Consider the following 72,089-nt stretch of genomic DNA (forward strand, 5'->3'; position numbering starts at 1 on the left):
TCCACTGCCTTTTTGTTTTGGTTCTCGGAACCGCAACTTACTTACTTGCAGAGCTGCCGAATATGTATTTCCAGACCCAATTCCAGAATTTGCTGAAGCAGTAAGTTTCTGTTTTAGTGCACTTGGCTCATCTCATTTTGGTTGGTTTACTTGTTTCTGGCATTTCTACTGCCGAAACCACCAAAATTTTCCCTTCTATGGCGTCTAACCCTTTTTTTCTGGTTCATCTGTCTCAGGAAACCGAAAGGTTTAGGACCCATCTTCTCAAGACGCTCTCAGAGTCGGATATGTATGGGGAGTCATGCGAAGAGATTGTCGCCATATGCACTGAGGTACGAAAAATCAGCTAGATTTACAATCAAATGCAGGTCTTATTTCTTTCACTTCCTGTCTGGCTCCATCCGTTTACAAGTGCATGACTTATCACTATAACTGAAGTGCCCAATTTTTTTTTGTGATAATGATGGTGGCCCGTTATTTTAGAAGTATGTTGTTTACCGTACCAGATATGGGTTATATTGTGATAGTTTGCAAATCGTATAATCATATTTCTTTCTCTGGGCATGACTGACTATTCAATGTGCAAAGCCTCCTGTAATTTTCTTTCTATGAGTAGTGGTGTACACTTTGCGTCAAAGTGAAGAGAGAAAGAACCGGAGAAAAGTGTTAGTTTATCCAATTGTGGGGTTTAGTGGGTTCTATGGAGGATGCGTCATGTATGGCCGTGGAAACTTTATTCAAGCTATAGAAGTACCAGACTTTTTGAGACAACTGAGGTTCGCGGTGGGTAGACGTTGTTTACCTTCTGTCAACGTTTTATTGCTTTCTCCATGCTAGTCGAGAAAGCCAAGTTTTTTTCCGGAGTTGCTGAATAACAGGGACACTGAGGATGTAATGGTAAAACTTTTACAGGAACGTAAGGATTAATAGACTTCTTATTCATTGGCTAGTTCTTTATCACTAAACCAAAATCAGTTCGTTAATTGCTCAAATATTGGATGTAAAGGGATTTATCTGAGAAACGTTACTTATATCATCATATTTTGAGTTTCAGTGGTATTAACTGAAAATTCAGGTCGATATTTTGTTGTCTTAAATAACCAAGTTCTCATATGAATGCCTATGATGAGATAACTTCTGACTATGAAATTGAGAATTTGGAAAAAAAGGAGTGAGGTTACTGGTTGGGGAATGTTTTAGAATATACAGACTGTTTATGTTGAGGGATTTGGGTTTAAAATCTTAAATATAAAGTGAATGCATAATGTATGATTGCAGAATGTATCTGCAGGAAAAACTATGATGTACCCCGTTAGTGTCATTTATAGTTCAACAAAGAAGGTACACAGTTTGCAGTAGCCCCATATCGTTTGAACTTTGAAACCAAGAGTCTCCAGTTATGAGCTTGTGACTTTGATGGTTCAGCTGTCTGATTCAACACAGGAACAAATAGGCCCTTTTCCAAAGAGCATCATATGTCAAGAGTCACCAGAAATTGTTCATATGAAGAATTTGTATCTCTCAAGCTATTTTCACCATGAAAGGCATTCTAGGGGAATGCAGATGATGGCACAAGTGCAATATATGAAATGTGTCAATGTAGAAAATGGTTCACTCTCATTCCAACGTCATGCTCATGTCAAGTAACCTTAAACTCATGAAGGTGGAAAATCAACAGATGAGTACAACCACATGGTAACCTTCCTAGTTGTTCTGCTTACCACTTCATATCTGGTTTATTGTGTAAAGTCTTAATTTTGTGAAGATTTGGTGAAATTGTTGTTCAGAACAGTAATGGGGGCATAAATTGTTGTTTGGATGTTAGGATATTAGCTTTTTAGGAAAGTTAGTTCTGCTAAAGGAAACATAGTTTACATGTAGCCTGTTTGTGGAACAAGGGTTTCGTTCTGTGGCTTCCAACCTTGAGTGGATTTCTTACATTGATAAAAGATGTATGCAACTAGAAGGCTGTGCTAAGTCACATCATATTGTTTGTCTGTCTGTGTAGTGGAATGTGGAAACATCTAATGGTAGCAAATAATTCTGAAAGCATCTTTGGTAAGCCTAATGCAGGGAACGTGGATAGGGAGTCTTCTGTCTTTGAGGTCTCAAACATTCAAGTTGCCTCCATAACAAGTTAACTATTTGGCATATAAAACTCAAAAATAGTAATCGGATAATTCAAAAATTTTCTTCCTATATATTTGGAAGCTAACTTGTTCGAGTTCGAGGTACAGAAAAGTTCTGTAAGGTACTAAGGTAAGTGTTTGAAGGCTTTCCGATTCTTTTAAAGTAGAGATGTTGGTAAAGTTGTGCCAAAATTATTTGCGTGAATAAAGTGGGGCAGGAATTATTTATGGCATCAAAACAAATCTCTTTTTGGAAATGGAACACAACAGAATGTTCTATATGGGTAACCACTTGAATGCTGTTCATTTAAGGCCAAGGCGTTTATTCTATCCAGGAATAGCAACGCTAGCTCTATACTGTAATAGACATATTTCATATTCTCGTATCCCCTTATGGCAGCTTACTTAGTATTCCCATACAAATATCTCTACTTTTATGTCAATGGTTGTATGGTTGAATATGAATTACTGATACTGGATACTGTAGATGCTAGCGATGGAGGCTGAATGCTTGTACGTTGTGCCTTTCAGATCTTCAATACCTTCTTGCATTCAGAGTATGGGGGACCAGGAACCCTTCTTGTTATTCCTTTCATAGATATGGCTGATACCTTGAGGGAAAGGGGGCTACCTGGTGCTGGTGAGGCTGCAGAGGAGGCTGTTGAGTGGGCTCGGGAGCATGTTGACAAGGATTGGGAACAATGGACTGGAAGTGATTGAAGAGAAATTTTGACCAACCTCAATAGTTTTGGCACCATAATTTGGCTGCAATTTCTGTGGGAAGATGCTTCATACTGTAACCGTTAAACTGTTGGTACGAGAGGCAATGTATACGTGACAACAATGTGTATGTACTGGTTCTAGTTTCTCTACCATAGCTGTCGATTTGGCTATCGGATTCTCTTCCTGCATAAAGCACAACATTCTTGTTTACCACTATTCCTATGCTTAGCCCAAAAATGGTCTGAATAAACAGGCATGTAGATGCATTATATTGTGGAAAGGGCTATAATGATGCAAAAAAGTGCATACTTCATCTTCTTGTACCAGGCATGGATGTGGTTTCCCATTTTGCTCACAGGTCTGCCTCCATTATAACTTTGCCAGATAAATTTCTTGTCTTCAACAAATGTTAATATGGTTGAGGAAGCATGGAAAGGACCAAAGATGTTGATGAACATCTAAACCATAGAGACCCATTTGTCAATAAACACTTTTTCAACTTGAATTAAGTGGAATTCTTATATGAAACGCATATTTGCTTGCCAGTTGTTTAAACTATGGCTTATTCTCTGCTTACTTGAGAGGATCACGGCAAAGATAACTGCTTGAGCACCAGTTGGTTTCATTATGGCTGCAAAACCTTTAAATTTTCTTTTATATGTTTCTCTGGTGCTTTAAAAATATAGGGCAGAATATGGCAACTGGCCACTGCTTTGTTACATGTTATCAGGGTATCACCAACTGCCGTTAGACCACTTGGAGAGCAGGTGGCAAGAAGGAATCTGTGAATGATGTCGAGGTCGTGTGGTCTAAATAACATATGATTGTTCTGGTTTACCCAACAGGGACTGATCCTTTGCTGGCCTGGGGCTTTGAGGTTCCCTGTCACCGGTGTTGTTCTGAATCAGATGATGCAAATCAGATCGGTGCCTGATTGTTGCCGAATAGGAGAGGTGCTGCATGCCACCTGCAGTTCATTTCTTATTATTCTATAAGTTAATCTAAACCTTTTCTTATTTTAAAAAAATGATTGTAATAAAAGCTTTTTCGTCAAAAAGGCCAGATGGCTTTTTCGTGTCCTCTACTTAATCCACGATTCGTGTCCTCTACTTAATCCACGAAAAACAACCAGACATCTAACGACAGTGTTCCGGGCGGTCTGAAAGAAGAACTGTACAGATACAGGGGAGCTGAAGAGAACAAAGTATTGTATAATACAACACCCATGAGAACTCCCACAAGCCGTTTGATTGTTGAACAGACCACTATTTTCTTAGAACAAAAGTTGTCCATTGTAAGAGCTACCATTGCGTGCTCCACGAGAACACATTTTATATGATTTCGACATGCCCTCTTTTATGCAATGGTGGAGCCTATATGCCCTCAGGTATATGTGCGTGGCTTCTCCCCTGGTTTGATTGAATATGCATGTATGCAAGGACACGTCTTGCAATTTAAACAACCTTTCAAAAGAGCGTAGATGATCCCGATCCGAGAAACTGAAGGGGTGTAGAAGAGCTCACAGACAGGAACCCTAGAAATTTCCAACTAGCTAGTCCGCTGACTGGACCTAAAACTAGAAATGAAGGGAAAATCACGATTTAGTTGGGATTAACCGTTGATCTTATGCATTTTTCTGAAGATTCTATAATGTGTTATCGTACAGTGCATTTTGAAATGATCCCGGTTGCTAAGATTTAACATTTCAGAGTTTTTTTACTGAAACTCTGGTTTTGTTTAAATGAATATTTCTGGATTGATAGCCATTTGGTTCCAAGCGTTATATAGATGAAATATGATCCCATTGTCTTAGTCCGGGAAATTTGTACGCAAAATAGCAGCCAGATACTGATAGAAACCGTCTATGTAAATTGATTTATGAAGTATCCAATTAATTCAATTGATTGTTCCCAAAATTTTATACTACATTTTTGTAAAAGTAAATTTGCAAGCAGTACTTTATGTCACTTAAGTAGATCAAACACCTTTAAATATAAATAAATAAATAAATAAATAAATATATATATATATGAAATTTGAAGACTGGAGACGTTTTTGTATCTATCTGCCGCCAAAAGCCGTTACCTTACTGACCTCAGAAAATGGGGAAAGCCTGTGGAACAATCATCATCCAAAAAGTAGATAAAATATTAGATTGGAAAAAATCTGATCAGTTTTGCTACATGTACGTCGACGGGAAGGTAAGAGAAATGCGTAATTCATAAAGTAGCTAAATATTATATTGGAATAATCTGACCAGTTTTGCTATATATATATATACATATATATATATATATATATACATATATATATATATATATATATATAGCTCAGCATGATGAAACAGATGTAACCAGAATTTGTGGGGCACGGTGGCAGTGAATGAAAGGTTGAATTGCTTGATGACTTCCATACAGAGTCATGGCGATCAGGGGTTTGTTCAGAACAAAGCTACCAAAATAAAATCATCGTCCAGATTTAGATCCAACTTGAACGCATGACTGCGAAAGTTTAACTCAAGCTAATGTGCCTTATTTTCTTCCACCCGCCATTTCCCAGTTGGAGTTAACGATCAAAAGAAGAATTGATCGCTGCGGAAAGCGAAAACACCGTAAATTGAAAAGATTGAAAAGAAAGTCTCAGATGCACCACAAGAATCATGAAACGGATTATGTGTATATTCCTATAGACAAACAATTGTACGCGGCAGTGTGTTATGACCAAACCCTAGTTTAAGTTAAGAAAAAACATTTTTGAGGGGTAAAATGTGATTATGAAAAAGTTGAAAGTTTAAAATATACATTTTTTTTATAAAAAATTTTGAAAATACCCTAACCCCACCCATGTTCTCCTTCAAAAGTGTGCACCCAACTCGCTCTCCATGAATCAATTTCATTGAAACTCGAAACAAGAGAAAGAGAAAGAATCCATAAAATAAAAATGCATAACAAAATTTGGAAACAATAAATCCTCTAAATATAAGAATAAACAGTAAAAACAAAATAGAAAAATGAAATATACAAAACAACAACATAATAAAGTATAATAATAAAGGTGGGAAGAGAGTGCAACAACCAAAAACAGTGCCATAGAGAGAGAGTATAGTTGGTTTATCTATGTATTCAAGATAATACTTGCATTAGTACCATGGACTAAAACATGAAAGAGGGGACAGACCGACATACTCAGACAACAGACAACAAAAGAGAGAGTGCAACATATATCTCTCACCATCACGAAATAAGAAAAGGCATTCAGAGCCTCACACTTAAACATAAAAAAAGGGCACTCGCTTCATGAGCGCCTCACACTAGCAAAGTAAAGCATGATATAAAATTCTGAAACAACCACCCAAAGTTCCACTCTCTTCTGCATCCAGCTGCAACACCACGAAAGCAGTTTCTATCTTCCTTCCACCGCCCTGTTTTCCTTCTCGTTTTCTTTTCTCTTAATCACCACCCGGTTACGCTGCAGGGCGGCCTTGGCGCCGTTCTTTCCTATGTTTCAATAGCCTCTGCTCCCTCTCACGGAGTTTTTCCTTGCACGAGTTGGCTTCCTTCTTCGAGCTTTCGATAAGGGGGATTGCCTCTTCTAACTTGCTCAGGAGGCGTTTTTGCAGACGGAGGAGCTCCTCAGAAGAGCGGCCGCCCTTTATCAATATCTTTATCAACTCTTCAACGGACAAGTAGACGGGCCTTAAATCACTCAGCACATGCAGTCTTTTGTCCATGGGATACTGCAGCCTCCTGTACCGTTCCTTGAGCCGCAACTCCTCCATTTTTTTCTTCCACCGCCTGTCCACCCACAAGCCCAACTTATCCCAATTCACCACTTTCATCACGACCGTGGTGAGGCTGCTGCACAGCGCGAGGACCGGGTTGTGCACCCCGAAAGCTGCAACGATACAAATCAAGGCAACAAGAAGGAATCCCTTAATGGTAGTGGAAATGACTTTCTTGACGCATTCCTTTCGTTGGAACCTCTCCAGTGAAACTCCCAACTGCTGAACCTTCTCGGCGATCAGTTGGTGTTGCTCCTGCAGGACACGCGACGTCTCCAGGAACCGCTGCGTACTGAAACCGCCGCCGGATAGGAATCTCCTCAGCTTATCCCGTATTAATTTTTTCTCCTGATCGGTCTTCTGGTTTTGTGACGGACTCCACTGTTTGAGGTCGTCGAGGAGCTGGCGGAGCTTTTTCCTCTGGCTCTCCAAGTTTTCGATCAAGGATTCCAAGAACTTCTTGGAAGCCCTGGTGAGATTAAGCAATTGCTGGTTAAGGCTGGCGAGAAGTTTCTCTTTGTACATGAGGTTGCAGTCGGGACAAACCGCGGTACATGGCAGCTTCACTGTCTGCTTGCTGAAGTAATCGAGGAAGGACACGGAATGTTTGACGAGCTCCAACGAAACGCCTTCCGGCTTTATCTCCAGGAACCATTTGGAGAGCTCATTTAGAAGCTCCGTCATCTCTCTCTTTTCCTCTATGCAGGGCAAGCCTTACAAGCCGAGCAGGTTTTATAGAATGATCGTAAGCCTTGTACACATCATCCGTATGTACATGAATATCTGTTAACAATTATTTTTTTTTTTTAATTTTTATTTTGTGAATTAAGAATATTTTAGTCAGTAATCCTATAACACATGAAAATTCGTACACCAATATGATGCATATAATCAGGGGTTCAGCAGGTAAGATGTACAGATTACGGCCTTATTGTCGTTTTTGCTTTGTCGTTTTTAAATCAGCTTAAAATATTTAAAATATGATCTTTTATAAAAAAAATTAGAAATGTACAATACTGGCGGATAAACAACGATGTGTATCATGGGATATACCATATCGGCTTCATGCTGAAACAGTAGTAATACCATTATTCACATCATCCGTTTGCCAATTCAACGGTCGGTGAGGGGTCAATTTCGACCATCTTGGCCGACGTTTCCAGTCTGCATGAGCGTCCAAAGATTGTTGTGTGGTTGGAAGGGATGGAGTGGTTTTTTTTTTTTTTTTTTGGTCGCTGCGATAATACAAAAAAAATTAAAAGAAGGATTACAAAATAAACTAATATTACCAAATTCATTATTTTTGGGGGCAATTATCTTGAGGAAGCTACCCATGAAGGAGAACATTTTGAAAAGATATACAATCGGTCGCTTAAATGTTTGGGAATTCACTGTGCGGGTGCATTACTTAGAGGACTTCATGTATGTATGAACTCAGAGGACTCAAAGTCGACCCCACACCTCTCCGCCCTCCCTCCACCACACATTTTTTTCAGTTTAAAATGGAAGCTAGTTGGAGTTTTCATGGGTTGCTTTTCCATTTGATAATTGATTCTGAGGAAACCATTTGGGGTCAAGAGACTTTGTTGTACTATTTACTGGTCTTAGTCTTATAAATAAGGGGTGACTTTTAGTCTTATAAATAAGGGGCGAAGTCAAGGTAGGGCCCAGTTGGGTCTTGACTCTACATCAATTTTTTTTTAAAAAAGTTATATATAAATTTTAGAATGTTCCAATTGTTTTATATAACAACTTTAAAAAATAATATTTAAGCCCTAATCAAAATTTAGAATGTTACCTTTATGAAAATTTTTTTGCTCCACCCATAGTCTGTTCGCATCAACTAATCATCTTGTGCGCGTCAGACCAAAACATATTAAAATAGTTAATGGAGCCAATAGGAACACAACGAAGGTGAAGAGTATAAATCATAGGGTCCCTGCAGGTCTTAGCCACCATGTTATGCCTGGCTTTTTATTATTTTATATGAAATATTTTTACGGGTGCCAGCTGTAAAATTTGGGAAGAGATTTAAACATGGGAGGGATTCTAGCAAATCCACAACCTACAATTAATAACAAATTAAGGAATTGGAGAGTTACTAATGATTTAAAGGACAGCAACTTTCTGAGAGGAATCATAAATTATCCCAAAACTATTTGTACTTGTCCGGAGCAAGGTTCAATCAAATCCAACAGTCCAGAAGAACATATCAAAGGTAAATCTTTCGTTAAGGTCCAGATGAGTTTGTCAAGGCATCTTCAGCTAATCCACATTCAAATGCATAAAAAAAAAATTTCCTTTTGGGTATTCTGAATTCATTGTTTGTTTTTTTATGAAAGTTCAGGTTTTTTTAATGATTCAGACCAATAATGCTAAGATAAGCCAATGTGAGAGGTGAATTTGGATATATTCATCATTATACTTTTTTTAGTAGAGAACTAACCCTTTACATAAGTAACTTTCATCTTCAAAAACAGGAAGCAAATTATGGATGTTAGTGGATCAAATTTGAATCAGATGTACTCTGATTCCCTTGTTTTGGATGTTCACATATTTAGATTTGAAGTCAATTCTTATATAAATAAAGAAATTGAAGTCATAACTGAATGTGATTTTCACAATCTGAACCACATTTTTAAGGTCACGTACATGTGAATCTGGATGCCAATTTTAAAGAGTATCCAAACCACATACGAATCAACTTTCAAAATGTTAAACCATCCTATACAAGGTTTTTCTTTAAAACTACGTCCAATCTAAATCCAGATCAAATTTGAATTTGAATCCACCCAGATACTTATATAAATATGAATTAGAATCTGATGTCATTTTTAATTTGATCCAATTTCTTAGTCGGATGTTAAATTATGTTTTTCTCCATATTGATTGTATTGAAAATGTTTCTATCAAATATTAAATCCAAAGTGAATTTATTGGCATCCCTAAAACAAATGGTGCAGCGTGAACGGAACCGTATCATTTCAGCCATGGTGTGCACATGTCTATGCTTACACCCACATAACTGTCAATTCACTAAAGTAAATGCAAATGAAATTATTATAAATGAAACAAATGTGAATGAAATGATTGTGACAATCGAGTGTGTTAATTTTAGTCATTGAATGGTCCCTACATGTTGTGGAATATGTGAGAGACTTCAGGCTACCATCATGATGTTTTTCATATATATTACATCACAGATTTGAGCTCTAACCTTACAGGGCTAGGGATTTATTTGGTTTGTTACCACTCTAAATCTTCTGTTGTTTTCTTTTCAAGTTTTGATGGACTTGCTGCAGATGACTCAACTCAGACCCTATTGGAGAGATTTTGGATTTATTGTACTGCCGACACGTCATGTTTTGGGTCTCATTGATATCTTATTTTGTTAGATGTCAATCTTGTTTTTTTAGGGCATTTTTATCATGTGTTTCACTGAGGAATGTGAAGTGACTTTGTATGAACTGAATTTAATACATAATAAAATATTTGCCCCATTGTCTTTTGATATGCATAGTTCCTTTTGAATCGTTGTGTCGTCGCACATTGACATTTTATGTTTTTAACAAAAAAAAAAATTTATTTGAGGGTAAAAAGGTTGAGATGTGACAAATGGTGTCATTTTTTTTTTGCAAATAAAATTCATTAAGCTAAAAAGTTGGACCATTGGTTTTTCTTTGAAATATTAACTAAACACTGGCTAGAATAGCACGGTGTTGACCGTCAGTTTTAAAACATAAAAATCAAGATCACTGGGATCATGTGTGTGTGTGTATATATATATATATATATATATATATATATATATATATATATAGAGAGAGAGAGAGAGAGAGAGAGACAATGGAATGTCATGTCAACTAATTAAATTACTAAGATTCTTAGCCTCTGATCACATACTTCAAGCCCTCAAAAGGTGGGTGTGAGTCAATTCAACGGATGATTCTAAGTCGACGACCAGAGAACCGCAAGGTTCCACACAGGGCGCGTTTGATCAAACAGTGAGTCCCACACTGATTCAGTCCGCTCCGGTCCTAAGATCTCTAGTCATGAAGGAATTTCATGTTCAATTTCTAGTTATGTCTATTAACTGATCTTATGTGAACTCGGAATAGTAAATTCTGTGATCATAAAGCTTGACATGAACGTGCCTGTCTCTATATTTGAGAGCTGTGTGCCTTTTTTGTTCTTGTCCGTCCGCTCTACAGCAACACATACGCTCTGCGTTATTGTTAGTAGCAGTGAGACTTCGTTGTACTTTTGGCACAACTTGCGTCTTCCATGCAGCATTTGGGTACATGATCTAGATGCCCCTTGAAAGAATTCCCATTGTAAGAGTTCTAAACCAACACACTAATGTAGCTCTGGACTTTGGAGGTAAGGGGTAGCAAAACTTGGCCTGGCTCTCCCTGTGTAGTGGGGGATTTCCTACAAGATCGCTTGATAAAAGATTTTTTTTTTTTTGGAGAAAAAAAAAACACCTCTATGCTCATGAGAGAGTGAGGATGTCAATGGATCATATTTAAATAGGATATATTGTCGACTGTATATGCTTTTTTAGATGTTCACTTATTGGAGTTTAAATTTGAACATGAACAAAAAAAAAAGTCATATATGAATATGAATTAGAAGTCTTATTTTACAATCTAAATTTAAAATGATTTTGATTTTTACATCCATATCTGAATTAGAATCTGAATTTTGAACTGAATCCAGCCGATTTTTAAATGTAAGAACCTTAGATATAGAATATTTATTGAACACTAAATTAGATCAGAATCCAATTATATATATATCCAAATCTGAATCTGATTGAATGTGACTTCTTAAATCCAGTTTCTCTTCGATTTTTCAACCAGCTAATTTTTTTTTCATGTCAGATTTTTTCTAAACAGTTCGACCATATATCTAAGTTAAATATGCACCTTTTGCTGAAAGATATTTTTTTTTCATGCATTTTCATTGTTTTACTTTTTCAAAATTTTCTTAGATATTTGCGAGTGGAAATGAGACGGAAAATAGCCGGAAGCTTCGCTATAATTCAACCCAAGTTGCCAGTGGAAGCATACATTTGTCCCTCCCTGTTCATGCCTTCATGGGTGCTGATAGACTCTATTCGCCAAGGTGACTATCATCTTTCCAAGAGGTTCTTCTTTTATTATTTCTTTGATGCCTAATTCTTGATATTTGGTAGATCCACATCCTATTGGCATGGTGCAGACAAAGAGAGAAAGTTGCGGTACGCCAAAAGAAATATCTTCTATAGTTTTTTTTTTTAATTTTTATTTTGTGAATTAAGAATATTTTAGTCAGTAATCCTATAACACATGAAAATTCGTACACCAAGATGATGCATATAATCAGGGGTTCAGCAGGTAAGATGTACAGATACGGCCTTATTGTCGTTTTTGCTTTGTCGTTTTTAAATCAGCTTAAAATATTTAAAATATGATCTTTTATAAAAAAAAATTAGAAATGTACAATACTGGCGGATAAACAACGATGTGTATCATGGGATATACCATATCGGCTTCATGCTGAAACAGTAGTAATACCATTATTCACATCATCCGTTTGCCAATTCAACGGTCGGTGAGGGGTCAATTTCGACCATCTTGGCCGACGTTTCCGGTCTGCATGAGCGTCCAAAGATTGTTGTGTGGTTGGAAGGGATGGAGTGGTTTTTTTTTTTTTTTGGTCTATTTTAGCTGCGATAATACAAAAAAAAATTAAAAGAAAGATTACAAAATAAACTAATATTACCAAATTCATTATTTTTGGGGGCAATTATCTTGAGGTCCTCAACCCATGAAGGAGAACATTTTGAAAAGATATACAATCGGTCGCTTAAATGTTTGGGAATTCACTGTGCGGGTGCATTACTTAGAGGACTTCATGTATGTATGAACTCAGAGGACTCAAAGTCGACCCCACACCTCTCCGCCCTCCCTCCACCACGCATTTTTTTCAGTTTAAAATGGAAGCTAGTTGGAGTTTTCATGGGTTGCTTTTCCATTTGATAATTGATTCCGAGGAAACCATTTGGGGTCAAGAGACTTTGTTGTACCATTTACTGGTCTTAGTCTTATAAATAAGGGGTGACTTTTAGTCTTATAAATAAGGGGCGAAGTCAAGGTAGGGCCCAGTTGGGTCTTGACTCTACATCAATTTTTTTTTAAAAAAGTTATATATAAATTTTAGAATGTTCCAATTGTTTTATATAACAACTTTAAAAAATAATATTTAAGCCCTAATCAAAATTTAGAATGTTACCTTTATGAAAATTTTTTTGCTCCACCCATAGTCTGTTCGCATCAACTAATCATCTTGTGCGCGTCAGACCAAAAAATATTAAAATAGTTAATGGAGCCAATAGGAACACAACGAAGGTGAAGAGTATAAATCATAGGGTCCCTGCAGGTCTTAGCCACCATGTTATGCCTGGCTTTTTATTATTTTATATGAAATATTTTTACGGGTGCCAGCTGTAAAATTTGGGAAGAGATTTAAACATGGGAGGGATTCTAGCAAATCCACAACCTACAATTAATAACAAATTAAGGAAATGGAGAGTTACTAATGATTTAAAGGACAGCAACTTTCTGAGAGGAATCATAAATTATCCCAAAACTATTTGTACTTGTCCGGAGCAAGGTTCAATCAAATCCAACAGTCCAGAAGAACATATCAAAGGTAAATCTTTCGTTAAGGTCCAGATGAGTTTGTCAAGGCATCTTCAGCTAATCCACATTCAAATGCATAAAAAAAAATTTCCTTTTGGGTATTCTGAATTCATTGTTTGTTTTTTTATGAAAGTTCAGGTTTTTTTAATGATTCAGACCAATAATGCTAAGATAAGCCAATGTGAGAGGTGAATTTGGATATATTCATCATTATACTTTTTTTAGTAGAGAACTAACCCTTTACATAAGTAACTTTCATCTTCAAAAACAGGAAGCAAATTATGGATGTTAGTGGATCAAATTTGAATCAGATGTACTCTGATTCCCTTGTTTTGGATGTTCACATATTTAGATTTGAAGTCAATTCTTATATAAATAAAGAAATTGAAGTCATAACTGAATGTGATTTTCACAATCTGAACCACATTTTTAAGGTCACGTACATGTGAATCTGGATGCCAATTTTAAAGAGTATCCAAACCACATACGAATCAACTTTCAAAATGTTAAACCATCCTATACAAGGTTTTTCTTTAAAACTACGTCCAATCTAAATCCAGATCAAATTTGAATTTGAATCCACCCAGATACTTATATAAATATGAATTAGAATCTGATGTCATTTTTAATTTGATCCAATTTCTTAGTCGGATGTTAAATTATGTTTTTCTCCATATTGATTGTATTGAAAATGTTTCTATCAAATATTAAATCCAAAGTGAATTTATTGGCATCCCTAAAACAAATGGTGCAGCGTGAACGGAACCGTATCATTTCAGCCATGGTGTGCACATGTCTATGCTTACACCCACATAACTGTCAATTCACTAAAGTAAATGCAAATGAAATTATTATAAATGAAACAAATGTGAATGAAATGATTGTGACAATCGAGTGTGTTAATTTTAGTCATTGAATGGTCCCTACATGTTGTGGAATATGTGAGAGACTTCAGGCTACCATCATGATGTTTTTCATATATATTACATCACAGATTTGAGCTCTAACCTTACAGGGCTAGGGATTTATTTGGTTTGTTACCACTCTAAATCTTCTGTTGTTTTCTTTTCAAGTTTTGATGGACTTGCTGCAGATGACTCAACTCAGACCCTATTGGAGAGATTTTGGATTTATTGTACTGCCGACACGCCATGTTTTGGGTCTCATTGATATCTTATTTTGTTAGATGTCAATCTTGTTTTTTTAGGGCATTTTTATCATGTGTTTCACTGAGGAATGTGAAGTGACTTTGTATGAACTGAATTTAATACATAATAAAATATTTGCCCCATTGTCTTTTGATATGCATAGTTCCTTTTGAATCGTTGTGTCGTCGCACATTGACATTTTATGTTTTTAACAAAAAAAAAATTTATTTGAGGGTAAAAAGGTTGAGATGTGACAAATGGTGTCATTTTTTTTTTGCAAATAAAATTCATTAAGCTAAAAAGTTGGACCATTGGTTTTTCTTTGAAATATTAACTAAACACTGGCTAGAATAGCACGGTGTTGACCGTCAGTTTTAAAACATAAAAATCAAGATCACTGGGATCATGTGTGTGTGTGTATATATATATATATATATATATATATATATATATATATATATATAGAGAGAGAGAGAGAGAGAGAGAGACAATGGAATGTCATGTCAACTAATTAAATTACTAAGATTCTTAGCCTCTGATCACATACTTCAAGCCCTCAAAAGGTGGGTGTGAGTCAATTCAACGGATGATTCTAAGTCGACGACCAGAGAACCGCAAGGTTCCACACAGGGCGCGTTTGATCAAACAGTGAGTCCCACACTGATTCAGTCCGCTCCGGTCCTAAGATCTCTAGTCATGAAGGAATTTCATGTTCAATTTCTAGTTATGTCTATTAACTGATCTTATGTGAACTCGGAATAGTAAATTCTGTGATCATAAAGCTTGACATGAACGTGCCTGTCTCTATATTTGAGAGCTGTGTGCCTTTTTTGTTCTTGTCCGTCCGCTCTACAGCAACACATACGCTCTGCGTTATTGTTAGTAGCAGTGAGACTTCGTTGTACTTTTGGCACAACTTGCGTCTTCCATGCAGCATTTGGGTACATGATCTAGATGCCCCTTGAAAGAATTCCCATTGTAAAAGTTCTAAACCAACACACTAATGTAGCTCTGGACTTTGGAGGTAAGGGGTAGCAAAACTTGGCCTGGCTCTCCCTGTGTAGTGGGGGATTTCCTACAAGATCGCTTGATAAAAGATTTTTTTTTTTTGGAGAAAAAAAAAACACCTCTATGCTCATGAGAGAGTGAGGATGTCAATGGATCATATTTAAATAGGATATATTGTCGACTGTATATGCTTTTTTAGATGTTCACTTATTGGAGTTTAAATTTGAACATGAACAAAAAAAAAAGTCATATATGAATATGAATTAGAAGTCTTATTTTACAATCTAAATTTAAAATGATTTTGATTTTTACATCCATATCTGAATTAGAATCTGAATTTTGAACTGAATCCAGCCGATTTTTAAATGTAAGAACCTTAGATATAGAATATTTATTGAACACTAAATTAGATCAGAATCCAATTATATATATATCCAAATCTGAATCTGATTGAATGTGACTTCTTAAATCCAGTTTCTCTTCGATTTTTCAACCAGCTAATTTTTTTTTCATGTCAGATTTTTTCTAAACAGTTCGACCATATATCTAAGTTAAATATGCACCTTTTGCTGAAAGATATTTTTTTTTCATGCATTTTCATTGTTTTACTTTTTCAAAATTTTCTTAGATATTTGCGAGTGGAAATGAGACGGAAAATAGCCGGAAGCTTCGCTATAATTCAACCCAAGTTGCCAGTGGAAGCATACATTTGTCCCTCCCTGTTCATGCCTTCATGGGTGCTGATAGACTCTATTCGCCAAGGTGACTATCATCTTTCCAAGAGGTTCTTCTTTTATTATTTCTTTGATGCCTAATTCTTGATATTTGGTAGATCCACATCCTATTGGCATGGTGCAGACAAAGAGAGAAAGTTGCGGTACGCCAAAAGAAATATCTTCTATAGTTTTTTTTTTTAATTTTTATTTTGTGAATTAAGAATATTTTAGTCAGTAATCCTATAACACATGAAAATTCGTACACCAATATGATGCATATAATCAGGGGTTCAGCAGGTAAGATGTACAGATACGGCCTTATTGTCGTTTTTGCTTTGTCGTTTTTAAATCAGCTTAAAATATTTAAAATATGATCTTTTATAAAAAAAAATTAGAAATGTACAATACTGGCGGATAAACAACGATGTGTATCATGGGATATACCATATCGGCTTCATGCTGAAACAGTAGTAATACCATTATTCACATCATCCGTTTGCCAATTCAACGGTCGGTGAGGGGTCAATTTCGACCATCTTGGCCGACGTTTCCGGTCTGCATGAGCGTCCAAAGATTGTTGTGTGGTTGGAAGGGATGGAGTGGTTTTTTTTTTTTTTTGGTCTATTTTAGCTGCGATAATACAAAAAAAAATTAAAAGAAAGATTACAAAATAAACTAATATTACCAAATTCATTATTTTTGGGGGCAATTATCTTGAGGTCCTCAACCCATGAAGGAGAACATTTTGAAAAGATATACAATCGGTCGCTTAAATGTTTGGGAATTCACTGTGCGGGTGCATTACTTAGAGGACTTCATGTATGTATGAACTCAGAGGACTCAAAGTCGACCCCACACCTCTCCGCCCTCCCTCCACCACGCATTTTTTTCAGTTTAAAATGGAAGCTAGTTGGAGTTTTCATGGGTTGCTTTTCCATTTGATAATTGATTCCGAGGAAACCATTTGGGGTCAAGAGACTTTGTTGTACCATTTACTGGTCTTAGTCTTATAAATAAGGGGTGACTTTTAGTCTTATAAATAAGGGGCGAAGTCAAGGTAGGGCCCAGTTGGGTCTTGACTCTACATCAATTTTTTTTTAAAAAAGTTATATATAAATTTTAGAATGTTCCAATTGTTTTATATAACAACTTTAAAAAATAATATTTAAGCCCTAATCAAAATTTAGAATGTTACCTTTATGAAAATTTTTTTGCTCCACCCATAGTCTGTTCGCATCAACTAATCATCTTGTGCGCGTCAGACCAAAAAATATTAAAATAGTTAATGGAGCCAATAGGAACACAACGAAGGTGAAGAGTATAAATCATAGGGTCCCTGCAGGTCTTAGCCACCATGTTATGCCTGGCTTTTTATTATTTTATATGAAATATTTTTACGGGTGCCAGCTGTAAAATTTGGGAAGAGATTTAAACATGGGAGGGATTCTAGCAAATCCACAACCTACAATTAATAACAAATTAAGGAAATGGAGAGTTACTAATGATTTAAAGGACAGCAACTTTCTGAGAGGAATCATAAATTATCCCAAAACTATTTGTACTTGTCCGGAGCAAGGTTCAATCAAATCCAACAGTCCAGAAGAACATATCAAAGGTAAATCTTTCGTTAAGGTCCAGATGAGTTTGTCAAGGCATCTTCAGCTAATCCACATTCAAATGCATAAAAAAAAAATTTCCTTTTGGGTATTCTGAATTCATTGTTTGTTTTTTTATGAAAGTTCAGGTTTTTTTAATGATTCAGACCAATAATGCTAAGATAAGCCAATGTGAGAGGTGAATTTGGATATATTCATCATTATACTTTTTTTAGTAGAGAACTAACCCTTTACATAAGTAACTTTCATCTTCAAAAACAGGAAGCAAATTATGGATGTTAGTGGATCAAATTTGAATCAGATGTACTCTGATTCCCTTGTTTTGGATGTTCACATATTTAGATTTGAAGTCAATTCTTATATAAATAAAGAAATTGAAGTCATAACTGAATGTGATTTTCACAATCTGAACCACATTTTTAAGGTCACGTACATGTGAATCTGGATGCCAATTTTAAAGAGTATCCAAACCACATACGAATCAACTTTCAAAATGTTAAACCATCCTATACAAGGTTTTTCTTTAAAACTACGTCCAATCTAAATCCAGATCAAATTTGAATTTGAATCCACCCAGATACTTATATAAATATGAATTAGAATCTGATGTCATTTTTAATTTGATCCAATTTCTTAGTCGGATGTTAAATTATGTTTTTCTCCATATTGATTGTATTGAAAATGTTTCTATCAAATATTAAATCCAAAGTGAATTTATTGGCATCCCTAAAACAAATGGTGCAGCGTGAACGGAACCGTATCATTTCAGCCATGGTGTGCACATGTCTATGCTTACACCCACATAACTGTCAATTCACTAAAGTAAATGCAAATGAAATTATTATAAATGAAACAAATGTGAATGAAATGATTGTGACAATCGAGTGTGTTAATTTTAGTCATTGAATGGTCCCTACATGTTGTGGAATATGTGAGAGACTTCAGGCTACCATCATGATGTTTTTCATATATATTACATCACAGATTTGAGCTCTAACCTTACAGGGCTAGGGATTTATTTGGTTTGTTACCACTCTAAATCTTCTGTTGTTTTCTTTTCAAGTTTTGATGGACTTGCTGCAGATGACTCAACTCAGACCCTATTGGAGAGATTTTGGATTTATTGTACTGCCGACACGTCATGTTTTGGGTCTCATTGATATCTTATTTTGTTAGATGTCAATCTTGTTTTTTTAGGGCATTTTTATCATGTGTTTCACTGAGGAATGTGAAGTGACTTTGTATGAACTGAATTTAATACATAATAAAATATTTGTCCCATTGTCTTTTGATATGCATAGTTCCTTTTGAATCGTTGTGTCGTCGCACATTGACATTTTATGTTTTTAACAAAAAAAAAATTTATTTGAGGGTAAAAAGGTTGAGATGTGACAAATGGTGTCATTTTTTTTTTGCAAATAAAATTCATTAAGCTAAAAAGTTGGACCATTGGTTTTTCTTTGAAATATTAACTAAACACTGGCTAGAATAGCACGGTGTTGACCGTCAGTTTTAAAACATAAAAATCAAGATCACTGGGATCATGTGTGTGTGTATATATATATATATATATATATATATATATAGAGAGAGAGAGAGAGAGACAATGGAATGTCATGTCAACTAATTAAATTACTAAGATTCTTAGCCTCTGATCACATACTTCAAGCCCTCAAAAGGTGGGTGTGAGTCAATTCAACGGATGATTCTAAGTCGACGACCAGAGAACCGCAAGGTTCCACACAGGGCGCGTTTGATCAAACAGTGAGTCCCACACTGATTCAGTCCGCTCCGGTCCTAAGATCTCTAGTCATGAAGGAATTTCATGTTCAATTTCTAGTTATGTCTATTAACTGATCTTATGTGAACTCGGAATAGTAAATTCTGTGATCATAAAGCTTGACATGAACGTGCCTGTCTCTATATTTGAGAGCTGTGTGCCTTTTTTGTTCTTGTCCGTCCGCTCTACAGCAACACATACGCTCTGCGTTATTGTTAGTAGCAGTGAGACTTCGTTGTACTTTTGGCACAACTTGCGTCTTCCATGCAGCATTTGGGTACATGATCTAGATGCCCCTTGAAAGAATTCCCATTGTAAGAGTTCTAAACCAACACACTAATGTAGCTCTGGACTTTGGAGGTAAGGGGTAGCAAAACTTGGCCTGGCTCTCCCTGTGTAGTGGGGGATTTCCTACAAGATCGCTTGATAAAAGATTTTTTTTTTTTTGGAGAAAAAAAAAACACCTCTATGCTCATGAGAGAGTGAGGATGTCAATGGATCATATTTAAATAGGATATATTGTCGACTGTATATGCTTTTTTAGATGTTCACTTATTGGAGTTTAAATTTGAACATGAACAAAAAAAAAAGTCATATATGAATATGAATTAGAAGTCTTATTTTACAATCTAAATTTAAAATGATTTTGATTTTTACATCCATATCTGAATTAGAATCTGAATTTTGAACTGAATCCAGCCGATTTTTAAATGTAAGAACCTTAGATATAGAATATTTATTGAACACTAAATTAGATCAGAATCCAATTATATATATATCCAAATCTGAATCTGATTGAATGTGACTTCTTAAATCCAGTTTCTCTTCGATTTTTCAACCAGCTAATTTTTTTTTCATGTCAGATTTTTTCTAAACAGTTCGACCATATATCTAAGTTAAATATGCACCTTTTGCTGAAAGATATTTTTTTTTCATGCATTTTCATTGTTTTACTTTTTCAAAATTTTCTTAGATATTTGCGAGTGGAAATGAGACGGAAAATAGCCGGAAGCTTCGCTATAATTCAACCCAAGTTGCCAGTGGAAGCATACATTTGTCCCTCCCTGTTCATGCCTTCATGGGTGCTGATAGACTCTATTCGCCAAGGTGACTATCATCTTTCCAAGAGGTTCTTCTTTTATTATTTCTTTGATGCCTAATTCTTGATATTTGGTAGATCCACATCCTATTGGCATGGTGCAGACAAAGAGAGAAAGTTGCGGTACGCCAAAAGAAATATCTTCTATAGTTTTTTTTTTAATTTTTATTTTGTGAATTAAGAATATTTTAGTCAGTAATCCTATAACACATGAAAATTCGTACACCAATATGATGCATATAATCAGGGGTTCAGCAGGTAAGATGTACAGATACGGCCTTATTGTCGTTTTTGCTTTGTCGTTTTTAAATCAGCTTAAAATATTTAAAATATGATCTTTTATAAAAAAAAATTAGAAATGTACAATACTGGCGGATAAACAACGATGTGTATCATGGGATATACCATATCGGCTTCATGCTGAAACAGTAGTAATACCATTATTCACATCATCCGTTTGCCAATTCAACGGTCGGTGAGGGGTCAATTTCGACCATCTTGGCCGACGTTTCCGGTCTGCATGAGCGTCCAAAGATTGTTGTGTGGTTGGAAGGGATGGAGTGGTTTTTTTTTTTTTTTGGTCTATTTTAGCTGCGATAATACAAAAAAAAATTAAAAGAAAGATTACAAAATAAACTAATATTACCAAATTCATTATTTTTGGGGGCAATTATCTTGAGGTCCTCAACCCATGAAGGAGAACATTTTGAAAAGATATACAATCGGTCGCTTAAATGTTTGGGAATTCACTGTGCGGGTGCATTACTTAGAGGACTTCATGTATGTATGAACTCAGAGGACTCAAAGTCGACCCCACACCTCTCCGCCCTCCCTCCACCACGCATTTTTTTCAGTTTAAAATGGAAGCTAGTTGGAGTTTTCATGGGTTGCTTTTCCATTTGATAATTGATTCCGAGGAAACCATTTGGGGTCAAGAGACTTTGTTGTACCATTTACTGGTCTTAGTCTTATAAATAAGGGGTGACTTTTAGTCTTATAAATAAGGGGCGAAGTCAAGGTAGGGCCCAGTTGGGTCTTGACTCTACATCAATTTTTTTTAAAAAAGTTATATATAAATTTTAGAATGTTCCAATTGTTTTATATAACAACTTTAAAAAATAATATTTAAGCCCTAATCAAAATTTAGAATGTTACCTTTATGAAAATTTTTTTGCTCCACCCATAGTCTGTTCGCATCAACTAATCATCTTGTGCGCGTCAGACCAAAAAATATTAAAATAGTTAATGGAGCCAATAGGAACACAACGAAGGTGAAGAGTATAAATCATAGGGTCCCTGCAGGTCTTAGCCACCATGTTATGCCTGGCTTTTTATTATTTTATATGAAATATTTTTACGGGTGCCAGCTGTAAAATTTGGGAAGAGATTTAAACATGGGAGGGATTCTAGCAAATCCACAACCTACAATTAATAACAAATTAAGGAAATGGAGAGTTACTAATGATTTAAAGGACAGCAACTTTCTGAGAGGAATCATAAATTATCCCAAAACTATTTGTACTTGTCCGGAGCAAGGTTCAATCAAATCCAACAGTCCAGAAGAACATATCAAAGGTAAATCTTTCGTTAAGGTCCAGATGAGTTTGTCAAGGCATCTTCAGCTAATCCACATTCAAATGCATAAAAAAAAAATTTCCTTTTGGGTATTCTGAATTCATTGTTTGTTTTTTTATGAAAGTTCAGGTTTTTTTAATGATTCAGACCAATAATGCTAAGATAAGCCAATGTGAGAGGTGAATTTGGATATATTCATCATTATACTTTTTTAGTAGAGAACTAACCCTTTACATAAGTAACTTTCATCTTCAAAAACAGGAAGCAAATTATGGATGTTAGTGGATCAAATTTGAATCAGATGTACTCTGATTCCCTTGTTTTGGATGTTCACATATTTAGATTTGAAGTCAATTCTTATATAAATAAAGAAATTGAAGTCATAACTGAATGTGATTTTCACAATCTGAACCACATTTTTAAGGTCACGTACATGTGAATCTGGATGCCAATTTTAAAGAGTATCCAAACCACATACGAATCAACTTTCAAAATGTTAAACCATCCTATACAAGGTTTTTCTTTAAAACTACGTCCAATCTAAATCCAGATCAAATTTGAATTTGAATCCACCCAGATACTTATATAAATATGAATTAGAATCTGATGTCATTTTTAATTTGATCCAATTTCTTAGTCGGATGTTAAATTATGTTTTTCTCCATATTGATTGTATTGAAAATGTTTCTATCAAATATTAAATCCAAAGTGAATTTATTGGCATCCCTAAAACAAATGGTGCAGCGTGAACGGAACCGTATCATTTCAGCCATGGTGTGCACATGTCTATGCTTACACCCACATAACTGTCAATTCACTAAAGTAAATGCAAATGAAATTATTATAAATGAAACAAATGTGAATGAAATGATTGTGACAATCGAGTGTGTTAATTTTAGTCATTGAATGGTCCCTACATGTTGTGGAATATGTGAGAGACTTCAGGCTACCATCATGATGTTTTTCATATATATTACATCACAGATTTGAGCTCTAACCTTACAGGGCTAGGGATTTATTTGGTTTGTTACCACTCTAAATCTTCTGTTGTTTTCTTTTCAAGTTTTGATGGACTTGCTGCAGATGACTCAACTCAGACCCTATTGGAGAGATTTTGGATTTATTGTACTGCCGACACGTCATGTTTTGGGTCTCATTGATATCTTATTTGTTAGATGTCAATCTTGTTTTTTAGGGCATTTTTATCATGTGTTTCACTGAGGAATGTGAAGTGACTTTGTATGAACTGAATTTAATACATAATAAAATATTTGTCCCATTGTCTTTTGATATGCATAGTTCCTTTTGAATCGTTGTGTCGTCGCACATTGACATTTTATGTTTTTAACAAAAAAAAAAATTTATTTGAGGGTAAAAAGGTTGAGATGTGACAAATGGTGTCATTTTTTTTTGCAAATAAAATTCATTAAGCTAAAAAGTTGGACCATTGGTTTTTCTTTGAAATATTAACTAAACACTGGCTAGAATAGCACGGTGTTGACCGTCAGTTTTAAAACATAAAAATCAAGATCACTGGGATCATGTGTGTGTGTATATATATATATATATATATATATATATATAGAGAGAGAGAGAGAGAGACAATGGAATGTCATGTCAACTAATTAAATTACTAAGATTCTTAGCCTCTGATCACATACTTCAAGCCCTCAAAAGGTGGGTGTGAGTCAATTCAACGGATGATTCTAAGTCGACGACCAGAGAACCGCAAGGTTCCACACAGGGCGCGTTTGATCAAACAGTGAGTCCCACACTGATTCAGTCCGCTCCGGTCCTAAGATCTCTAGTCATGAAGGAATTTCATGTTCAATTTCTAGTTATGTCTATTAACTGATCTTATGTGAACTCGGAATAGTAAATTCTGTGATCATAAAGCTTGACATGAACGTGCCTGTCTCTATATTTGAGAGCTGTGTGCCTTTTTTGTTCTTGTCCGTCCGCTCTACAGCAACACATACGCTCTGCGTTATTGTTAGTAGCAGTGAGACTTCGTTGTACTTTTGGCACAACTTGCGTCTTCCATGCAGCATTTGGGTACATGATCTAGATGCCCCTTGAAAGAATTCCCATTGTAAGAGTTCTAAACCAACACACTAATGTAGCTCTGGACTTTGGAGGTAAGGGGTAGCAAAACTTGGCCTGGCTCTCCCTGTGTAGTGGGGGATTTCCTACAAGATCGCTTGATAAAAGATTTTTTTTTTTTTGGAGAAAAAAAAAACACCTCTATGCTCATGAGAGAGTGAGGATGTCAATGGATCATATTTAAATAGGATATATTGTCGACTGTATATGCTTTTTTAGATGTTCACTTATTGGAGTTTAAATTTGAACATGAACAAAAAAAAAAGTCATATATGAATATGAATTAGAAGTCTTATTTTACAATCTAAATTTAAAATGATTTTGATTTTTACATCCATATCTGAATTAGAATCTGAATTTTGAACTGAATCCAGCCGATTTTTAAATGTAAGAACCTTAGATATAGAATATTTATTGAACACTAAATTAGATCAGAATCCAATTATATATATATCCAAATCTGAATCTGATTGAATGTGACTTCTTAAATCCAGTTTCTCTTCGATTTTTCAACCAGCTAATTTTTTTTTCATGTCAGATTTTTTCTAAACAGTTCGACCATATATCTAAGTTAAATATGCACCTTTTGCTGAAAGATATTTTTTTTTCATGCATTTTCATTGTTTTACTTTTTCAAAATTTTCTTAGATATTTGCGAGTGGAAATGAGACGGAAAATAGCCGGAAGCTTCGCTATAATTCAACCCAAGTTGCCAGTGGAAGCATACATTTGTCCCTCCCTGTTCATGCCTTCATGGGTGCTGATAGACTCTATTCGCCAAGGTGACTATCATCTTTCCAAGAGGTTCTTCTTTTATTATTTCTTTGATGCCTAATTCTTGATATTTGGTAGATCCACATCCTATTGGCATGGTGCAGACAAAGAGAGAAAGTTGCGGTACGCCAAAAGAAATATCTTCTATAGTTTTTTTTTTTAATTTTTATTTTGTGAATTAAGAATATTTTAGTCAGTAATCCTATAACACATGAAAATTCGTACACCAATATGATGCATATAATCAGGGGTTCAGCAGGTAAGATGTACAGATACGGCCTTATTGTCGTTTTTGCTTTGTCGTTTTTAAATCAGCTTAAAATATTTAAAATATGATCTTTTATAAAAAAAAATTAGAAATGTACAATACTGGCGGATAAACAACGATGTGTATCATGGGATATACCATATCGGCTTCATGCTGAAACAGTAGTAATACCATTATTCACATCATCCGTTTGCCAATTCAACGGTCGGTGAGGGGTCAATTTCGACCATCTTGGCCGACGTTTCCGGTCTGCATGAGCGTCCAAAGATTGTTGTGTGGTTGGAAGGGATGGAGTGGTTTTTTTTTTTTTTTGGTCTATTTTAGCTGCGATAATACAAAAAAAAATTAAAAGAAAGATTACAAAATAAACTAATATTACCAAATTCATTATTTTTGGGGGCAATTATCTTGAGGTCCTCAACCCATGAAGGAGAACATTTTGAAAAGATATACAATCGGTCGCTTAAATGTTTGGGAATTCACTGTGCGGGTGCATTACTTAGAGGACTTCATGTATGTATGAACTCAGAGGACTCAAAGTCGACCCCACACCTCTCCGCCCTCCCTCCACCACGCATTTTTTTCAGTTTAAAATGGAAGCTAGTTGGAGTTTTCATGGGTTGCTTTTCCATTTGATAATTGATTCCGAGGAAACCATTTGGGGTCAAGAGACTTTGTTGTACCATTTACTGGTCTTAGTCTTATAAATAAGGGGTGACTTTTAGTCTTATAAATAAGGGGCGAAGTCAAGGTAGGGCCCAGTTGGGTCTTGACTCTACATCAATTTTTTTTTAAAAAAGTTATATATAAATTTTAGAATGTTCCAATTGTTTTATATAACAACTTTAAAAAATAATATTTAAGCCCTAATCAAAATTTAGAATGTTACCTTTATGAAAATTTTTTGCTCCACCCATAGTCTGTTCGCATCAACTAATCATCTTGTGCGCGTCAGACCAAAAAATATTAAAATAGTTAATGGAGCCAATAGGAACACAACGAAGGTGAAGAGTATAAATCATAGGGTCCCTGCAGGTCTTAGCCACCATGTTATGCCTGGCTTTTTATTATTTTATATGAAATATTTTTACGGGTGCCAGCTGTAAAATTTGGGAAGAGATTTAAACATGGGAGGGATTCTAGCAAATCCACAACCTACAATTAATAACAAATTAAGGAAATGGAGAGTTACTAATGATTTAAAGGACAGCAACTTTCTGAGAGGAATCATAAATTATCCCAAAACTATTTGTACTTGTCCGGAGCAAGGTTCAATCAAATCCAACAGTCCAGAAGAACATATCAAAGGTAAATCTTTCGTTAAGGTCCAGATGAGTTTGTCAAGGCATCTTCAGCTAATCCACATTCAAATGCATAAAAAAAAAATTTCCTTTTGGGTATTCTGAATTCATTGTTTGTTTTTTTATGAAAGTTCAGGTTTTTTTAATGATTCAGACCAATAATGCTAAGATAAGCCAATGTGAGAGGTGAATTTGGATATATTCATCATTATACTTTTTTTAGTAGAGAACTAACCCTTTACATAAGTAACTTTCATCTTCAAAAACAGGAAGCAAATTATGGATGTTAGTGGATCAAATTTGAATCAGATGTACTCTGATTCCCTTGTTTTGGATGTTCACATATTTAGATTTGAAGTCAATTCTTATATAAATAAAGAAATTGAAGTCATAACTGAATGTGATTTTCACAATCTGAACCACATTTTTAAGGTCACGTACATGTGAATCTGGATGCCAATTTTAAAGAGTATCCAAACCACATAGGAATCAACTTTCAAAATGTTAAACCATCCTATACAAGGTTTTTCTTTAAAACTACGTCCAATCTAAATCCAGATCAAATTTGAATTTGAATCCACCCAGATACTTATATAAATATGAATTAGAATCTGATGTCATTTTTAATTTGATCCAATTTCTTAGTCGGATGTTAAATTATGTTTTTCTCCATATTGATTGTATTGAAAATGTTTCTATCAAATATTAAATCCAAAGTGAATTTATTGGCATCCCTAAAACAAATGGTGCAGCGTGAACGGAACCGTATCATTTCAGCCATGGTGTGCACATGTCTATGCTTACACCCACATAACTGTCAATTCACTAAAGTAAATGCAAATGAAATTATTATAAATGAAACAAATGTGAATGAAATGATTGTGACAATCGAGTGTGTTAATTTTAGTCATTGAATGGTCCCTACATGTTGTGGAATATGTGAGAGACTTCAGGCTACCATCATGATGTTTTTCATATATATTACATCACAGATTTGAGCTCTAACCTTACAGGGCTAGGGATTTATTTGGTTTGTTACCACTCTAAATCTTCTGTTGTTTTCTTTTCAAGTTTTGATGGACTTGCTGCAGATGACTCAACTCAGACCCTATTGGAGAGATTTTGGATTTATTGTACTGCCGACACGTCATGTTTTGGGTCTCATTGATATCTTATTTTGTTAGATGTCAATCTTGTTTTTTTAGGGCATTTTTATCATGTGTTTCACTGAGGAATGTGAAGTGACTTTGTATGAACTGAATTTAATACATAATAAAATATTTGTCCCATTGTCTTTTGATATGCATAGTTCCTTTTGAATCGTTGTGTCGTCGCACATTGACATTTATGTTTTTAACAAAAAAAAAAATTTATTTGAGGGTAAAAAGGTTGAGATGTGACAAATGGTGTCATTTTTTTTTTGCAAATAAAATTCATTAAGCTAAAAAGTTGGACCATTGGTTTTTCTTTGAAATATTAACTAAACACTGGCTAGAATAGCACGGTGTTGACCGTCAGTTTTAAAACATAAAAATCAAGATCACTGGGATCATGTGTGTGTGTATATATATATATATATATATATATATATATAGAGAGAGAGAGAGAGAGACAATGGAATGTCATGTCAACTAATTAAATTACTAAGATTCTTAGCCTCTGATCACATACTTCAAGCCCTCAAAAGGTGGGTGTGAGTCAATTCAACGGATGATTCTAAGTCGACGACCAGAGAACCGCAAGGTTCCACACAGGGCGCGTTTGATCAAACAGTGAGTCCCACACTGATTCAGTCCGCTCCGGTCCTAAGATCTCTAGTCATGAAGGAATTTCATGTTCAATTTCTAGTTATGTCTATTAACTGATCTTATGTGAACTCGGAATAGTAAATTCTGTGATCATAAAGCTTGACATGAACGTGCCTGTCTCTATATTTGAGAGCTGTGTGCCTTTTTTGTTCTTGTCCGTCCGCTCTACAGCAACACATACGCTCTGCGTTATTGTTAGTAGCAGTGAGACTTCGTTGTACTTTTGGCACAACTTGCGTCTTCCATGCAGCATTTGGGTACATGATCTAGATGCCCCTTGAAAGAATTCCCATTGTAAGAGTTCTAAACCAACACACTAATGTAGCTCTGGACTTTGGAGGTAAGGGGTAGCAAAACTTGGCCTGGCTCTCCCTGTGTAGTGGGGGATTTCCTACAAGATCGCTTGATAAAAGATTTTTTTTTTTTTGGAGAAAAAAAAAACACCTCTATGCACATGAGAGAGTGAGGATGTCAATGGATCATATTTAAATAGGATATATTGTTGACTGTATATGCTTTTTTAGATGTTCACTTATTGGAGTTTAAATTTGAACATGAACAAAAAAAAAGTCATATATGAATATGAATTAGAAGTCTTATTTTACAATCTAAATTTAAAATGATTTTGATTTTTACATCCTGTAATCACCCCAAATTTTTCTAAGGGACTATGATGTTTTATCCAAATGCGAAATTCAAATTTAGGCACAAGATTTCCAAAATACTACTCTCATATCCAAATTAAATCCAAAATAGAACTCTATGATCCAAATTAAATCCAAAATACTACTTTTAGATCCAAAACCTAAGTTCAGATCCAAATCAATCATTTAAGACCGATTTGCCCCTCCTTTTGACCAAAAAACCTTCTTTTAGAGGGTGATTTTAGTTTTTTTTAAACAAGACCGATTTGTCCCTCCTTTTGACCAAAAAACCTCCTTTTAGAGGGTGATTTTAGTCTTTTTTTTAAACAAGACCGATTTGCCCCTTTTTTTTACCAAAAAACCTCTTTTAGAGTGTGATTTTAGTTTTTTTTTAAACAAGACCGATTTGCCCTTCCTTTTGACCAAAAAACCTCCTTTAGAGGGTGATTTTAGTCTTTTTCAAACAAGACCGATTTGCCCCTCATTTTGACCAAAAAAACCTTTTTTTAGAGGGTGATTTTAGTCTTTTTCAAACAAGACCGATTTGCCCCTCCTTTTGACCAAAAAACCTTCTTTTAGAGGGTGATTTTAGTCTTTTTTAAACAAGACCGATTTGCCCCTCCTTTTGACCAAAAAACCTCCTTTTAGAGGGTGATTTTAGTCTTTTTGGTAAACAAGACCAATTTACCTTTCCTTTTGACCAAAAAACATCCTTTTAGAGGGTAGTTTTAGTCTTTTTGGGTGGACAAGACTCATTTGCCCTTCCTTTTGGCCAAAAAAATCTCCTTTTGGAGGGTGATTTTAGTATTTTTAGGTCAAAAAATTCAAATTTTGGGTTTTGGCTCCAAAATCCTCTATAAATACCCCCCCATATCCCCCTTCTTGGGCAAGATTGGTCCTTGAGAGAAACTCTAGTGTATTCTCACTTGAAGACTTAGAGTTTCTCTTGAGTTCTCTCTCTCTCTCCCTCTTTCTCTTTTCATTTCCTTCTCCAACTTAGAGCAAGCACTTTTGGAGCTTCATTCAAAAGGGGATCTTCAAGTGAAGGTGTTCATCTTCCTTAAGTTATTTTCCATTAGAGGTATGTAATCTTCATCTCTCTCATTTCTCTCTTCTTTCTTTTCATTAATGTTCTTATTATTATGTTATTTCTTTCTCTTAAACATAGTGTTGTTGTTGTTTTCATTTTTTTTCTCATCTTCATCTCTCCATGGCCAAAGGAGATAGCACTCAACCTCTTTTTAGAGACAAGAGGCTATGCTCAAATGCACCGGGAGCATGAGAAGATGAGATGATATTTTATTTTATGATTAAATCATGCTCTTTCAAGTATTCTTGTTGTTCTTGTTCTTTCTCTTCCTTCTCTTCAATATATATTCTTGTTGTTGTTATTTTTTTCCTTAATGAATATATTTTTGTTGTTATTATTATTTCATTTCTTCAATATAGTCTTGTCCTTGTTATTTTCTTTTTTTTCTCTTCTTCCTCTTCCCATGACCAAAGGAGATAACCCTCAATCTCTTTTTAGAGACAAGAGGCTATGCTCAAGTGCATTGAAAGTATGAAAAGATGAGAGGATCTTTCGTTTCATGATTGAATCATGTTTTTTTCTTTTATTAAATATAACATTGTATCTCTTTCTACATTTTCTTCACATCATCCGTTTGCCAATTCAACGGTCGGTGAGGGGTCAATTTCGACCATCTTGGCCGACGTTTCCGGTCTGCATGAGCGTCCAAAGATTGTTGTGTGGTTGGAAGGAATGGAGTGGTTTTTTTTTTTTGGTCTATTTTAGCTGCGATAATACAAAAAAAAAATTAAAAGAAAGATTACAAAATAAACTAATATTACCAAATTCATTATTTTTGGGGGCAATTATCTTGAGGAAGCTACCCATGAAGGAGAACATTTTGAAAAGATATACAATCGGTCGCTTAAATGTTTGGGAATTCACTGTGCGCGTGCATTACTTAGAGGACTTCATGTATGTATGAACTCAGAGGACTCAAAGTCGACCCCACACATCCACCACGCATTTTTTTCAGTTTAAAATGGAAGCTAGTTGGAGTTTTCATGGGTTGCTTTTCCATTTGATAATTGATTCAGGGGAAACCATTTGGGGTCAAGAGACTTTGTTGTACCATTTACTGGTCTTAGTCTTATAAATAAGGTGTGACTTTTAGTCTTATGGCGAAGTCAAGGTGGGGCCCAGTTGGGTCTTGACTCTACTTCAATTTTTTTTTTAAAAAGTTATATATAAATTTTAGAATGTTTCAATTGTTTTATATAAGGACTTTAAAAAATAATATTTAAGCCCTAATCAAAATTTAGAATCTTTAATTCAGTTACCTTTATGAAAAATTTTTTGCTCCACCCATAGTCCTAGCATGTGTTCGCATCAACTAATCATGAGACCAAAAAATATTAAAATAGTTAATGGAGCCAATAGGAAGACAACGAAGGTGAAGAGTATAAATCATAGGGTCCTGGCAGGTCTTAGCCACCATGTTATGCCTGGCTTTTTATTATTTTATATGAAATATTTTTACAGGTGCCAGCTATAAAATTTGGGAAGAGATTTAAACATGGGACGGATTCTAGCAAATCCACAACCTACAATTAATAACAAATTAAGGAATTGGAGAGTTACTAATGATTTAAAGGACAGCAACTTTCTGAGAAGAATCATAAATTATCCCAAAACTATTTGTACTTGTCCGGAGCAAGCTTCAATCAAATCCAATAAGAACATATCAAAGGTAAATCTTTCATGGTATCTTCAGCTAAGATCCACATTCAAATGCTTGAACTTGGACATGCATGTGTAGATTTTGACATTTTTTTGTGATAAACCTTGCTTTATTATTTCTGTTTTCCTTTTTTTTTTCCTTTTGGATATTCTGAAGTTATTGTTTTTGTTTTTGTTTTTTTTATGAAAGTTTGGATATTAAGCATTATACTATTTTTTGGGAGAACTAACCTTTTACATAAGCAACTTTCATCTCCAAAAACAAGAAGCAAATTATGGATATTAATGGATCAAATTCGAACCAGATGCGCTCTTAACCATTTCCCCTTTTTTTTGGATGTTCACATATTTAGATTTGAAATGAGATTCTTACATAAATAAAGAAACTAAAAGAATATCTGAATGCGATTTTCACAATCTTAACCTCATTTTTAAGGTCACGCAGTTGTGAATCTGGATGCCAATTTCGAAGAGTATCCAAACCACACAAGAATCAGCTTTCAAAATGTAAAGTCATCCTATACAGGACTTTTATTTAAAACTATGTCCGATCTAAATCCAGATCAAATTTGAATCTGAATCCACCCAAACACATATATAAATATGAATCATAGTCCAATCATGTCATTTCTATATCGAAATCTGATCTAATTTCTTAATCGAATGTTAAATTATGTTTTTCTCCATATATTGATTGTTTTGAAAATGTTCTGCCATATATTAGATCCAAATTGAATTTATTGGCATCCCTAAGGGGGTGTCCGATGGCCAGAAATATATTTCTAGAAAAAACTTTTCAGAAATAAATTTCTAGAATTGAAGAATGAGAAATATTTTTTCGTTTTTCCAAAACAAAAATTCGGTTTGAGCTTCCTCCCTCCTTCCCTCCTTCCTTCCTCCCTTTTTCTCCTTCCCTTATGCAAATGGGAAAAATATGCACATAGAGAACCGACATTACCATGAACAAGCACGCGTCTCCCACATCAACAAGAGCCTCCAAAACAGGATACAATTTGAAGTTGCAGCACAGAGAAGAGGGAACGAGAGAGAGTGTGAGAGAAAGTGAAAGAAAGGGGTTTCTGTACCTGTCGATGTCTGCTTCATGAGGATGGAAGGTGGCAGAGGTCAAAATCTACAAAGCGTCTCCAACTGGTGCCGCTTGATGAGCTCTGCAAGAGGCGTCTGTTTCCAACGAGGAATAAGGGAGGCGGAGAGCGAGAAAGGAAGAATGGCGCAGGAGGCGTCCGTTTCTAGCTTCAATGGGAAAAGTCTATGAGTGAGTTGGAAGGAGGGCTTGAGAGACGACCAAGGGAGGCAGCAGTGGTAGGAGGGAGGAAGGTGAGGCGAGCAATGCGAGCGTGTCCTAATGGGAAAAAAAAAAAGGGAAATATGTTTCCACCTCTCGTGGTGGAAACATATTTCCGAAAATAAAATTCTGATTTCCACGTTAACGGTAAAAAAACTAATTCTGTGTTTGTTAAATCAGATTTTTTTAAAAATTTTGAATTTTATTTCTTTCGCTACAGGACTTTTCCAGGCCATCAAACAGCCCCTAAAACAAATGGTGTCTTTTTTTTTTTTGCAAATAAAATTCCTTAAGCTAAAAAGTAAGACCATTGATTTTTCTTATGAAATATTAATTATACACTGACTAGAAAAGCACGGTGTTGACTGTTAGTTTTAAAACATAAAGATCAAGATCAATGGGTTCGTGTATATATATATATATCGTCGACTGTTAGTTTTAAAACATAAAGATCACGATCAATGGGTTCGTGTGTATATATATATATATATTCGTTAAATTGCTAAGGTTGTTGGAGTCTGTAAACCAATTCAACGAATGATTCTAAGTCGACGACCAGGGATGGCGTTTGCTTAAACAGTGAGTCCCACACGGATTCAGTCCGCTCAGGTCCACTGATCTCTAGTCATCAAGGAATTTCATGTGCAATTTCTAGTTGTATCTATTACTTGATCTTATGTGAACTCAGAATATTAAATTCTGTCATAAAGCATGACATGAACATGCATGTCACTATATTTGAGAGCCGTGTGCCTTTTTGTGTTCTTGTTGGTCCGATTTCTAGCAACACACACGCTCTGCGTTATTGTTAGTAGCAGTAAGACTTGGTTCCACTTTCCACACAAGTTGCGTCTTTCATGCAGCATTTGGGACTTACTGCTTGCTTTGGTACCACGACCATTTTAATTCTTGCAACGCGGTTGGAGACCCAAGCACAACACGGAACAGAGAGTGGGCAGATAACATGGAGAGGGGAATTCCAACTTTGGAAGTCTATTATTTTCAGTTCAGAGGAGTAGCAGGAATTGAACTAATGCCCGGCACGAACAGGAAAAACGAAACAAGGCGTACCAAGAAAAACAGAAGATCATTGCTATACAAACGATCTTTGCTATACATGAAAACCAAACAGCAGCTCTGGCTGAAACTAAAGGATCACTTGGCTGAAATCATTTATTCTTATATATATAATTACCCGATCCAATTTCCAATGAATTTTTGCTACTGGTTTTACCTCACCCTCGCCCGAAAGGCAAGGTACTTCTTTTATTTTTGCTGCACTGGCCACAGTCGCTCCCTCCTGCAATCCGCTTCAAGAACTTGCCTCTCCTGCGTTCGACTTCTTTCTGGCACTCCTCAAGTTTCTTTATCGAATCATTGACACGGCCGATCACCAGAAGTAACTCTTCCTGGAGGCTCTCCTTCGTCGATTGGAGCTCCACCTCGGTAGAGCGTACGTCTTCCAGCCTCTGTCTCAACTCGTTAACCAACGAGCAGATGGGCTCTAACTCACGCAGCACACGCTCTTTGTCGGCCTCCGCATCCTGCCGCATGGCACAGAGGCTCTTCTCCAAGTGCAACTTCTCCAATCTTTTCCCCCCCAGCTCCTCCACCCACTTGACCAACGGGCCCCAACTCGCCACCGACGTCGCCGCCGCAGCAAAGCTCGCCAACAACGGGCCAGCATGCATCGCAGCGGCTACGATCGAACAGATGACGGCAGCAGCAAAGAAACTTGCAAAAATAGTGAAGATGACAGTCTTGAGCCATGCCACTGTTTTGATCTTCCTCTCCAGCAAGGCCTCTTGACGCCTAATCTTCTCCACCATGCCTTGGTGTTGCTTCACCAGGCCTTGGAGCGACTGCAGAAACTGGTCACTGAATTTTTTTACCGATCGGAATCGCCTCAGTTTCTCCTGTATCATCCCTTTCCCGCGCCGTGACGGCGTCCAGTCGAGGAGGGCGTTCAAGAGCTGATTAAGCTCTTCCTTCAGGCCCTTGATGATGGTGATCAAGTTCCGCAAGAAACTGTCGGCTTCCAAACTGAGATCAAGGAAGTCCTCCTTAAGGCGACTGAACAATTCATCTTTTCGGACGTCTCTCCAGGGGACACGACGTGGGAGCTTCATCGTCTGCTTGTTCACGGAGGTGACGAGGGACATGGCACGGTTGATAAATTCAAAGGTGACGGTCCGATCGGCCGAGTCGCTGGACAGGGGCAATTTGCAGAGATCCAGCAGCAGGTGATGCTCGTCTTTCACGCTCTGAACCGTCCGGCTCCAGTCATTGCCCATCTCTTTCTTCCTCTCCTCTCTCAAACAAATGTTTTAAAACTATCTCCGAAAAAAGTGTTTTTTGGACATTCTTTCTCGCCCCTTATATAGAATCGGAGTTGAAAAGAAGTTTCTATTTTTTTTTGTCCCCAAAGTGTCTCATTCAAGGGGGCCGCTTGTAGACATATGAAGTTGAAAAAAGAAGGTGTTGCATAACCTTCCTTTAATTTTTTACTTTATTTTTAGGTCAGTTTAAAATAGTTTAAATTAATTTTTCTTGAACAATATAAAATACAAGAAGTAGGGCGATGACTTGTGTTTGTTGTACTTGGGTAAAATAAGAAAAACCAAAATAGTTGAATTAATTTCTTAGCGTTGCTTGAGAATCCAACAGTAACTTTTTTCATCTTGGAAAATCGTTTTCACCCCTTGAGATGGAAAAAATTTTGGAAACAAACTTTTTGGAAACTAACCCAAAGTTCACTTTTTTCATCCCAAGTTTGATGGACAAGAAAAATTTTCAAAAATTTGAATTTTATATACATAATTACATAAAATATCCTGCCCATCAAATGGGCCCTAAAGAAAAATTTGATGAAAATTTGCAGTTTCTATTAAATATCATCAATATATACAAGGGAGTTGCTAAGAGAATTAAATGTGGAATTATTGAAGGGTCAAGAAAATGGAGAGTTGTAGACCTTTACTTCTTCCTTTTTTTTTTTCCTCTTGAATTTTAATTGGAAGACCCAAGCTGAGATACTTCGTTGATGCAATGGATCTAACAACCCTAAAGCCATTCTTCTACACTCTTTGGCCCTACTATGTGCCTCGTTCAAAGATTTGAACCAGCAAAGGGCCACTTACCATACCAACGCTTTCTACCAGACAAGGCTTGATCAATTTATTGAGCAAAAGTTTGTAAACCGAGTGAATGAATGATGACTTTGACAATTTAGAGTCATCCAACTATCTTGGTTGTTGTCCATATGAAACAATAGGCGGCAGATAGGTGACTGGATGATTGGGATGACAGATGTTTACTTCACAAGTTTGCCAAATATTCAAATGATTGTTGCAAGCTCATATATTCAAATGATTTATTATAGTTGTGCAATGATTGACTGTGTATCTTTATGTACTGGGAAAGTATCAACACTTCAATTAATTTATCCTTGTTCCATTACTATATATGGACATGATAGAACAAGGAAAAAGGTTACCACATATAGGGACTAGTTTAAGCCTGGCTGAGCATTGGATTGGGAGAAAGGGTGGGCGCCCAACTGGGTTGCAGTGGGTAACCGGCCAGATATGAGCCTGGACCTGGTCCAGAAAAACCTAGCTGGGCTCTGGCCCGATGGGCCGGCCCGACAGGGGTCTGCTCACTTTGAAAATATATTTTTTGATTATGATCGGACTGAACCCAAGCTTCAGACATCGGCCCGGCCCGGACCCGGTTCCGGTCTGCTTTTAGCCCTTGGCACATGAAAATGGCTTCGGGTCATCCTGGGCCCGAGTTCAAATCAGGTTAGGCTTAGGATTGGACCAAGGTTGAAATGGGTCAGGCTCAGACATGTTTGATAAATTTTTAAAAAAATAATTTCAATTATATGATATATATATTTTATAAATATATACAATATATATTTTTGATTTTTTTAATTAAAACTGAACCAAGCTGCGCCCAAACTAAGTTGTCTAGACCTGGGCCCGAGCAATCAAAATGGGGCTCAGACCCATCTTCGTGTCAGCCTGGCCCCATGCCCACACTAATTGCATCAAAAATGTTTTTGATTGGTACATGACCTACAAATAAAAAAAAAAAAAGCTTCTTTTTTCTTTTGTCATTTCTGGCCAGCACTGAACTGAAATTGCTGGACAGCAACCAAAATTACTTCTTGCTACTGGTAATTTGTGGTGGGAAGAAGAAAGTGGGAGAGGAGATTATGGAGATGGAGGATATGATTAGGGGTGGTGCAAGAATTTTTTTATGAGGTAGGCCGAATTAAAGTTTTTAAATTTTGATTAGGGCCGAAATATTATTTGTTGAAATTTTTATATAAAACAAATGAATTTGTTTAAAATTACATGTAAATTAAAAAAGTTGAGGTAGGGCTAGGGCTCATGCAGACCCTACCTTAGTTCTGCCGGTGGATATTAAATCCATAAACTGCTAGCCATTTCAATGGTTATATGGTTATTTTTTATTTATTTTGTTCTCTAAAATCCATTGTGAAAGATATATTTGTAATGATCAATTCTTTTGCAATGGTTTTTAGTAATAAGATGCACTTTTTATGACGTTTTTAGTGACATAAAATAAAAGATAATTATCCCACTATATAAACGACCTTTGATTTCAATTCATCAGCTTATCCAGACTAAAAGCTGATGAGGATTTTGAAACGTCGTCAAGCCTTTGTCCGTCCAATAATACAATTTTTTATTTTTAATCCTACCAGAAATGGTTGAGCCGGCAACGGTGATGATAGCCGGCAACTTATACAATTTTTTATTCCTAATCCTTTATTATTTTAATTTTTTAAGGAAAAAAAAAAAGGCACCGGGTCGTCACACTTCATGTACATGGCGTGTATTGTGTAATGATCCCTATTATTATTATTATTATTATTATTATTATTATTATTATTATTATTATTATTATTATTGATAAATTGAAAAAAACAGAAGATTTTAAAAAGATGGAGAAGGAATTATAACAAAGTAAAAAAACTAAAACGTACAGCTTATTTTCAAAATTACCAACATGCCCCAACCTTTTTTTCCTCTTTGGGTGCATATTTGTTGCGCAACTCGATCTGTTAATCTCCTCCACAGAAAATTTCTGCCTACGTTGCAACTTCATCAGCTCCTTCGGCGTTTCTTCGCCTTGGTGAAATTCACCGGCGCTTGGTCACATCCGGCGGTGTTATCTTCCTCCCTCACTCCGGTTGCAGATGTCCTCCTCCATTCTCATTTGCCTTCAATTTTCCTTCCTCCTGGATGAAGTTTCGTTGCATGATCACAATGTTCACAACTTGAAATTTTGAGTTTTGTTGGAGGATTTCTGAACAGGTCCTTTTGTAATGGCAGCCAATGCACTGATTCCTAGACTAGCTAGGATTTGATCTCACCTTGTCAGTGCCATCTACCGTTATCTTTCATCTAACTAATTCAGACATTGTTAGCAGTCATAGCTATATATGCTGTTAAAAAGGAATACAGATTTTATGGACAAAACGCTGTTAATTAAAGTGATTTCTAGAAAAGACCAAACCAGTTCGATGCGAACGGTTTCACGTCTCACGAAATCGTTGATTTTTTATGTCATGCTAAGTGATCTCCCAAAAGCGGCTTGTTGCCATGATCGAAACACATAAAATTTGTACAGAGATGCATCTGGAGAAGACAATAGATGAAGAGAGGCTGATAAACATTATGCAGATGTGGGGAAGGCGTGCAAGGGTTCACGCAGTCTACACTCATAAAAAAAACAGGCGTTTTTGCAGAATTGTGGAGAAACCGCTTCATGAAGCATTCTATCAGGACAACGCGACAACAGAGACCAGCAAGCCTGCAAGAAAACCATATCGAATTTCACAGGACCAATTTAGAAAGGGGGAACCGAGTGGATGATATGATCAGTTTATAAATATATTGGCAGCAGTTTTGTGAACCAAACTTTCTAGATCTGTCCTGTTGGGTAGCTTGCCTTTATGGCTAGATCACTGCGTCTGTATGGGTAGATTGCCTTTATGGCTAGATCACTGCGTCTGTATGGGTATCTCTCAAATAGATCCTCACTCAAGTCGCATTGGGGATGATCTCGGAGATTTGGATATATGTGGTTCGCAGATCATTGGTTTCATGGATATAATTTGAACAATATTCCTTTACTCCATTCTTTCCCCGTTAGATTGACTATATATATATATATATATATATATATATATATATATATATATATATATATATATATATATATATAGATTAATGAAGGGTGTGTTGGGTAACACTTTTAAACATTGTTTTGGAGGCAAAACGACAGTGACAGTTGAATTTGAACTTGTGAAAAACCCAAACTACATTTTCAAAAAAGTCATGAATAACGTGACATGACGCCTCCTCCTCATATAAACTATTGTTTTGACCTTATTTCCCGAACACATAAACTAAGTTTTGTAAGCAACCAAATCGTCATGTTTTGATGGTGTCATCCCTACACAACATAATTCAATAAAAAGCCGCGGTGGTACCCGATCAGAACACAGCTCTGCACCAATCAAACAGGACTAAGCGTAACATCTCTCCATTTTGCAAATTACGGTAGTTAAGACAAAATAAGAAAAACTGGAGATGTAGGGAGTGTTGATAGCGTTATATTGAAGAACCGTGGATTTAAGATCAGATCCTTTCCCCTCTTATTTTGGATCCTACATTTTTTCAATGCAAAGAAGTAAAATAGGAATCTTAAATATGAACCTTCGGTCTGACCGAAGATCCTTAATGAATTTGATGAACCATATCCTTTGTCATATTAACAAAAGAATGGCAGGTCAGATCTGCATTAAATTCATGGTTTGCAAACCCGAAGTGATCAAATGCCTCATTATGGCTGTTAGTCATATGCCATCTGATGGAGGGGCTTCTACAGTAGAGTTTTCAAGACACTCAAGCGTCTCATTAAATATAGATTCCTTGTTCCAGAAATATAGAAAATATAGAAAACAGATTGTAGAACAAAGAAGTTCTCAAACTTAATTTATCTGGTTAAGTCTAACATATTCAAAACCTGAACGCGTTTTTGTTACCTCTTCAGAAGCTGTAAAATCTTAATATGGAAAAGAAACTTCTTGACAAACGGATGCATAAGGAGAGCCTTGTATTACAGAGTTTTCAAGAAGACAGAATTGTCCTTCTGTCACCATTTTTAGGATGAGTGTCTTTGTAAAGCTCTTTTCTACGTCTTCTGAAGTTCTGATATTAATTTGTCATCCGCGCAAGTGAGAGCTCACCTTGAAACAGTTTCATATGCAAATCCAGCACCCTTGACGTTTCCTTGTGATCATTAATGTGGATTGAAAAGTTATATGATCACATCACTATTTAATTGGGAGTGACGGTATGTCCTTGTTTTCTTTTTTCATGCAAAGGCAATAAAACCACTCCTTAATCTTTTGCATATTCTTTTATTCATTCTTTGCAGATGCTTTAATTCTTTTTTTATGAAAGAGAGAGCAGCTTTCCTACCGGCCGATTTGCACCGGAAACCGTACGCATGCAGCACCCCACTGGGTGGTAAGTCTTTTCTCATATGAAACCACTGAGAAGTGCATATAAAATTCACGTTAAAGTCACAGGGTCCATTGGTAAAGCAGGTTATATTTATGTCTCAGTAAGCTGAGTGATTTAGATCCTTTTACTTTTCCATTCATAAGGAATAAATAAGTTTAGAAATGCAGTACTCCAACTTCTCTAGCGGCCAACAATTTTCAAATGGTTGTCTGACATGTAATCTTTTCCCTTTTCTCTACTGTGCAAGTAGAACATCCCTGTTCCAGCTTATAATCTCATCATTCTAAAAAAAATGTTGTTTAAATGCAAGGTTTTCCTTTATAGCTTCAATGGTTGTGTTATAGTGTGGTGACTTGTAGGAATCCTAGTTACTTATTAATCTTACTGACAACAGTAACAATTAGATTTCATGACTGTGCTAGACCATCTCCCAAAGTTGGTATTTGTCTTCTTTGAGGTACTACACTTTTTCATACTATTTTTACACTTATTAATTATATTTTCAAATAAATGATGGGGACTAATCTCATATTTTATTATTAATGGTGGAATGAACAGTACAATGATTAGAATATCACTGGTCAAGTAACTTCCCTATAACGACAAAGAGAAGGGGACGGAAAAAATCGAATATCAATTTTTTTTTTTGAAAAATCCAAAAAATATTTCACCTCCCCTCCTTTTTTTGTGCATATCACGCAATTCACCCCAAACTTTTCTACTCAACCATCCCACAAAAAAGTTTTGTTTTGGAGTACATCTGATCGGCCCCATTAGGAGAAGCGGAAAGATTGTGTCGCACCTGATTGTCCATATGAATTTATATTATATATCAAGGTATTTTTAGTTATGTTCTATTTTCAAAACATTGAAGTCGGACATGCCTATCTAAATTTTGAGATAGTAGTTCTTATTTTATAGCTGTTTTTCACAAATAAACTTTTTTTGCTTCGGAACTTTCCATGCATTTTCTGTTGTTCTTCATAGTCAGGAAACATCCATATCCATCAGTTCAAGAAAACCCAAGATAAGAAGTTAACATTTGTTTGTCAGTGGAGTAAAAGGATATTTATTTATATGTACACTTCACTATATCTTAATACCTAATATGAGTTTTTTTTATGTTTAAAGGCTTTTCCAAAAAACTAACCATCCGAAAGCAATATTCATCTGCGAAATAAATTTTATACTGAAGCTGAAAATCTTGGACAATTCAATTCTTTCGTTAGAAAACCAAAGCACGACACAGAAGCCAAAAAAAAAAAAAAACTGTTCTCGAACAAACAGAGAATAAAATGTACAGGAAAAGCAGCTGAAGAAGAGAAATCTGAATTTTATTTATGCAGCATATACATCCCACGCTCTTAAAAATGAAAAAAAAAAAAAAAAAAGAAGACAAGAAACATGAATTCCTACAAGTAATCATCCTTTTTCCTCATGATACCGCAAGAGGAAAAATTTTACTTGTCTTTCGCAGATCGATTCACCATCACGTCCTCCTTTATTCAATTCAAGTACTTGTTCCTCCTGCCTTCGATGTTATTCTTGCTCAACTCGACTTTCTTTATCGATTCATCGATGGAGCGGATCACCAGGCATAACTCGTTCTGGAGGCTCTCCTTCATCTGAAGCACCTCCACACTAGGGCGCACGTCCTCTAACATCTCTTTTAATTGGTAAACCCAAGAGTGCAATGGCCTTAAGTCACGCAGCACACATTCTTTATTGAACTCCACGTACTGCAGCATGGCGCAGAGGTCCTTCCCCTGCTGCAACTCATTCAACTTTGTTCACCCATAGCTCGTCCACCCACAAGGCCAATGGCTGCCAACTCGCTGCTGATGTCGCTGCTGCAACGATGCTAGCAATCACTGGGCCGGCATGCAGGGCGGCCGCGATAACTGAACATACCGAAGCAACAAGAAAGAAGCCGGCAAAAATAGTGGAGATGGCTTCCTTGAGCCATTTCAGCGTTCTGAACTTCCTGTTTAGTGAAGCACTCTGCTGTTGCACCTTCTCCATGATGTCTTGGTGCCGCTTCAACAAGCAGCGGAACGCCCCCAGGAGCCGCTCGCTGAAGCTTTCGCCCCATCCGAAACAACACAGCTTACCGAGCACTTTTGCCTCCTTTTCCTCCTCCCGGTGCCCCGACGGCGTCCACTGCAGGAGGGCCTGTAGGAGCCCATCAAGCTCTTTGTTCAAGTTCTTCTTGCTGGTGAGTAAGGTTTCCAAGAAATGGTCGGCTTCAAAGCTGAGCTCAAGGAAGTCTATCGTAAGGCTGGAGAGGAATTTGTCTTCCTGGATGACGGGCCAGAAGGCCGCACCATGTAGTAGCTCCATGGTTTGCCGGTTGAATTCATCGACGAAGGACACTGAACGGATGACGAGGCTGACAGAAACGCCATGGCCTGAGCGGCGAGATTCCTGTATTATATCGAGGAAGCGGCGGAGCTCTCGGAAGAGATTATCATTGTCCTCGTCTAGTGTGCTCCTAGAGCTGCTCCCCTGGTTCCCCATCTCTCCCTCTCTCCCACCCCGTTGCGTTTCGGCATTCCAATATTCCATCATATTTGCTAATTAGAATCTTAGGTAATACGCGATTGTGTTTGGTTGATTAAACGCGCGATTACTTGGGGTGCTAAGAATTGTTAGCCTTAATTAAGTTAATCCCTTAGCGTAGGCAGCATCTAAGACAAGAAAAGGGTCCACTTGTGTACAAAAAATTATACACCATCACATGTAATGACCAGAATACTTCTAATTATTAAAAAGAATTATAACAATAGAAACAGTAACCTGTAAGTTGATTATTAAAAAAATTATAATAATAGAAACAGTAATCAATAAGTTAAAAAGTCTAAAAGTAACATTTTTTTTGAAAAAAAAGTTATTACACCCTATCATTTAACCTTTTTTTTTTTAATTTAGATACTGCACACGTCGGGCAACTAACTAAGCTAGCGTGTGGATGACACCTTAAAAAATGGGCTTTGTGGAAACCTGCTTTTGTAAAAACCAATTTTTTAATGTGTTTCGAAAACCTGCTTTGTATGTTTGGATGTATCTCACAAAAACTATGTTTTGGGGTTTTAAAACGTGGTGTTGTTTGGACAACAAAAAATGAGTTTTGGAAAATACTTTAAAATCTTATTTACGATAACAACAAGAGAATGGTTTCATGATATGCTATATATGTTTATATTTATACTTTTCATAAGAACTGAACTACTAATTAACTTGTCAATAACACTTAAAAGAAAGGCTCCTCAAGACAGAAAAGCGACAGCCAATAAGTAGCAAAAATAGTTAAAAGCAAAATTTGCGTGCAATAATGCAAACCGAACAAAACACAAATACCGACACCCTAGAGTTTCTGCACAACTCGTTTTTATTTAGTGAAAAACCTGGGGGTGCAAGTTTTTTATTCAAAAGGCCAAACGACTTTTTGAAAAAAGTCTGTTTTAGTGAACCATTGATTTGGAGGCAAAATAGCAAATTTAGTACATTCTTTTTTCTTGTTCCTCCTTCTCGCGGCACGAACATTTCATGTTGGTTTTAAGCAAAAAAGATTTGGCTAGATGGAACACTAATTCAATAATAAATTTAATGTTTGTAGGAGCACATGTAGATAAACAATCACATATATCAAATTATTAACATAAAAATAAATAAACTTTGTGCACCAACCATGTGGCTCCGCCACTGGTTTTAAGCCTGAAAATCGCACGTTACTTATTTTTATGCTCAATATACAATACTATTGAGTATTGACAAAAACTGTGGATACAATTAGTCTAGGGTTGGATAACAAATAAAAATCAACCCGAAAAAGATATTAATTCAGCTTTCATTTTCTATCTGTACGAAATCCAAAAAAGAAAGAGGAATGGGAAAAGACTGGGAAATGTTGCTTTCTTTGCATGCTGTTGTCACTATCACTCCCTGCCAACATCAATTCACCGACAAACATATCTTAATGATTTAAGGGCGTCCGGAAGAAGTACAGGGGAGGCCACGGCCTCTCGCCTCCCCTGCGTGGCCACTGGCCAGCTGCCTTTTATGTGAAGCTCGTGTATATATATATATATATACACATGGATGTCTTTTTAAGGATCTTCAACGGCCACATTCTCTTTTTGCAAAAAATATTAAAGGAAGAGAGGCAATAACAGAAAGTTAAGTGTCACCGTGGGTAGTAAAGGAGAGAAGGGTCTTTTGATAATTTATTAAAATACATCTTCTAAAGTCTTTTTTTTTTATTTTCAATTCTGTTTTTGCAATTTTTTTTTGTTCATTAACTATATTGAGTAACTGTCGCACTGGGTTGAAAAACAGTCTCCTCGTGACACTCCTTGCAGTTGGTAAATAGACTCCCTTCCTAGTGTGTGATTTATACTGAACAGTCTGAACTTAGTCAAAAATAGGATTCCAAGAGTTCTTTGTAATTGGCCCACGCCTTTAGAGGCAAATCTAAGTACTTGATCCCCCAATCCCTCCCTCCGGCCATCAACTTGAAAGAGTCATCTCTAATTGGGGCTTGGAATTGACGTTCGAATTCAAATCTGGATCTGACTAGCATAGTAACACACATTTGCATGTAAATGAGTCAGTTCCATCGAGATCTGGACATGATTCAGATGGACAATTAACAGCATTTTGGATCCGAATTTGATTGATAAGCAACCACTAATCTACCAGGATCATCTGAGATACTTAGTAATCCCAACTAGTACTGTTAACCCTAATTTCAATAGATTGGGTGTCATCAGACATGTGGCCTTAAAGCAAGCATGGTTGGCCAGATTTAAGAAAAGGAAAATCCAATTAATAATTTGCAGAGTTTAATTAGGATAATTTTCCTGTGTTCCCATGGATATCCGGTTTCATGGATATTTAGACAACAACATGATATCTAAGTCACCAAATTGAGTTCATAACTTCTCAATGAAAATCTCATAGTTTTTGACCCAATTCGTGTCCATTGTTAATTACCCATTGCAGATCCATCTATATTTTGGTGAAAACACACTGGTATCCAATCAAGCCAGTGTTATCAATATTGTATTGGATCGACGGCTCTTATGGATCTATATGGAGTACTGCTTGAGACTTCAAGCATAAGTTTTGATAAAGGATTTACTAACCTCTTTCATATCTTTAATGACGTTTGCCTGCGTCACGATAAACTTGTATTGCGTTTCAACTCATATGGTATGAACCAGCGAAATCAGTCCAATAAAACAATAACAAACCACTTTGAATTTTGAGATCATAATTGCGATGGACCTAAATGCAATACCTTGCACAAGCATCAAAGTAAAGCTCCCTTTTATAGCGATTCATGTCCTTTTTCCTCCACAAATAGCCAGTAAGTTCGGCATTTTTGGTACTGAAGGAAGAAAATTGAAGCGCAAACTTTGTACCAGATATACTTCATGTCAAAATCTTATATAAAGAGATGCGACTAAATGTAAATCCGAAGGATAAGCGTGCTACTTACAATCCTCCCAGGCAGCCAGCTGCTTGGTCCTTCTTAGATTCTTGAGGCGGCGGTGGCGGCGGCGGCGGCGGTGGATGTACATATTGTGGATACACAGGTGGAGGAGGGTACCCAGGCGGAGGGACTGGAGGGTATTGCGGAGGATACCCTTGTTGGGGAGGGTACCCTGCGGGTGGTGGTTGATTATACATCTCACTAGTGCAGGAGATCTCTGAATGGTACATAGAATCTACAGAAGAAGAAGAAGAAGAAAAAGATACAATTTTGATGAGGGGAGAAGTTTAGTTTTATACATACATACGAACAAGTAAGATGATGGAATTAATTGATATTTGAATTGACTTGTACACAAGGAAGAGGTCTACTAAGGCTCCCCTCAGCAACTTTTTTTTTTTTTTTTTTCAATATTTCGTTCTTCCATGGCAACTATATAAACGAAAACCGAGCCCTTACCAGATCAGTTACTTGTCTACCCAAAAACATACGTGGGTTGAGAGCAACAGACCTAACTGTTTTGGGTTATTTAATTGATGGATTGTCGGACCTGATTATATTAGTGAAACAAATACGAAAGGACATTCTTGTGCATGAAAAATTTTGCGCGGCAGGGTTGTGTTAAGTAAAAAAAGAAGATTTTTAAAAGGATATAAAAGAATTATAAAAAAAGTAAAAAGTTTAAAAGGTACAATTCTTTATTTGTCTAACGCAACTCAATGGTCTGGCGGTCTAAAGCAACGTGACCTGGTCCTACCCGAACTCGGATCCAAGTTTGAAAAAGAAGCGAGCCGATTCTTAGGAACAATACCCAATAAACTCTCCTCTCACACTCTCAAGAGGGGGTTAGAAGCAACAAGAAAGAAAACAACGATTTACGTGGTTCGGAGCAATAATCTCCTACGTCCACGGTCGCACAGATCTATTGTATTCTCTCTGTTAGAAGAACACACACAGACAGACACTAACCAAGCGGCGGCCATCCTCAAAACATAAGGATTAGGGCAAACCCGCATTTGTACAAAATGACATATATGCCCTTACATAGGGAAAAATTTTCGTGGGGGGCTAACGCCCCCGAACCCCCAAGCAAAGGTGCGCAAATGAGTGTCCAGTATGAATTAAGTTCCATACACCAACACCGATAAGTGTTTCAGCTCATAGATATGACATTTGATCAGTAATTGGAGCTGGTGTGGTTCATGAAACAGCATATGGAAGTAGAATCCAACTTCTATGAGGTCAATAACCTCAGGTTATGAACGAGTCGAGTTCAAGTCACACAAGCTTGACTAGTTTAAACTCGATTCGAATCATGTCTTCCTTGTTTGTTAATTTTCAGGGTCATGTTGGAAAATTTTCACATGTTTGAACACCATATTTATGGTTTTTATTTCATTTAAAGAAGAAAATATGAATCCAGTGACATAAGCTAGCCTAGGTCTCAGTTTACCAAGTCAAGCTCAAGTCATGTTCGAGCCATTGTACATTCGCATTTCCCTGCCATCATGCACCTTCAAATGTCGCAATCCATTGAATTTTTTAAGGTGAGCAAGACATTTTCTTTTGTAAAATATGTTAGATCATTTGGGATTACATAACCAAAACATTCTAAATTTATGCAAAAATGACATTTTTTTAGGTGTAACTAATATTTTAAAGGCGTTTACTTAATAATCAATGTTTTTATAAGCTTATAAAATTCATCATATAAGTCCAAATGTTGCTTTTCACATAATCAGTTCAAGGAAAAATGTAGAAGCATGTGACCCTTCAACTTAATCTTGAACATTTTCGGCCAACGGTTTGATGATTGTTTTTTGCTTCAAAAGAAATATTCATCGGACAGACTTTTCAGAATTGCTTAGTCCATTCTCGATAATGAAGTTCATGCCGCCACAGGTTGGCCTATATGTATCTAGAAATTCAAAAACTTGAGATCTTATATTTCAAGGATTAATGGCAGCAGCAGCTGAATTGCACTTTAATTAAAAGAAACATTTCTTTTTCTCAGCAGAGTTCGGACCAGTTTCACATTTCAATATCTTCATTAAAAAGCATAATTATGGAAAAATTATGTTCAGATTTTTTTTAGAACTTGTTTTAGAAAAAAAAAATAATAGGAGAAAACAGCATATATTTGGAACATGATCATCACACTCTCAGCAACTTAAAACCTCAAGGCTAATGCCATCAGGCCCAGGGCTTTTAAAAAACAATGACTTAAATTGCTGAAATAATTATCTTGCACACACATAATCTGATTGTAACAAAATCTGGTGCTCAGATGAAACTTTAGCTAATGACAAACAGGTGGCATCGTGGAAAAGTAATTTCTTTTTATCGAGTCAAACATGAAGACGGTCTAGATTTGGATAAAACAGCTTAAAACATGATGCACTGGATCTAACATTGAAATTGTATATATACGATATCTGACTACTTAGGTATTGGCTAATGTGATTGAGTGTAGGATTCAGATTTGAGTAGTCACAGCCATATCAGAGTTTCTGCAAATAGCGAGAATTAGATACATATTCATGCACAGACTAGGCTCTTCAGAGACATCCGACAAAAATGTGTCATGCACCGACTACTTACGCGACCTGAATTTTCTTTTTGAATTCAACCAAATGAAATCATATATCATTGAATAAAATAAAATAATGGATAATAAATCTGAACCATTGGATGACATAGGCCGACTTTCCCTGTTTTCAGGGTTTACGACTGCTTCGAGATCGAAGTGGTCATACAATATACTATTCAACTTGGGTGTCACTAATTGCGGTTACTAGAAGAAGGGCCCATGAAAATTTTAATGGTTCTTTTCCATACCACACTTGGTTCGAGTACATCAGTACCAAGAACAGGCGCCATAGTTTCGCCATTGGTATCCTTTGCCACTTTTAATCCGCAAAAAAGTATTTTGGAAAAACCATTTTTTTTAATTTCAAACAAGTGGTTAGAAATAAGAAAATTCTAGAAACATTTAAAGAATGAAAGAGAAAAGCCTGAATCTTACGTTGCTGGCGTGCGATTAGAGATGCCAATAGACGGGATTCAGATTGGACTTTCTCTTAACTCTTCAACTGTATCCGCTCGTTCCAACATTCATATATTTGTCGGATATGAATGAAGAAATGCCAAACCATATCTGAATCGAAATTCCACTTTTGAATTCACATCCGAATTCCGAACTGTATTACAATACGTTAAAAGAACCAACTTTGTAACTGTCCAGACATTAGATGGTATTTGTTTTAAATTAAATTTGACCAAAATCTGAATTTGAATCCAAATTCAATGTATGTGTTTACAATTTGAAACCCAGTCTGAGTCTGATTGACAAGAGTGATGAAAAAGTATGCATTTGTCTCCTTTGCAGCTTCTTCTCTCGTTCCACTCTTGGTTGCCGATGAAGTGCAACAACGACCCCTGCCTTACAAACAAACCAGAAAGCTAAAAAAAATAACTTTTAAGAGAAAAAAGAATGAAATGTCCATTCTGGTACAAAACCCAGAAAAAGGCGTCCAGTTTTTTTTTTTTATATGTTTTTATTAATTTATGAATCAAAATAATATGTTCGGTTAATTGTCAGATTCTCCAACATAGAGGTCAATACTAGTCGGTTAGTTTTGAAACACTTGGGTATAATTTTACATGCTGCGCTTCCCATGAGATCCCAACATTTGTATTTGTGTTCAAACTTTTCATCCTTAAGGCTAGATATATTGGACCATGAATTTCAAAAACATGAAAAAGAAAGAATACTAAAGAGGAGATGGGTGTGTAAGATATATATATATATATATATATATATATATATTCACTTTTTTCTACAGAAGGTGGGTTAGATCAAGAGAAGTGAAAAAATAGTAGAGAAGGTGGATTTCTCTTCCTCTTTTGTTGTCTTCTCTCTTCTACCATTTAGGAGCGACGTAAAAATTCCAGTACCATCTCTGCTCCATTGTGCTGCTGGAGGGCTTCCCTCTTCGTTGAACCGTTGGGGAGGAATACGTTTTTACGGTAATACCCTCGTACAGAGGAAAATTTACTACCATGAGTCAGCCAGGACATCAGGTAAAGAAGGTGGCATGGACAAAAAAAAGGAAAGGACAATCGGCTTTGACTTCTGCGCACCGTATAGCTCGCACGACCGGATTTCACGGGGTTTTCTACAATATTTTGAGTAGATTACAGGGGTAATTTGGGACAAAATTATTCTCTCTCACACCACAAGACAAGACAAGACGTCCTTTTTCCTGAATTAAATCTTTGGCCCTCGACATCACTGCAAATGACCATCATATCCCTCTCACCAATTTATTAGTCAGCAGGCGTTAAATTGAATACCCTTTTATTTTTTTTATGTTAACGGTCTAAGGCGGTCAAACCGGTTTGAAGCTACGACCTGAACTCCTTAGACCGTTAACATAAAAAAATAAGACGGGTATTCAATTTAACGCTGCTGACTAATAAACTGATGGGAGGGATATGATGGTCATTTGCGGCCATGTGGCCGGCCAAAGATTTAATGCAGGAAAAGGACGTCTTGTCTTAACTTTTGGTGTGAGAGAGAATAATTTTGCCCCAAATCAGCCACGTAATTTATGCAAAATGTCGTCGAAAACCCCCGTGAAATCTAGTCGTGCAAACTATACTGTTCCGAAAGTCAAAGCCGATTGTTCTTTCCCTTGTTTTGGTCCATGCCTCCTTTGCCCACTGTCCTCGCTGACTTGTGGTAGTAAATTTTTCTCTACAAGGGTATTACCGTAAAAACGTATTCCTCCCCAACGGTTCAATGAAGAAGGAAGCCGTCCAGCAGCACAATGGAGTAAGAGATCGTACTGGAACTTTACAAAATACCCAAAATACCCTCAAGCAAGAAAATTCAACGTACAGCTTGCTTCGCAACCAACTCTTCCTTTGAGAACGTTCCACGAGTCTTCTTTCCTCTCTCTCTTTTTTTTTTTATTTTATTTTTTTCCAATTTTTTATTCTTCACCAGCTTAAAAGTAAAGTTTGTGAAATAAGAAAAAATTCCTCCCCACAGCCTACACAAACTCGAACTCCCAAAATAAATCCTTTTCTTTTGATATTTCTTTCAGGTATTAGCCGGGATTCTTTTCCTATGGAATTACGGATATTTGACCGATTTTTTTTACCAATTTTATGGGACGGATATAAATAAATAAAATTTCCATTTAGAGGCCCTCAGTTTTGTGCATAATCTTAAAGTTTTTTTTTATTTTTTCCATTAACAGTCAGCAGGGGACTTTACATTGAGAATGTTCCCACAATGTCTAAGAAAATTATAAACAAGGCCTCTTCTTTTTTGTAAATTAAAATATGACGACCAGATTACAATTTACGACTGTATTCCTTGCGGCAGGTGTTCATTTCCCTCACGATTATATTTAAGAAAAGCTGCTACTGAAGTATGGATTATATTCATTTCCTTGATGATTCCATTTCAAATCTGATTGCCAATCAGATTCGACTCGAGTATTAAGAATCATTTCTGAATGTCCGATCTTAAGTTATAGATTTGGTTTTACAGGATAGGATCAGGATCCAAATTCAGTTACAAAATCATTTGATTTAGTTGAAACCATTCAAATCTGGATCTGAACCAAATACAAGTGTTTACATCCCTGTACTCAAACTTCTAGTTGCTTGCATTACATGTGTCTTTGGACTTTGACATCCAAAAGGGCCAACATGCCGAAGCCACTTTTTTCTTTGCAGTTAGTTTTTTTTTAGTTGAAAATCTTAAACACAAAGCTATTTCTAATAAACTCGCATATTTAATATGTCACAAGATTCTTCTACTTACAAAAAGCGGCTTTGAAAATAAATCTCTAAGTGTTTCAAAATATGAATATTCACAAAAGTGAGCACCCCTAGAAGGAATTAGGAAAAGCAGACGGATCAGGCTGGAGTCGTGTTATCAGATGCCTGGTTTTTTCTGTTCACTTGGGATTGAAACAAACAGTGTTTAAGGTATTTTCCTTTTCACTTATGACAAGTTCTCCAAGACGAATTATCTCAACTTGCTTCTTAGCAAAAACTCAACGCTTTGGTGGTGCAATGTCCAAAGATTTGCTACCTCAACTTCTAAATGTGGTTATGCCGACGGTTGCAAAAAAATGTTTTCTTGGGAAAAAATTGTTCTTACCATTCAAACACTAGCAATATGAATTTAATATGCCTTTATAAATCTTACTATTAAAATGAGAGACATTTGACAAGAAGAACATTGTATTTCTTGTTACAAAATATTTCTAAGTCTCTTTTGAACTACACATTTTTGTTTCAAGAAACATGATGTCATTATGTCCGCCATTTGGTTGTTGTGGTTAGGAAGACCGTCTTTAATGACACCATATTTTATAAAATAAAATATAGTGTGCATGCAATATGTTTTCTACAAACAAGTATTCTAATATCACAATGTTCTTTTTGTAAATATCCTCTTTTTTAGCAATAAGGTAGGGGGCCCACCTCCCAGCAGTTGGTTTCCGGATTAATAACACAATCTTTTTCTTATCAAACACACTCTTTAGAAACGAGTTGTATATATATAATAAAATGAACATATGGTATTTTGAATGAAGCTTTATAGCACGCTGAAGCGCGTGTGTGTGATAGAGTTTCTTATAGATTAGGTTGACAATGAATCTTTATCCTCAAATCCACGCATGTCCAGAGCCCTTTCTTCAGAAAATTCACTTTCTTTTATTGTCTTTACTTTTGTCACTTTAATAGCCTGTAAGAATGGATGGATAAAATGTGCCTCAAAAGTACAACTTGAGACATTCTGTGTGAAATTTTCACTTCTTGAGTCCAATATCATGGATTTTTCTTTTCAAAGCCTACTTTGTCCGTTTCAATCTACTTAAACAAATGTGCTCGAGCCTTATTGCAGGCAAGTGAGACATGCCACCTAGAAAAACTTATCTTGAACGACATTTCTTATACATGCAAACATGTTCAAAAGATGATTTTCGCGTGTCACACATTAATATATTACTGAAATGTGATCATCTCCCTTTTTTTACATGAGAATGAGATCATTTAAATCACATTTCTACAAGACAATGTCACACGGAAACTAAATGAAGTCTCTACAAACTTATATAGAGTTTGCAACTATCATGAGGGCCTAAGATAGAGGTTTCTGTATGCCTCAAAGAAAATTTGAACTTATATGCATTTGAGAATGCATACGTAGAGAAATGAACACAAACGTTATGTTGATCTTTTTGAATGATTAGCAATGTAATTGATTCTTAGCAGAATGAAAGATATCTTATTGGGCATATAAGGCTTTCAAATTACCCAGCATCTCCTTGTTGATCGATATTTTTATTCTAAGCACATTTTTAGAAGCATTTGATAAGAAGAACAACGTGTTTTTGTAAGATATGTTCTAGAGTATATACAAAAAATATAGTACTTTTTTCTTTGAAGATACATAGTGTGGTTTTGTCTAGCATTTGATTGTTATATCTAAGGAAAAGCATCCACAATAATACCTTATTTCACTAAAATAAAAACATGGTGTTCTCTTGAAAGCCTATTTCATCTATTTCAATCTACTTCCAAAACATGGTTCAACTCTTTTGTCTGCAAGTGTGAGATATATATGTGAATTAAATAAGCTTGTCTTGAACAACTTGTTGTATGCATGCAAACACGCTCAAAAGTTCTTTGCGAGTATGTATTAATAATACCTTACCACAAACAAAATCCGTTAATGCCACCTCCCTCTTCTTTAGCAAGAGAAAGGATCATTTATTTGCATTTTCTGGATGACAAGGTACGTAAAAACTAAAACTGGCTTTTCGACAACTTACAGAGCTTTTAACCTCAACATACGTTTAGCAAAGCTTTTCCCTATGCCCTAAAAAAGTGTTGAATTTACATGCTTTGTAGACACAATCTAAGAATCCATTGACGAAAGATCACGATCGCATGCCGATCTTTCCACATAACTTGTGTATATATCTGACTACTTAGATATTGGCTAATTTGACTTCAGATTTGAATAGACAAAGCCATATCAGAGTTTTCTGGAAATAGCGAGAATGAGATACATATTCATGATGTCTAACAGGTTAGGCAAGAAAAGCTATGCATGCACAGACTAGTCTCTTCAGACACATCCGAAAAGTGAATTTTCTTCTTGAATTCAACCAAATGAAATCATATTTCATAGAATAAAGTACTCGATAATAAATCTGAACCATTGGATGTCATGCGCAGTTGGCGAGATGCAAAGCAATGACCTTTCCTGTCTTCAGGGTTGAGGGCTACTTCGGGATCTAAGTGGTAATGCAATATACTATTAATTCTAGTGTCACGTATTGTCGTTGTTTACAGTAACAAAAAGTAACGGCCATGAGAATCAAATTGAAGACGTGTCCAGCTCTACTATGGTCTCCAAGATAATGATGTAGATGGCGTAAACTCAAATTCAATTAGATTTCTTAACCAAATATTAAAATTTTCCCTTCTTTTTTTTTAAGCAGTTCAGTCGACATCCCCCTTGTGACGAACTCCTGTGCTCCGGTCATTGTCTGTGGACGAGGGCCTGGCCAACAGCCTTGGTCGCTGCTTGGCATGGCCCGGCTGCATCGCCTCCGATCCTGGCCGCTGTACGAACAGGCTCGGCAGTTGTTGGCCAAGACAATTGAAGCCCCGCTTATCCATGCAGCGGGAAAGCCTGGCCTGGCCACTGCTCGGCCAGGTCTCAACCATTGGGCCGCTGGTCGGCCAGGCGCGGGTGCTTGGCAGCCATGGCCGGCTGCTGACTGTATGATGATGCAGAAAGCTGAGGCCTGACCCCGGCCATAACCTCCCTGTCTTCCTCCTCGGCCACGGTTAGCCGTCGACCATCGGCGAGCTCTAGGGAGATTCCTGTCAGGTGACCTCTCTCCATTAATCCAACTTCCTTGTGAAACTTCCATAAGCAAATCACGCCGTCACGTTTCCTTATCAAGAAAAAATTTCATAATCACATCCCTGATTTTTATATGGGATTGACCGGAGATCTTATCTTCATTTCTGGAGATCTAACCATGCATTTTGAATCGATTGGGTTGCTAAGGTTTAACATTTCAATGATGAAACTGTGATTTTGTGTAAACAAATATTGCGATCGATAAGATATAAGCAATCTAGTTGTGATAGTTGTGTTCCAAAAATTGTATTCAAAGAATATAGGTTTGTGCGTACGTACCCTCCAATCACATCGGCATTAATCAGATTCAGATAGAAGCTGTAAAGTGAAGTTGAACTAGAGATTAGGATATATAATACTCCCATGTCCATTGATCGTCGATGGGTCCTTTGGCCTGTGACAGGATTCAGATTCATAGTTAATTAAATAGTCCCCCATATTTCTGTTATGGTTATAATTGCATGTAAATATAGTTTTGCAAATATGTGAACTGAGTAGTACGTGATTACATGAACTATTTTATGAACTATTGGACCAGTTGGGGTAATATATTGTTCACGAAGTAACACGTCATACTTATTTAAAAAGCTAACTTTGTTTGCGATACCATGTCTTAATTAAGTTGATCAAACATTTTAAGATCATTTCCCATAGCGTTCATATCCACTCAGTTTATAAATGTGATTCATAGAATATATTGACTGAATGAATATGAAAAACTATATGAATTCTTCTTAAAATATATTGATTAGTCACTACATATGGGCAGTAGCGTGAGCTGTACGTCAAATTAGTAGAATGGTAGCACCATGGAAGGAAGGAGGCTGCTTCCTCCGTAAGACTTCAAGCCAAGATGTGAGGAGGGCTTTTCACACGATAAAGGCACATCCAAAGAAAAAAGAAAAAAAAAAAAGTGGTCCGCATCTAGACCCAACTTGATCGTATCGGTATCAGGTTTGAAATTTTAATTGCAATTAGAGGTGGAGCCACCATATGGCTCATCCAGGTTCACAAGTTTGTTTAATTTTATGTTCATATTTTGATATATTTTATTGTTTATATGTATAAGTGTCCCAAAAAGAATTACAGATATTAAATTAATGTATCTTTCGTTCAAAATTTCTGACTCCGCTAATAAATGCGATTCATATGCTATTGACTCGTTCCTGAATGTTTCTCATGTGCAACTTCCGCTTGTTAGCTGCGAAATATCCACGACAAGAGTGATGAAAAAGTATGCATTTGTCTCCTTCGCAGCTTCTTCACTCCTCTCATTCTTGGTTGCCGATGAAGTGCAACAACCACTGCCTTACAAACAACCGAGAAAGCTGAATAAATCACTTTTGGGAGAAAAGGACTAAAATGTCCTTTCATGGTACAAAACACAGAAAAAGGCGTCCAGTTTTTCTTTTTCTATATGTTTTATTAATTTATGAAATCAAAATCATATGTTTATCTGTTAGATTCTCCAACATAGAGGTCAATACTAGTCCGTTAGTTTTGAAACACTTACTTATAATTTTACATGCTACATTTCTCATGCGACCCCTACATTTTTATTTATCCAAACTTTATATCCTTAAGGCTAGATATGTTGGACCATGAATTTTAAACATATGAAAAAGAAAGAAAGACAATATATGTAGACTCCTGTCAGAATTACTCGACCATCTAACCAAAATTGTTCATCTAAAACATATGGTGATTAAAAAAACAAGTCCTCACATAATTTGGTTTTCGCATAAAAACGTCTTCTTTTATGATGTCATTCTTAGACGACCTAAAGCTAAGTCAACATCCTGAGTCTCTGCATACATGCACTTGTCAGCATTATGAAAAGTTTGAATAGTTCTAAGATCACATCACTATTCAATTGGGACTGACCCATGATCTTAATCAGCATTATAGCTGTTTCTCACCAATAAATTTTGTTCTTCAAAGTTAGGATACATCCATATTCATAAGTCACTAATGCCAAGATAACACAAGATAAAAAGTGAACATTTGCTTGTGAGTTAGTAAAAGGATGTTTATGTATTCCCTTAACTATAACGTAGTACCTAAGGTTCTGAGTTTTCTTATATTTATAGGCTTTTCTAAGCAACTAACCATATAAAAGCAATATTCATTTGCAAAAACACAGGAAATGACGTTTTCAAATCAAATTTTGCAATTCAGCTGAAAAGCTTGGACAATTCAATTATTCTGTTGGAAAATCAAAGCATAACAGGGAACACAAAAAAAGTGTACTCTGAAAGGCAGAACGACAAATTTAGGAAAACAGCAGAAGGATATGTCTGAATTTAATTTCTTCAGCAGATACATTCCACACTCTCAAAAATGGAAAAAAAAAAGGAAACGAAACACCAGATCCTACAAGCAATCATCAATCCTTTTTTCTCGTTATACAGCAAGAGGAAGAATTTGCTTGTCTTTCGCTGCTCGATTCACCATCACGTCCTCCTTCATTTCAAGTACTTGTTCCTCCTAACTTCGATGTTATTCTTGCTCGACTCGACTTGCTTTATCGATTCACTGATGGAGCTGATCACCTGCAATAACTCGTTCTGGAGGCTCTCCTTCGTCTGAAGCAGCTCCACACTAGAGCGCACGTCCTCTAACATCTCTTTTAATTGGTAAACCCACGAGTACAATGGCCTTAAGTCTCGCAGCACATATTCTTTATTGGACTCCACACGATGCAGACTCGCACAGAGGGCCTTCCCTTGCTGCAACTCATTCAACTTTTCTATCCACATCTTGTCCACCCACAAGCCCAACTGTTGCCAATTCGCTATTGCTGTCCCCGCTGCAACGACGCTGGCAATCACCGGGCCTGCATGCAGCGAGGCCGCGATAACTGAACAAACCGAAGCAACAATAATGAAGCTGGCAAAAATAATGGAGATGGCTTTCTTCAGCCATTTCAGCCGTCCAAACTTCTTCTCTAGTGAAGAGCCCTGCTGCTGGACCTTCTCCACGATGTCGTGGTGTTGCTTCAACAAGCTGCCGAACGACTCCATGAGACTTTTGCTGAAGCTATCGCCCCATTCCAAACACCACAGCTTATCCAGCACTTTTATCTCCTTCTCCTCCTCCCGGTGCCCCGACGGCGTCCACTGCAGGAGGGCCTCTAAGAGCCCATCAAGCTCTTTCTTCAAGTCCTTCGTGTTGGTGAGTAAGGATTTCAGGAAATCGTCGGCTTCCAAGCTGAGGTCTAGGAAGTCTTTCCTAAGGGTAGAGAGGAATTTATCTTTCTTGATGACCGGCCACAAGGCCGCACCATGTTGGAGCTCCATAGTTTGCCGGTTGAAGTCATCGATGAGGGACACCGAACGGGTGACGAGGTTGACGGCCGAAACGCCATCGCCGGTGCTCCTAGATTCCTCTAGGAAGCAACAGAGCTTTTGGAAGAGATTACCACAGTCTTCGTCGAGCGTGCACCTGGATCTGCTTGCGCTTCCCTTGTTTCCCATCTCTCTGTCCCTCACCAGGTTGGACCAATACTGTGGACCTCCATTTATAATTTTGAAGCCGCAGCTTAGCGTTGCGTAGTTCAATTAAGATAAAAAATACTTATTTTTTTCTAAAGGGATGACGTTTAACAACGATGGAGCATAGATGGCGTGTAGAAAGCGTGCCATATATGGTACTCATTTAAGTTTTCAATCCAGCCCAAGACCTAAAGGAAAACCTAAAGGAAGGAGCGCATTTGTGTTTTTTCATGGGCAATGGGGTTGTTAATAATGTAACTTGGTTATATATACAGTTCTTTTATATGTAATTTCATGCGTTGTTTAATGATGACAAAGGTGCTCATGATTACTACATAAATTTTTTTATAAAAGCAAAAATGAAAACCACAAAAAAAAGATTTAAAGATTTCACAAAGATAAAATTTATCATACATATTGTTATGACCAATACGCCTTTTCATGTAGTAAAAAAATACTTTCATTTTTTTACCTTGCTTATAGTATAATCACATTAACTCATACATATTTATTATTTCATCTCATACTTATATTTTGCGTTATCTCATACACGTGTTCACTATCTCATAAATCATAAATCTTTTGTTATTTCATAAACATTATTTCATACTTATATGTTATTTCACACCTATTTATTATCTCACGCACTTACATATGACATATTTAGACATGAAAGTAAGTGTATCCTACATACATGAAAGTAACTGCACATATTAGTAGTATAGTCCACATTCGATGTACGCTCGTTTACATACACGAGACGGTGTATAGAATTCTCTCTTGTTAATCATTTGTTCTCACTCAAACAGTGGCGGAGCCACATATAAGCTGGTGTGTGCAACTGTCCACACCAGCTTCTTAATTTTCTTTCATTTTTACATTAAGATTGTCTAATTTTACTTTATTATATATATATGCGCTCCTAGCTACTAAAACCTTTGAATGAGTGCCACTGCACTCAAAACATTTAATAGGTCATGAGAAGGGAAGGTTCCTCACCTTTTCTTCCCGGCACAAGTCTTCCTCCGGACCTAACTGGAAACCCTCTTCATTTTCTTCCCAACCTTCCTCCAATTTTCTTAAGTAAGCGATCTATCACATCATCTTCCTCCTCTCCTTTGTCCCCCACAAACCTGTTGATGTCCGACTCAAGACGTAAGTCTCAGTCAAGACAATGAAACGGACCACGGGAAGGATGACAAGGTCTACTAATCTCAGACTTAAACACGACGACTTAAGGCAGTGTCTAACACAATAAAACGGACGAAGGAGGGATGATAAGCCCTACGAAGAAACTTTTTTAGTATTCCGTTTTCCTCCTCCTCTTTGTTCTTCTTCTTTTCTCTCTCTTTCTCTCTCTCTTTTGAAAACTGCATGTTACTTATTTATTGTATTCAAGATATCTAAAAGTATTGACAAAAACTCCGCGTTCAACTAAACTAGGGTCCATAACAAATCAATGAATTATTCCAAACATCCAATCGACTTGCCGAAGATGTTAAATCAGATTGCATTTTTAACAGCACATAAATGTATATCAAAATCCAAAACAGAAACACGAATCGGATAAAAGAGGGGAAAAATTTGCTTATCCTTCATCGCACCATCCTAAGTTCCTAACATCCAATTCACCGCATGTTAAGATGATTTAAGGAATCGTGCAGGAGAGAAGACCGCCCCTGCGTGCATGGTCAACGGTGCTGGTCCGATGCTCGTCCATATATATATATATATATATATATATATATATATATATATATATATATATATATATATATATATATATATATAGAGAGAGAGAGAGAGAGAGAGAGAGAGAGAAATGAGACCCTTTAAATATGACAGTTAAGGTGTTTTTTTGAAATCTAATCTTATCAATATGATCTTCAAGATTGATACAAAATAGATATTCAGTTGCTCATTTTTTGAGTTTTAGTAGTGCTTTTATAATGAGCAAAAATAGATCCCATAGCATCAACATTTTGGTAATAAAAAAATCAACATTTTCATACAAAAAATTATGAAGACAGAAATGAAAACCGCAAAAAAAAATTGAGAATTCGATAAAGATAAAATTTATCAGCACTTATATATGTTTCGTTATAAGCAATATATCTTTTTAAGTAGTAAAAAACTATTTTTATTTGTTTTGTCATGTTTATAACGTAATCTCATTAATTCATAAATATTTTATTATCTTATAAATATTATCTCATACTTATGTTCAACGTTGTCTCATACATCCGTTCATTATCTCATAAATATTTTATTATCTTATAAAAATTATTTTATAAATCTTTTGTTATCTCATAAACATTATCTCATTCATATGTATTTGCTATCTCATGCACATGCATGTGCAATGTTTGAAAATAAAAATATACAATATAGTCCATGTCCGGCATACTTATCATCATGTACATGAGAAGTCATACAAAACTCTCCCTCGTTAATCATTTGTTCTCAATCAAAACATTTGATAATGTTTGAAAATAAAAATAAATATACAATATAGTCCATGTCCGGCATACTTATCATTATGTACATGAGAAGTCATACAAAACTCTCCCTCTTTAATCATTTGTTCTCACTCAAAACATTTGATAGCTCATGAAAAGCGAAAGTTCCTCACCTTTTCTTATGGGCACATGAGAACCTAAGTGGAAACCGCCGCTCCATTTTCTCCCCTACTTACTTTTAATTTTCTTAGATGGATGTCGGACTCAAACGCGCAATGTTTTGGAGTCAATCGTAAGTTTGCATCACAAGAATGAAAGGAACCACACGAAGGATGATAAGGTCAACTAATCTCAGACTCAAACACGATTTAAAGCAATGTCTAACATAATAAAAGGGACAACTAATCTCAGACTCAAACACGACTTAAGGCAGTGTCTAACACAATAAAACGGACCACAGAGGGATGATAAGGCCTACGAAGAAGCATTTACAGAGGGATGATAAGGCCTACGAAGAAGCATTCTTAGTATTCCTTTTTCCTCCTCCTCCTTCTTCTTCTCAAACTCGGCGTGCAATTAAACTAGGGTCCACATCAAATAAATGAATTCTTCCAAGCATCCATGGCTCGTCATAGCGGTTATGTGTGTTAGAGACAAAAATGAGACCCTTTAAATAAGACATTCAAAGTGTTTTTTTGAAGTGTAATCTTACCAATATGATCTTCAGGATTGATACAAAATATATATTAGGTTGCCCATTTTTTTAAGTTTTAGTTGTGTTTTTATAATAAGCAAAAATTTCTCTTCATAGCATCAACGTTTTGGTAATAGAAAAATCAACATTTTCATAAAAACAACTTAATTCAGAGCATGTTTTTTACTAAAATAATATTTATAAGTATATTATGTTTTTCTCCTGGATCGATTGGTTATATATATATATATATATATAAAACATGCATATGCATGACTCTTTGTAAATCCAGTTTCTTTCAATTGAACAACCTTTTTTGAAAAAAAAAAGAGATAGGGTAGCATACTGGGGGAGGAGGCCATTGCTGACACCAATAGGGAAGGAGGACGAGCTCCTGGTAATAGACCTAGGCATTGGGCTGGGCCGGGCCCTATAACCCAAGCCGACCCGAATCCTGATTACAATAAAAAAAATATTTTTAATATAAAATAATTTTTTTGGATGTAAAATATGTGTTTAATAAATAAAATATATTTTTTTAATAAGATAATATTTTTTGTCTGTTATCGGGCTGAATCGAGCCACCGTCGGGCCAACCCGTACCCGATTGGGCTGGGTAGGGGTACCAAACCCGGCCTGATAAACAAGTCTACTCCCAAAAGTCTCGTAACTCGTAAGGCCCCTTCCCACAAGTTCTGTGACGACCATAAACTTATTTTTTTTGTTTGACATCCCTGAAAGGAATACTGAATGGTGTTCATTATTTGGTAAGCAAATATTTAGTATAACTTTTTAAAAGGATGTATTCTTGTTTGTTTAGACTATTGATGAAGCATTGATGGTTATGTTCCAATATGCAATAGATTGTTAGCACAGAAGAAAATTTTTAATGTTTGGAGATAAAGATGTTAAGGTATTCGTTTTATAGAGCGTGAAATGGACAAATATAGCAAGTGGAAAGTGATTGATCCCTTGCTTAGCCATGATTTGTTAACGTAGATGTTAAATAGATTTAAATTTAAATGGTCATGGCTATTTGAAGTTGTTTATATATCATTATATAATGAATGCTGCAGTTATGGCATCGATCCTCACTACATATATATCTATTTATATATATATAGTTAGTCTGGCCTTGACGACATTAACTTGCACTTCACTGAAAATCTTTGCACCACAATGGCAACCTGGATGCATGATAGTTTTAGTTTCCAGTGGTCAAAAATTTAATCTAATCCTTTCATTTGCACCCATCGAATGATAGTTTTAGTTTCCAGTGGTCAAAAATTTAATCTAATCCTTTCATTTGCACCCATCGAACAACACTTTTTTCCTCCTTCTTCCCCCCACAAACATTTCATGTTTGTTTTAGAATTGAAAACTCCATGCAGGTTACTTATTTTAATTATATTCATGTGAAAACTTATTTTAATTATATTCAAGACATCTAAAACTATTGAGAACAACTCAACCTGCAATTAAACTAGGGTCCATAACAAATCAAAGAATTATTCGGAGCATCCAATCAAATCGAGAAAAGAAAAAATTCACAACGGGGAAGGGGATTCCTCCTTCTGCCGGTGCCGCCCTACGATAGACTCCGGGCTGAGAGGGCGTCGGGATTTATTCTCCCAATGGCGACGGCAGCGCCCAAGTCGTCATCCAGCATCGCCGAACAATCCGGAATCGCCGGGCATGCATGTTTGACAGCTTTGAATTCCAATGGTAAAAAATTTATCCCTTTACTTGCAACCATCAAACAGCTCAGAATTCGTCTGGACATTCATTAATTGGTACGCAGTACAAATTACATTACCAAAAAAAAACTTTAGGGCCTTTTGACCGGCAGGAAATCCGAAGAAAAAAAATTCTAATTTTTACAAATTTTTCCTTCCCATCAAACTAGGGAAGGAAAATGTAACCCTTGCCATGATGCCATAGTTTTGGAAAATATGTTTTCGGAAATTTCTTTCCATGCATAGGGGTGAAAAAAAAAATTTTGGAAATAAAAAATTGACCGTTGGCGTTGGGCTTCCCGGTCTCCGACTCTTCACAACAGGGCATCAGCCTCCTCTTCTCCCATCCGCAGCAGCTCTTCTACGGCAGGAATGGCAGCTCTTCACGGCTTCAGACCATTTGTAAAAGGAAGACTGTCATCATGAAGCCGGAGACGACAGCCTCAGCACCCTTTCCTTAGGTTTTTGGCGACCCATGACAAAAGGTTTCAATGTTATGGGTTAGAGAAAGAGAGAAAACAAGAAAGAGACACATAGAGACAGAGAGAGAACTAAAAATCGCCGGTGATTATTGCGACCACCGGGCCGGTGATAAAAGAAAAATAAAACCTAAAAAAAACTCCACCATCTCACTACCATTTCTTCAATCGCCAGTGGTTGTTGACAACCATTTCTTCTGTCGCCAGTCCCAAACGAAGGAAAACGTCCAACCCCTTTTATAAAAACAATTTCACTTCAGCCTCAGTTAATTTTCTTTATTTTCATTATTATTCAGCATCCTTTACCAAAATTAGTTAGATGCACCATGTTTTTAGTAAAAATTCTAAACTAACTAATGCCACGTTGATTGGAGTAAATGCTTCGAACAGTGAAAATGGAGAGACAAATTCACACATAAGAAGGTGGTGAAAAAAATTTTCAATCCATCAAACTAACAAATAAGTTTCAAGGAATTTTTTTTTTCTTATAATCACAAACACATTAAAATCAGAATCGAAAATATTTTTTCCATTCTTTTTTTCCAAGAAATATATTTTTAGAAATATTTTTCTAATTCTATATTTTCAGACCATCAAACGGCCCCTTAAGAATTAACCTCAACAAGTTGCCGAGTGATCAGCAAACCAGCTGGGATGTACCAGTGCCGGAGTCAGAAATTTCTGGTGAGAAATTTCTGCTGAGAGGAATTCTAAACTTGAATTTCAAATTGAACCGAAACTCATATATAAAAAACTGAAAAACAACGATGTTTCCATATATAAATAAGGTAAAATTTATGGGCTAGTGTGGGCAATTGCCCACACCAACTATAAGGTAGCTCCACTTCTTGCTAGTACGTGGTCAGCCTATCTAGTTCCAACTCATCAGTTGCCAACCATGCAGAAATCCCAACGGCAAGATAAGAACATAGGCGAGCCACAAAGTGGCTGGCAAGCGACCAGTCTTAGTTTCAACTTAGAGGGGTGCTAAATAATAAAAAAGCTATGAGCATGATTGGACAAGGCAGACACCATGACCATGAACCTATTTGCTGCAACTATATTCAGAGAAAACGTGACGACAGATATCATTTTCAAAGGCCTCAATATTATATGATAGTAGGAGTCTTTAGCTAAGTCAAGTATGAGCTAATGTCGTTCAATTATGAGTTAATTCAGGCAAAATCTATTTTGCTTTTGTCTTTCAAGTTTATGGAAGTTTAGTCAAGTCATATATTCTTCAAAGAAAGTGCATGCTCGAGACAAATCATTGAATCAACATAAGAAAGTGCAACATGGAAGCACACTTCAATCCATTTATGAAAGAATCGGGCTACGATCTTCAGAGGATTATTAATTATTTCTTTCTTTGTTAGAAAAAAAAAAAACAATATTGACATTAAGTATGGCCGGAGGGGGGGTGGTGTGTGGGGGGGGGGACAGAAATTATCCTTGAGGGGTGCTAAATAATATTTTCAAAATTTACAAGAGGACACAACAATTATTTACTCAATTTTACATGATTCAAATTAAAAATTTTCAAAAATATATGTATTTTTTTTTTCAGTGGGTCATAACTCCAGCCAGACTCTCCTTCCCTCCCCTTCCAACTGTGTCGCTAGAAATAAGATTGGGCAATGGGCTAGGTACATGAGAATACCTGAGAGATACCCAGTACCAAGCACAATTGGGCTCAAAAAAGCCTACCAAGTCGGTCTGATAACTTATGGAACTGACCTGGGTTGGCCTGATGGGCCTGATTCGACCCAACATGATTTGTTAATATTATTTTCATTTTTTTAATGACATATATTTTATTTCAATTAATTATATTTATTTATTATTTTATATTTAAATATAGTTTTATTATTTTAATTAGGCCGAGCCGAGCCAAACCAGAGCTCAGGTTTCGGGCATCAGGCCAAGCTTGTGCTGCAGTTTTGGAGCTGTGGCCAGCCTGACGACCAGGCCCAAGGGCAGAAGTGTTGGTAAACGATTTACTGACCTCTTTCTTATCTTTACTGACTTGCAATGCCAATAACAAAATACTTTGAATGTCGATATCGTAATTGCGATAGACTACACAAGCATCAAATTAAAGCTTCTTTTTATATAGCGAATCATCTCCTTTTCCTCCCCAAATAGCCAGTAAGTTCAGCATATTTTTAGCACTGAAGGAAGAAAATTTAAGCGCAAACTTTGTACCAGAATTACTTCATGTCAAAATTTTTGATAAAGAGATGAGACTACATGTAAATCAGAAGCATGAGCGTGCTACTTACAATCCTCCCAGGCGGCCAGCTGCTTGTTCTTTCTTAGATTCTTGAGGAGAAGCGGCGGTGGAGGAGGTCCCAGGCGGAGAACTGGAGGGTACTGTGGAGGATACCCTTGTTGGGGAGGGTACCCTGCGGATGGTGGTTGAATATATATCTCACAAGTGCAGGGGATCTCTGAATGGTAGATAGAAACTACAGAAGAAGAGGAAGATACAGTCTTGATGATGGGAGAAGTTTCGTTTTATACATAGACATCAACAAGTAAGATGATGGAATTAGTTAATATTTGAATTGACTTTTGCACAAGGAAGAGGCCTACTAAGGCTCCCTCACAAAATTGTTTTTCCAATATTTCGTTCTTCTTTGGAAATTACATAAACCAAAACAGAGGCCTGACCAAGTCAGTTACTTGTCTACCCAAAAACATAAGCGGTTGAGAGCAACAGACCTAATTGTTTTGGGTTATTTAATTGTTGGATTGTCAGACCTGATTATATTAGTGAAACAAATACCAAAGCACATCCATGTGCATGAAAAATTATGAGCAGCAGGTTTGTGTTAAGTACAAAAGAAGATTTTGTAAAGGATAAAAAAGAATTATAAAAAAGTTAAAAGTTTAAAACGTACAATTCTTTATAAAAAATTTTTGATAATACCCTAACTCCTTTTTTTTTTTGGTGCACATTTGTCTAAGCATGCCCCTGTGCATGCAACTCCATCTTAAAAAAAAATAAAATAAAATAATAGCAAAAAAATGTGAAAAAAAAATCGAAAAGAAAGTAAGAGATAAGCTAAATATCGATGAAAAGTAATCTTATACATCTCGAAAATGGCATTGTAAGTACTTTTTGTAAAAGGAAAATTCATAAAATAACGTTGGGAGAAAAAAAAAGGGTGGAACACTGGAAAAATAAATGAATTTTAAACTGTGAAACCAAAAGGGTTGATTAAGATGCGAGCGTTTCATTTGAATGGGTGCCAAAATTTCTCTTTTCTAAGGGTAATTGGATGGAACTGGAAAATAATTCCACTTTAGATGGAAGTTTTGGTCAAAGTTTTCAGATTCAATGGTCTTCTTGGTCTGGTGGTCTAAAGCAACGTGACCTGGTCCCATCTTGAGCCGAACTCGGATCCAAGTTTGAAAAAAGAAGCGATCCGACCAACTGTTCCAGCTCATAGATATGGCGTTTGATCAATAATTGGAGCAGGTGTGGTTCATGAAACAGCATATGGAAGTAGAATCCAACTTCTATGGTATCAATGAACTCAGGTTATGAACGAAGACAAGTTCGAGTTGCACAAGTTTACATTCGATTCAAATCATGTCTTTCCTGTTTGTTAATTTTCAGGTGCATGTTGGAAAATTTTGACGAATTTTAACACCATATTTATGGCATTTGTTTTCACTTAAGGAAGAAAAATATGAATCAAGTTTCATGAGCTTGACTTGAGCTCGGACTCGGTTTACCAAGTCAATTTCGAGGTTGCCTCATACTCAAGCTCAAGTCCTGCTTGAGTCGTTGTACATTCCTACGAACAAAGAATTTCCGTGCCATCATGCACCTTTTAAACATCAGGGGTTTGCAATTTCGCAATCCATTGAATTTTTTTAAGGTGAGCATGACATTTTCTTTTGTAAAATATGTTAGATGACATTATACCAAAACTTTCTAATTTTATATAAATATGACACTTTTTGTGTAACTAATATTTAAAGGCGCTTACTTAATAATCAACGTTTTTTGCGCTTACTTAATAATCAATGTTTTTTTAAGCTTGTAAAATTCACTCTACAAGTCCAAATGTTGCTTTTCATTTTTTTGGACTTAAAAGAAAGCATTGACATAATTAGTTCAAGGAAAAATGTAGAAACCTGTGACCCTTCAACTAAATGGCAAATCTTTTCGGCCAACGGTCTGAAGATTGCTTTTTGCTTCAAAAGAAATATTCGTCGGACAGACTTTTCAGACTTGTCTTAGTCCATTCTCGATAATGAAGTTCATGCCCCCACAGGTTGGCCTATTCTTATCTAGAAATTCAAAAACTTGAGATCTTATATTTCAAGGATTAATGGCAGCAGCAGTTGGATTGCACTTTCATTAAAGGAAACATTTCATTTTCATCCGCAGAATTCGAACCAGTTTCACATTTCAAGATCATTGGATTCATTAAAAAGCATAATTATGGAAAAATTATGTTCAAATTCTTTTTAGAACCTGTTTTAGAAAAAAAAAATTAACAGGACAAAACAGCATATATTTGGAACATGATCATGCCATTCTCAGCAGCTTAAAACCTCAAGCCTAATGCCATCAGCCGCAGGCCCAGGGCTTTGAAATAACAATGACTTAAATTGCTGAATTGATTATGTTGCACACACATAATATTGTATGAACATTAATTTAAGTTATTGAGTATAACAAAATCTGGTGCTCAGATGAAATTTTAGCTAATGACATACAGGTAACATCGGGAAAAAGTAATTTCTTTTTATCGAGTCAAATATGGAGACGGTCTAGTTTTGGATAAAACAGCTTAAGACATCATTTACTGGTTCTAATATTGACATTGTGTATATACGATATCTGACTACTTAGATATTGGCTAATTTGATTCAGTGTAAGATTCAGATTTGAATAGACAATGCCATATCAGAGTTTCTGCAAATAGCAAGAATTAGATACATATCCATGATGCCTAACGGGTTACGCAAGAAAAGCTATGCCGAGTGCATGCACAGACAAGTCTCTTCGGAGACATCCGAAAAAAAATGTATCATGCACTGACTACTTACGCAACGTGAATTTTCTTTTTGAATTCAACCAAATAAAATCATATGTCGTTGAATAAAGTAATCGATGATAAATCTGAACCATTGGATGGCATGGCCAGTTGGCAACATGGGAAGCAAAATCCAACCTTTCCCGTCTTCAGAGTTTAGGGCTGTTTTAGGATCGGTAGCGGAGCTATGTGTGGGCTGGCGTGGGTGCCTGCCCAATGAAGCTCCGTGTGAAAAGTTGATTGACGTCCGTGTTGCCCATGTCAAAAATGGATCGGGCCCTAAAATCAACAGCAGACCAGATCCAGCTTCAGAAAACTTAAAGGCTAAAGCAGTCGGAATTGTTTCCCTACCCATTGCCCAAATTCACATAAAGGGGAAGGCCAAAGGGGCGAAGCCCCAAACTGGCGAAGGGCAAGGTTCAAGGGCGGCAGCAGCCGGCAGGGCGGCGGGCGCCAGGTGTTTCTTCTTCTTCTTGAATTGTTTCTTGTTCTTCTTCTTGAATCCTATTGGGTATTTATTTTTTTTCCTTTTTGCCTCTTGGCCTGATGAAGAACAGAAAAAGTGCTTGGATCTCGCCTGAGCGGTCGATGCCTCGATGGTTGCTTTGTCCCGGACTACATGAACGGTTTATCTTTTCCCTGGTTTTTTTTTTTTTTTTTCGGTTTATTGCTTTTGTCTTTTTGTGGCTTCCAAATGAGTTCATATTCAGGTGGTTTGTCTTTTGTAACTCTGTTTGTTGAAAATCTTGTGGTGTTTTCAGGTCTTCGGCGTGCATCATGATATTCGCTGAAAAATTTTAGGCTGATGTGATGAGTTTGAAGTTACATCAGATTCTCACTGCTGCTTACTCTGAACTTCTGTAGGTGCATTGATTAACCAACTAAGACTGATAAAATCTAGTCATATTTGTGCAAAATTGTAAATGACATGAAAGAAAAATCAAATTGTAGTTTGAGAATAGTTGGCTGTATGATGCTGCAGAAAGCTGTGGCTTGGCCCCATAACCTCCCTGTTTCCTCCTCGGCCACAGTCAGCCGTCGACCCTCGGCTAACTCAGCCTGCCCTACGCAGATTCCTGTCTGGTGACCTCTCTCCATTAATCCAACTTCCTTGTAAACTTCCATAAGCAAATCAAGCCGTCACGTTTCCTTGTCAAGAAAAAATTTCATGAACACATCCCTGATTTGTTTGGGATTTACCGGAGATCTTATCTTCTTTTCTGGAGATCTAACAATGCATTTTGAATCAATTGGGTTGTTAAGGTTTAACATTTCAATAATGGAACTGTGATTTTGTGTAAACCAATTTTGCGATCGTTAAGATGTGTGCAATCTAGTTGTGATATTAGTGTTCCAAAAATTGTATGCAAGGAATATAGATTTGTGCGTACATACCCTCCAATCATATGGGCATTAATCAGATTCATAGTTAACTAAATAGTGCCCCATATTTCTGTTATAGTCAGAATTGCATGTAAATTTAGTTTTGCAAATATGTGAACTGAGTAAATACGTGATTAGGTGAACTGCTTTATGAACTATTGGATCAGTTGAAGTAATATATTTTTCACGAAATACCACATCATACTTTTTTAAAAAACTAACTTTGAATGTGATACCCTGTCTTAACTAAGTTTATCAAACATTTTAAGATCACTTCACATATCTTTCATATTCACTCAGTTTATAAATGTGATTTATAGAATATATTGATTGAATAAATATGAAAAATTATTTGAATTCTTCTTGAAATATATTGATTAGTCACTATACATGGGCTGTAGCGTGAGCTATACGTCAAATTAGTAGAATGGTTGCGCCATGGAAGGAAGGAGATTGCTTCCTCCATAAGACTTCAAGTCAAGATGTGAGGCGGGCTTTTCACACGACAAAGGCACGACAAAGGCACACCCAAAGAAAAAAGAAAAAAAATAGTTGTGGCATGCATCCAGATCTAACTTGATCGTATCGGTTTTTGAAATTTTAATTGCAATGAGTGGTGGAGCCACACTGTGGCTCATCCAGCTTCACAAGCTTGTTTAATTTTATGTTAATGTTTTGATATATTATATGCATAAGTGTCCAGGAAAGAATTATAGATAGTAAATTAGTGTATCTTCCTTTCAAAATTTATGACTCTCCTAGTGAATGCGATTCATATGCTCTTGACTCGGTTCCTTAATGTTTCCCATGTGCAACTCCCGAGGAGCAGAGCCAAGTGGGACCTTCATCGACCCTGACCCTACTTCAAAAAAAAAAGTTTAAAAAAATTCACATATAAATTTTAAATTTTTTTTCTTGTTTTATATAAAATTTTGAAAAATGATATTTCGAATAGTAAAAATTTAAAAACTTTAATTAGACAATTCTCATAAAAATTTCTCGTTCCACTCATGCATTCTCCCGCTTGTTAGCTGGGAAATATCGACTGACAAACTCATATCACTTTGACAACAGTATTGGAAAAAGTATGCAGTTGCCACAACAACCCTTGCCTTACAAACAAGCCAGAAAGCTGAAAAAATAAATTTAACAGGAAAAAACTGAAATGTCCTTTCTTGGTACAAAACAAAGAAAATGGCGTTCAGTTTTTTTTTTAATATGTTTTATTAATTTATGAATCAAAATAATATGCTTCGGTTGATTGTCAGATTCTCCAACATTGAGGTCAATACTAGTCGGTTAGTTTTAAAACACTTGCGCATAATTTGACATGCTACATTTCCCATGCCATCCCTCCATAATTCCATTGGTATTTATGTTCAAACATTATAACCTTAAGGCTAGATATATTGGACCATGAATTTCAGAAACATGAAAAAGAATCAAAACTAAAGAGGAGATGGGATGGTGTAATTATATATATATATATATATATAAACTCTGAATATTCAGAATCACTTAACGATCTAATAAAAAATTT

General features: G+C 36.3%; 2 protein-coding genes across 3 annotated transcripts in view; one reads left to right on the forward strand and one right to left on the reverse strand.

The window, feature by feature from the left end:
- The window catches only part of LOC116259062 (protein PLASTID REDOX INSENSITIVE 2, chloroplastic), a 3,480-nt gene extending 315 nt beyond the window's left edge, over positions 1-3,165 (forward strand). Inside the window, exons 1-3 of one of the 2 annotated variants that reach the window (XM_031636666.2) lie at positions 1-100; positions 237-332; positions 2,617-2,754. The exon at positions 1-100 is cut by the window's left edge and continues 315 nt beyond it. In XM_031636666.2, coding sequence (XP_031492526.1) covers positions 1-100; positions 237-332; positions 2,617-2,727 — 307 coding nt within the window. In that variant the 3' untranslated portion in view covers positions 2,728-2,754. Of the gene's footprint in view, positions 101-236; positions 333-2,616 lie in introns of both variants that reach the window. The other variant, XM_031636665.2, reaches the window with a different exon arrangement.
- Positions 3,166-34,449: 31,284 nt separating this feature from the next.
- Positions 34,450-35,508, reverse strand: LOC116259635 (UPF0496 protein 1-like). The gene has a single exon (XM_031637490.1). It carries the CDS (start codon positions 35,506-35,508, stop codon positions 34,450-34,452), a length of 1,059 nt encoding a protein of 352 aa, XP_031493350.1.
- Positions 35,509-72,089: the final 36,581 nt, after the last annotated feature.

The sequence above is a fragment of the Nymphaea colorata genome, chromosome 8 (genome assembly GCF_008831285.2).
Source record: "Nymphaea colorata isolate Beijing-Zhang1983 chromosome 8, ASM883128v2, whole genome shotgun sequence".
NCBI lineage: Eukaryota > Viridiplantae > Streptophyta > Magnoliopsida > Nymphaeales > Nymphaeaceae > Nymphaea > Nymphaea colorata.

Coding starts and splice junctions, on each gene's coding strand:
- LOC116259635 (XM_031637490.1), bottom strand. CDS start 35,508: ATGGGCAATGACTGGAGCCGGACGGTTCAGAGCGTGAAAGACGAGCAT.